General features: G+C 36.7%; 1 protein-coding gene across 1 annotated transcript; it reads right to left on the bottom strand.

Moving 5' to 3' along the window:
* Positions 1-18,549: 18,549 nt before the first annotated feature.
* LOC114263853 (4,5-DOPA dioxygenase extradiol) lies at positions 18,550-45,720 on the bottom strand. The gene is made up of 3 exons (XM_028204427.2): positions 45,411-45,720; positions 30,932-31,302; positions 18,550-18,997 (listed from the first exon to the last, which is right to left on the bottom strand). Exons 1-3 carry the CDS (start codon positions 45,657-45,659, stop codon positions 18,805-18,807), a joined length of 813 nt encoding a protein of 270 aa, XP_028060228.2. The 5' UTR covers positions 45,660-45,720; the 3' UTR covers positions 18,550-18,804.
* Positions 45,721-72,089: the final 26,369 nt, after the last annotated feature.

The raw sequence follows: 72,089 nt of genomic DNA, 5'->3' as shown, positions 1-72,089 counted from the left end.
GTTGGAAGACATACAACACACACACGCACACTTATTACAGTTATGCCCTCGCGCAGAGGGTCCAAATAAATATACAGTCCCAAATGAAAGAATATTACAGTCCAAATAATACAGTCCAAATAATATACAAATTCCTAATTAATTAATCAAATTAACTAAGAAAACTGTAAAACTGGCGTGCAAGCCAGGGACTGCCTTGCTCCTGATGAATGATGCATGTCTGGGCTGCCTTGCGCGGAAATCCACTGGGATGCCCCAATTAGCCTCTGTTTACACATTTTCTTGAAATGCGTGCCAAACTCCAAAAAGTTGCTGACTCTTCATTTTGCTGCAACAGAGAGTAGGAAAGGGGCATGGCAATGTATTTTCACAGATATATGCATGCCCCGATCCTCGTGCCACCAATCACGCATATCGATGCATGATGGCAGAGGAATCGAATTGAGCAACTCAATATAGGATGAATGCACGTATAAACATAACAAAACCTAACTCCATCATGGGTAATCCGGAGTGTTGGTGACTGGGGAATTGAGACGCGTTCCGTTACTCGGAGAATGAAACGCACCTCGTTTCTCGTGCCCGGGCTAACTCCTATCCCGAACACGATGCAATATGCATGGTATGCATGAATGCAACTAAGATACAGCCTAGCATGCACAATGCTATGAAAATGAGATGTCTCGAAATGCGTGCACACGGGCACACAAACCGAGAAAATGACATAATGCGATCTAAGATACAACCTAGTATGCACTATGCTGTAAAAAAGAGATGCCTCGAAATGCGTGCACACGGGCACGCAAACCGAGAAAATGACATACGCAATGCAAATGACATGGAAATGTGATATGGGCTTACACTAACATGAGAGAGCCTCAGCCACACTCACATAAGAGGCCGATGGATGAAAAATGAAGTGCCTCAAAATGCGTGCACACGGGCACGCAAACCGAGCAATGGCATACGCAATGCGATATGGCTAAAATGACATATAGAATGCAACATGGACTTATACTAACATGAGAGAGCCTCAGCTACACTCACATAAGAGGCCGATGGATGAAAATGAAGTGCCTTGAAATGCGTGCACACGGGCACGCAAACCGAGACAATGCAAAAATGCGAACTATGGCATGGGAAATGATATGAAAACATGCTAATGGGATTTCAGCACTGAAAAGTGGGGGAAAACAACCTCGAAATGAGGCGAAAACACACCCGATGCATGGAATAGTCCCGAAATATGAATTTTGGGACTCGAAATGGCCTATAGCTATACCAAACATGCACAATATGGATATGCAATGAAAAGACAGAAGAAAGGCAGTCCCAAAATTAGCATTTTACCAGTACAAATCATGGCCAAACAGCAAGCAAAGATAGGGCAACAATGGCATGCAAAAATGACCCTAAACATGAGATTATGAAGCAAGTGGTATATGTAAAACCCAAACTGAAAAATTTCCTTCTACAATATTGAAGAGGGACCAAAAATAAGCATATTTACAGAACTGTAAAAAACCCAAAAATAAACATGGACATGGCTAAGCTTTCATGCAAGAAAATGAGCCAAAAGGTGGCCAAAGAGGCAAGTGGTATATGTAAAGCCCAAACTGAAAAATTTCCTTCTACAACATTGAAGAGGGACAAAAAATAAGCATATTTACAGAACTGTAAAAACCCCAAAACAGTATACAAACATGCTAGAAATGCAATGCGAAATAAGGCTCAAAAGAGGCTATAACATGAGGTATGCAAAGCATTCACCAAACGGCCAAAGACCCTTAATGAAACATGAATAATGGGCCAAAATAAGACTATTTTCAGAACTGTAAAAAGGCCAAAAACAAAAGCATGATAGGCTACCAAAACATGCAAAAATGGGGACCAAAAGAGAGATATAACATGAAGTGGCATATGGAGGTCCCAAACCATGAAAAGCCCTAAATGAAACATGAATAATGGACCAAAATGAGACTATTTTCAGAACTGTAAAATGGCCAAAAACCAAAGCAAAATAGGCTGCCAAAGCATGCAAAAATGGGACCAAAAAGGGAGTATAAAGGCAAGTATAGCATGGAGGTCCCAAACAGTGTTGATCCCTTCTTCAATGTTGAATAGGAGCTCAAAATAAGCCTACTTACAGTTTACATCATGCTCCAAAACAGATTACACACGGGCTAAAAATATCATGCAAGAAAACGGTATTTAAGAAGGGTATTGAAGCAAGTGCAATATGGGGGCCTCAAACAGGGTTGAGCCCTTAAACAAAAGTGAAAATGAGCTCAAAAGAAAGCCACTTTCAGTTATGGTCGGAGCTCAAAAGAAAAAGCATATATGGCTTACAAATGGTGCAAGAAATGGACCAAAAAAGGGAGAATGCAACTCACCCTTGAAGACAAGTCTTTTGTTGCTTCTTGGACCAACTTTGTAGCACCTTTAGCCTTTGAGAAGTCCTCCTTGTTACTGGAAATGGAGTGGTGGTGGTGGTGCTTGGTGGTGATGAAGGAATGAGGTGAAGAACTTGAATGTTTTGAGAAAATGAGAGAGATAGAGAGGGGGTTTTGATGCAAGACTTGATAGAAAATTTTTCTAACCCCTTCTTCAAGTGTAGGCCATTGGTTATATGGAACAAAAAGAGGGTGTAAAGGTGGGGGAAAAGGAGGCAAACTTTCCTCCACAAAATATCCCCCGGATACAGATATTTTCTGGGGAATAAAGCTATACAGCTGTAAAGTGAACAGTGCAAGGATTACGGCCGACCAGGTATTTTTGCTTCAGGTGGCCGGCCGGCCATGCCCCCTAGCCGGCCGGCTAGGGGTCAAAAGGGTCAAGTTGGTTTAGTGGCCGGCCATCACATGATGGTGTCCTCCCATGTGTGTACAACACAACCCTGTGGTTAAAAGTTCAAGAAAATGGCTCAAGGGTGTTCAACATTAGCTCGGAAGGAGGGGTTCAAAAGGGTCAAGCAACATTAGTGGCCGGCCACCAACTTTTAGGATCCTCCCATGTGTGTACATCACAAATATGTGGTTGGAAGTTCAAGAAAGTGCCCCCAAGGTGTTCAACATTGGCCCGGAAGGAGGGGTTCAAAAGGGTCAGATGGAACTAATGGCCGGCCACCAACTTTTAGGATCCTCCCATGTGTGTACATCACAAATATGTGGTTTGGGGTTGAAGAAAGTGGCTCCAAGGTGTTCAACATTGGCTCGGAAGTGCGAAAAACGGGTGTCGGAGGGCGAAAATAGAATATAACTGGTTGCCAAGATAATTGCTGGCCTCCCACCCTCCAGTGACCTTCCCGGTGATAAAACAGAGGCACCTGCCAAAATTGAACGAAAACCGATGCAAAACGAATGCCCGGGGGCCAAAACACGCAGTTCAGGGTCCCGAAAATAGGCTGCTAAGCATCAAAAGTGGCGTTCGGCCACGAAGTGGGTTTCTCCGACCCCAGTGTCCCTCAAAAGGGAGCAAATAAGATGTATGCCGAAAATTTAGAGCAAACGGAGATGGTTAGGCGGTCCCGAACCGAGGCACACGGCCAATGGTCCCGAAAAATCGGAAACCGGACTCCGAAATGGGCAAAATGGCCTACAGCCACAAAATGTAGCCCACGGCCACTGAGAGATGGTCTATGGGACCTCTCCCTCCCCTTGGGAAAAGAAACAGAGAAAACCGAGTCTGGTTCGCAAACCGAAGCAAGGCACAGAAAGAGGGTTCGAAAGCCCGGAGGCAGGGCTCACGGCCGTGACTCTGAAACTTCTGAACAAGCACGATATGCAACATCACCAAGCGCTCAATCGGTGACGTCTGAGTCTTAAGGTCGGTCAAAAATGGGGTGTCTACAACTTGTCACATTTTTTGACATACACCTGACCATCCTTGTTCATGGAGAATGTTTTCTACTATGGAATGTTTCTACTATGGATAGATGTACACAAAATAGATATGGGCTTGTAAAGGACTTCCTGTATAAGACTTATTTTGTTTAGATCTAGAATTTGGGTGCTTTCCTTTTAATCTTGTTGGTTTTTTTTTTTTTTTTTTTCCTTCTATCTTTTGGAAGGACTCCTTCCTTGATGTATTGGATGATTGGGTCCATCCAACTTAGGCTATAATTGGTGCACAAAATTGTCTGAGGGTCCTGTTCTGTTTCTGGCGTGATGCTAGACTGATGCAGGAATTCAATTGCGATTGTTCTGGCCTCTACTTTCTCCACGGTTGAGCTATAGTGGCCAACGCATTAGTGTGAATATTCTGTTCTCTGCCTATCTAGATAATTCTAAATTTCTCAAATGACTTAATTTAATTCTAAACCTTATTTAGGTAGGCTTACATCTTGTCATCTATAGCGGTATACTCTCCAGTGAGTTGATTAACCAGTAATTGGGAATCACAATACATTGTGAGATCTTGAACATTGAGAAGTTCCTCAACCCTTAGTCCTGCATGAAGAGCTTTATATTTTGCTTCGTTATTCGAGGTTTTGAATCCAAGGAGGATTGCCTGTTCGTGCAAGATGCCTTTAGGGGAGAGTAAGGCCACTCCTGTTCCTGCCCCTTTCAAGATTGATGAGCTGCCTATGAAGAGTTTCCAACTTTCTGGATCTCTTACATACCTGGATGATCTTACTGCCCAACTTTTGTAATGCTAGGTTATTGTGCCAACTCCAATTCTGGTTCCTGCCTTTGTTGTTTCCTTATTTGGATTGCATTCTATTGCCTCATAGTTTTGCTGGTTGATGGTTTATCAACCATAGAACTTGATTGCTTAGTTCAGAATTCTGCCACAAAGTCAGCTAGAATTTGGGCTTTGATGGCAGTGCTGGGTTGGAAAGTGACGTTAAATTCTTTCAATTCCATTGCTTATTTACCAATGTGTCTAGAAAAGTCAGCCTTTTGAAAAAGGCTTCGCAGATTTTGTTGGGTTGACATTGTGATAGGATGGCCTTGGAAGTAATACATAGGCTTCTTTGTAGCTATCATCAAGGCCAAAGCTAGCTTCTCTAAGGGTAAATATCTGGCTTCTGCATTGTTAAGAGTCTTGCTGGTATAATATAATGGCACTTGGTTGTTTTCCATGTTTCTGACTAGGACCGATCTCACTGCGTGTTCTAATACTACTAAGTACAAGTACAACCTTTCTTTTCGTTGTGGGGTTGAAAAAAGAGAAGGTGAAATGAGGTATTATTTTAATTCCTCCAATGCTTGGTTGCATTGTTTATTCCAGTCCACTCCCCCTCCATTCTTGAGGAATTGAAATAAGGGTTTGCATTTTTCTGAGGAGCGGTTGATGAAGCGGTTAATTGCTGTTACTATCCCATTTAACTTTTGCATGTCCTTAAGCTTGCGAGGTGGTTGTAAGTTGAGGATGACTTTCACTTGCTAAGGGTCTAATTCGATCCCCCTTTTTGTCACTAGGTAGCTTAGAAATTTCCTTGATTTAACGCCAAAGGCACATTTGGCAATATTTAGTTTTAATTTGTAAGCCTTCAAGATGTTGAATGTAGTTTCCAGATCTCTTAAATGTTCTGATTCTTGTTTGCTTTTGACAACCATATCATCAATATAAATTTCCATGGTTTTTCTTATCTGGTCATAAAACATAGTGGTGACTAGCCTTTGATAAGTGGCTCCAGCATTTTTGAGCCCAACGGTATCATCCTTTACCAATACAACCCTCTAGGAGTTATAAAGGTGGTCTATTCTTGGTCTGGCTTGTGTATTATGACCTCTGCAGGCATTTAAGAAGCTCATCCTAGCATGCCCATATGTTGGATCCACTAGTTGATCAATTCTTGGTAAAGGAAAGTAATCCTTAGGACAAACTCTATTAACGCTTATGAAATCTACACATACTCTCTGTAGCTCGACTTTTCGTGCTCCTTTCAGAAGACGATAAGCCCTACAGTTCAGACTCCCGCGGTTCTGAATATGATCTCACAAGTGCAATGTGAAATAGATAAACACCAAAGAGTCCAAATTCGGCAAATCTTTTAGAAAATCAATTTTGAATCAAAATGCCGAAAATGGACTGCTTTGCCAGATACAGAGTCGCCACCTAAATATTTTTGAAAAAATTTAGGAAATCTATGACTCGTGCCAAAGCCCATATGTCCATCATTACCAAGATTGTCTTGGCTCGGGAACTTAGGTACGAGAGGGGAAGGTCATAAATTGAGCACCCCCGCTCGCCTGATCAAAGATCGGCCTCTACTAATCATGATGTGGATCTTATTTACATTATATGCTCCTATTCCGTTTATTAGGCTAACTTGCTATGTGATGAGCACAAGTATAGACTAATTTGTAAAAATTAGAACATTTGATTTTATGTTTGTTTTTTGAAAAGAGTTTGTGAATGTGCCACATGAAAAAGTGGGCTTAAATGTACATTAATCAAACTATCCCAATTCAAGCAACTAGCCTTCATCCACAGGCATTCAAACGGCTTATCACTTAAGCACTTAGCCTCATAGTGAACATGCTTTGACATGGCAACACTAATATACAATGTAATATGCTAAAACAAAGAAAATCTCACCCAGTACTCCAAGCCAAAAAAAGATGACAGAGTTAGAATAATGCATGATCCTAGCTATGCAATATGACTAATGCAACGCATAAAATATGCAATTACTAGGCTCGGCTACTAATATCGTATGTGAATCAATTCGATAGCATGCGGTCTAAGCACGTATTCAAAGAAGTATTTAACTACAATGTAAGTTAGAATGATGCGCCGAGCTCAGTGCATGCAAGACAATGGATGCAAGGCATGAGAGTTGCTAAACGAAACATGATGCCCTAAACTAACTATCATAAGCAAGTAAATAAAAGCGAGAAAGACATGGGGTTGGAAGACATACACATTATTACAATTGTGCCCTCGCGCAAGAGGGTCTGAATAAACTAACTAGCTATTACAAAATGAGTTAACTAATTATTACAAACCAAATAAACTAACTATGTTAACTAGTTATTACAAAACCAATTAATTAATTAACTATTTTATTAAACTAACTAATTAACTACACTAATTAATTAATTACAACATGAATACAACATGAAAGAAGTATCTGAGCTAATTAATCAGTCTCGAGAAACAAGGAATGCTCATGCAGGCACGGATTTTCACCCGAAAAGCCCACTGTCCTACTGTCAGAATGCCTTTGTTGCACAATTATCTTTTCACCTCAGCCTCTGCTCTGTTCTGTTCCAAAAAGTTGCTGTTCAATTTGAAAAAAGTGGCTGGTAAGCCAGAAGTAATGGCCGGCCGGCCACAAATGGTCGCCTTCTGTCTGAAATTAGTGGCCTGCCTGTCGGCCACTAAATTGCTGCAACAGAAAGCATACAGAGCACATACAGGGTATTCTCAAAGTATGTTTGTACACCTTACCCCTTCTTATCATCAAACAGCTCAAAGGAATGGCAAGCTCAATTCACAAGCCATCAATCGATGCATTTTTATTACATGATGGCCTATGAACCAAGGTATACAATTTTAATAAATGCAACATAAAAGACTCTCAAACCTCCTCCTTATCATGGATTGATCAAGGGAAGTGGTTGACCTTGGAAACTTGAACCATTTCATCACTAGCAAGTATGAAATCCCTCAAGTTTTCATATGTTCAATTAACGTCCGATTGAACACCCAATTACTTATTATCTTGCATCATTTTTAGTCCCAATTTTGTTACTTCATTTTAATTACCAACCATTCTTTAATCAATTGAGTCCAAAAGTGAGCTTTAAGTCCTTTAATGGAAAGGAGCACCAAACCAAGTGTTGTTTTAGGCATGAGAGAAGTGTCATGTCGTTGGTAATGAACCCTCAAAGGGATTAAACCATTAAACACAATACCTCAATCTCATGCTTAAACAAACAAGTAGGTTGAAACAATTTTCAAAGCAAAGAAAAAGCCAAGAAATGAGAGAGGTTGCAGAGGTAATTAAAGGTGATCACAAGTATGGAAAGCAAGAAATAAATGCTATCAACTCAAATAGGTTGGTGGTTAAGGCCTAAACCACCAAGCCTATGAGGACAATTACAATACAAGCATGTTATACGAAGCCCAAATGTAATGAATAGCTAAAAAAAAGTCCTGAAATAGTCCTAAAGCATGCTGGAATTAAGACAAAACTAGCTAAAACAATAAGCTACAACATGGAACAAGTTAAGCTAGTAAGCAAGCACAAGGATGGGAGGCTACCCCCACCATTTTTGGGACTTCAGAACATGGTTTTAGCCACTACAAAAAATATGAGATTCAACAGTAAAAAGCTCAAATAAAGTTGACAAAGAGGTGAGAAACACAAGGGCAAAGGCCTAAGAAATAAGGTACAAAGAAGGGTGATCCATCCCTCCACCCCTAATGACCTAAACCACAAGCTTCAGCCAAAAAACACAGAGTATAAACAGCCTAAAAATAGTCCAAAAAATAGTAGGAAAAATAACAAATAAAGCAAAGAAATCAGCCAAGACTTATAGCTCTTGAAGAGGAGAACCTTTTCTAAGCAACAAATCAACACGTACACACCCTCAAGAGCTCAAAGTAAGCTCAAAAGTACCTCAGCTCAAAGATCATAAGGTTTAGTTTAGAGTGTATAGGCAAAGGCTTAAGAATTTACAAGACAGAGAGAGGGAATTCTAAAGAGAGAGAAATATTTTTGCTCCAAAATTTCCAACCCTCAAAAATGGAAGGGGAGGTCTTTTATTTATAGAAAAGCATGAAACTCCCTTAGAAATATCCATACACGCACATGTAGGTAGATGCTTGTATTTGTGAAAACAGCTGGCACAGCTAGCCAAAATATCTGCAAAAACACACAAGTGGCCGGCGGGCCACACAAATGGCCGACAGCCTACATTGATGGCTGGCAACCTACATTGGTGGCCTGCGGGTTCCAAGGTTTTTAGGCTTGAAAAACCACTTTTTTTGGTCCAAAAACAAGTCACAAGGTGTGTAGGCTTTGACGGTTCAAAGCTGTGGCATTCTGTTGAGGACTTTGGGCACTTAAAAAACATATACAAATTCATCATTGGGTGTGCAAGCGGTGGTGCCCAAGTCATAAGGGCGGTCAAAAATAGGATGTCTACACTCTTTACTTTCCATTCTTTTTTTTTAACAACAACAGTGTTTGACAACCAAGTGAGGTAGTGTACTTCTTTAATTGCTTTTGCATCTAGGAGTTTTTCGATTTCTTCCACTACTTCCTCAACATGATTTATGTGTGATCGTCTACTTTTTTATATTACTGGTTTATTTGCAGGATCAACCTTGAGATAGTGGCTAATAATATTAGGGTTCATAAGGTGTCCAAGCAAAGACATCAATATTATCCATTAAGAATTTGAAAAGAAGTTCTTTGTCCTGTTTAGATAAAGAAGATCAGAGTAGGAAGTACCTTTCTGGATCGTCGGGCAAGACCTGGATTTTGTGCAACTCTTCCACTATTCGCTCCTCTGGCTCTTTCCTAACACTTTCTAGGATTTTTGAATCTGGAGCCTCGTTTGAGCAGACCCATTTCTGGGCTAACTTTATTTCTTTCTATTCTAAGGCTAACATCAAGCAGTGTCGTGTAGACACTTGGTCGCCCCAAATAGTCTCAATCTTTTCTTTTTTGTTGGGAAATTTTAGAGCTTGATGAAGTGTGAAATGGACTACTTTGAGTTAGTGCAGCGATGGCCTACGTGTAATGGCATTGTATGGTGAAAGTATATCCACAACCAAGAAGTAGACCTTAAAACTTATAGAGCCTGCCTTGATTGGTAGCGTTACTTCACTGATTGGCCATACAAGATTTGAGTTGAAGCCCAAAAATGGTGAATCAACTTTTTTTAAATGCTGATCTTTGAGACCCAAACTCTGATAGCTTGCAGTACATAATTTCTACTGTGCTCTCCTCATTCACCAGTAGTCTTTTTACTTCGAACCCGTCCAGATCTAGCTTGATAATCAGAGCATCAAAGTGACGTTGGACCGATCCTTGCATGTCGTCTTTTGAAAATGAGATTACTTGACCCCTGACACTAGATTCAACCTTTGGCCTCTTGTGCTCTAAAGAGTATTCTGCCTTGTAGACCTCCTTGATGTACAGTACTTTCTGCATCTCTTCCCTGGCTTATGTTATTCGGTTCGGATGTGCTACTCCGTGGATGACATGGATTATTCCCATCGATGCCATGTTATCACTTGATTTTCCTCCTGTTGATCATTCTGCCCATTTTGTTGCTATTTTTCTAAGAAGTCATTCAGGCGTCTAGCAGCTACCAGCTCATCTAGTATCTTTTGAATGAGAAGCACTCCTCCATTCTGTGTCCCACATTGTTATGATAGGCACACTTTACCCTTTGGGTCCTTGCTTTTGGATCTTCATTCATTTTGACTGGCCACTTGAACAAAGGTTTATTCTTGATTTCTAGAAGTATCTGCCAAATTAGAAGTTTGAACACAGTCTAAATAACATAGCCTACCTCCCTTTCCCTGTTAGTCTTAACCTCTTTTACCTTCTTGCGCTGGGTACTAGTTTTTTGTGTACTTCCTTGTCTTACAAACTTGTAGTCCGCCTCGAGCTTACTATACCTGTTAATCCTAAGTTGCAAACCCGCAATAGCTTGTCTTCTAGCAATAGCCCTTGTCTGAAAGTTGAAATTGCCACATTATCTGAGTTATCCTCTTCTATCTTGTGAAAAGTCTCCCAATAAAGTTGGGCATACTACTTGATAGTTTGGTCCTACATTTTCTTTAGCGCCATAAGGGTGTTCAGCCCTTTTGCTCTCTTAGTGTTTGCTATGAATCGTTTAGTGAATTTATCTACTAACTATTTCTAGCTATTGATCGACCCCACCGGCAATTTTTCATACCAAGAACAAGCCGTTTTGCCCAATTAGGAAGAAAAAATTATGCATATAAGTGCTTCGTTTTCATTCCAGCGGGCCATAGCGTGGCGGCTATGCATATAAGTGCTTCGTTTTCATTCCAGAGGGCCATAGCGTGGCGGTTATGATGTAGGTAGTCCAGGGGGTCTGACCGCCCATCATATTACTCAAATTTTAGGATACTGATCTTTTTTGGCAGCTCCCTTGAGGAGATCCTCTTTATGAATGGTGATACTAACAAAACTTGCCTCATATCGGTTGGTCTGAAGGCAATCCCCTTAGTGGGCTTTCGAATAAGATTCTGGGCTTTTGGATTTGGCTGGGTGACTTCCTCAGTTCGCCGTGTAACTGTCCTCTGTGGATCCCTATAGTTGGTAGCCTTGTAACTCGCAGCCTTGTGGCCTGGTTTGCCACGTGGATTGGTTTGTCTAGATATTTCCACAATCAATCTAGAGTGCAGCTTAGTCTGGTCCTAAGCTGTCCTCTTCTATCTGATGGTGTTGATAAATGTCCTCATATTTTCTATGGAAAAGTCAGAGCTCTGAGCTGGCCCCGACTTCCTGGGCGTTTCCCTTGTGCTACTTCCTTTATTCGCAGAAAGGACCTTACGTCGTTTGAACAAGCTTAGTCCTTCGTTTGGTGTTCTTTTTGTTTAGAGGAAGATTGACAGCGTCCTTTAGAGTGAGACAGAGTACTAGCCACATGGTTAGTCTCACCAGCTTTACAGGTTGGTGCAAGGCTTGGGTTTACCTCAATACATGGCCTCCCCTTAGATCGTTGAGGGAACCTTTTCTTAAGGGGGCGCAAGCCTCCCTCATCCAGCTCTTGGTGTGTTGGTGGTTGGTTTTGGCCCTACTTTAAGGTTCTGACCTAGTTAGCAAGTTCCTTAAGTTGCTGGTTCATGATATTTATGGTTTGGTCATGGCTGGCTAATTCTTGTGTCTATTTATTGCTTTTGGAATTTTAAATAGCAAGCAAATCTCGGTCATTTTGCTCGCGACATTCTTGTGACCTTCCGACGTTCAAGAGACACCTTCGTTGGCTTGGGAAGAGATTTTTGTCATGTTCTTTTTCGGTAAGCAAGTTAACGTCTTCCACTGCAATATGTGAATTGAAATCTTAGCAGGTGGAGCAAAGCTTTTCGCTGCAAATTTCCCACAGACACTGCCAAATTGTGGTGAGTAAAAATCAAACGACTTGGCTGCTACGGTGACATGGTGGTGTAGCCCTACTTTAGACTTGAAAAACACTTACAAAGAAGGTAAAGGGGCTGGTTGGAGCAGCCTGGGGACATTTCGATACTTAAGTCAATGGTAAGATAAACAAAGGTGCAGAATAATTAGAGTAGGGTTCAGGCTAAAGTGGTTATGTGCCTCTATTGTGCAAATTACCTTTCCTTTATAGCTTGCTCCCACTAGTCGTTGAGGGCTGTTAGCCTTCCTTCCACTCCTTACGTTAACCTATTTTCATTAGGGATTGTGTTCCATTTAGCGCAGATTTCCAGGAATTAGTTGGCCTTAAGATTTAGGAGCACATGTTTGACTAAGTCTGCGCCTCCCCAAGGTGTGCTTCTTGCTCCCCTGATCTTGTATTTAAACACTTGGTTGCCATTTTGGTCTTGGACCTTTGGGTTAGATTCAACCCATCATGGCCTGAATTCCTGTTTCCTTAGGTCCATTACTGTTCCAGGGAGTCGTTCAGACCAGAAATTCTGATCTTGCTTAGGCGTAGCTTATTTTAGCCTCCCACATAAACTAAGAGAACATGATTAATTAGGATTTTTCACTCAAATCAAATTAAAATATAAGAACATTTATAGCAATGGTACCAAACTCAACATTGAAACTTAAATCGAAAGTAAGATAACATGATTAATTAGGGTTTTACACTCAAATCAATTTGAAATCTAAGAATATTTATAAGAATGGTAACAAAATAAACATTCAAATGTAAATTGACAGTAAGAAAACATGATTAATTAGGATTTTTCACTCAAATTGACTTAAAATTTGGGAATATTCACAATAATGCTACCAATCTCAACATTGAAACTAAGAGAACATGATTTACTAGGTTTTGTTTTCACTCAAATCAAATCAAATCAAAATATGAGAACATTCACAGCAATGGTACCAAAATCTACACTGAAACCTAAATCGAAAGGAAGAGAACATGATTAACTAGGGTTTTTCACTCAACTTGACTCGAAATTTGAGAATATTCACAGCAATTGTAAGAAAATCAACTCTCAAATTAAAATTGAAAGGAAGAAAATATGATTAACTACGATTTTTCACTCAAATCGACTCAAAATCTAAGAACGTTCACAGCAATGGTAACAAACTCAACATTCAAACTCAAATCGAAATCAAAAATAAAAGTTTTGAAAACCAAAAGATTCTGCCGAAACTAGGGTTTAAAATATTTGAATCTTACTTGTTTTTACCATTTTGATTGTTTGAATTTGAGAATGTTTGATGATCTACTTTGTTGCTCTGGAATCTAAGGCGAGATTGACAAAGATGCAATGAAATTTGCGAAGGAATGAAATAGAGCGAAGAAATGAAAAGTTGCGATTGTGTTTTATGTTTTTGAATTGGTAAGGGTAGTTTGGTCATATAAACTTACTATGGGACTTACAGGTTTAAAGTTTTTTAATTAGGACCTAATGTATCATTATTTGTTAAATGAGACTTGGCTGTGAATTTTCCTATTTTATTATATAATAAAATATTACTTTTGTCACTAATAAAAAGAAAGAAAGAAATAAAGAAATCATATAATACAGTACAACACTGGCCCTGTTTGTTTTGAAAATCTACCATGGGATAAACAGTCCCATGGGACTATGAAACCTCTCCAAGGAAGGGACTAGCAATGCCATGTGGGCAGTGGTATTCAAATCTAATCCCATGCGATTAGTAGTGAAATGACTATTTTGTTCTTCATTGATTTTTTTTTTTGATCGGCAAAAGAAAGCTTTATTGATGGAAAACATAACGAGTACGATAGTTACATCAATAAAGAAGAGGGTGCAAAAAGCATCACAGTGAAACATTTGGATCCCAACTAGGTTGGCACCTAAATGCACACCAAATCATCTGCTAGCACACACTCGAGGCTCCAAGATGGTGAGAAACCATCAAACAGAGCGAAACAAAACAAACAAAAACAAAAAGGCCACAGAAGCACGCCAAAGCTGGGTCATAAGACAGAACACCAAAACAGTGGCTGAGCATAACAAACAATAGCAGACCAGTAGTTGCACCATTCTTCATTGATAATAATATATTTATACATATATATGCATACACACACACACACATATATATATATATATATATCAACATAAAATTATATATTAAAATAATATAGTACCAAAATATAATTTTTAATATTAAATTATGTCAAAAATACCAAAGGTATTTATGGAATTTCATATAATTAATCCCATCATAAAATGACAAAACAAATATGAATTTTTACTAGTCCAATGGTCATAAAACAAACATATTTTTTCTAGTTTTCTTTTTAATAATCCCTACACTAATAATCTACTCACTACCAATCCATTCACTAGCAATTTTACCAAACTTAACTGCTGAATGGTTGAAAGTGTATAATTATTCTATGATTTTTAGATATTAATATACTTTTATAATATTAATTCCCTCATTTTATTTATAGTTGCGAGTTTAATAGATTAATTTTGCTTTCTGTATAATAAGTTGAAAACAAATAAAAAATTGGATTGACTTGCAATTTTTAGAAAGAAAATGAAAGAAGACAAAGAAGGCATCACTCCTGTGATAATGTTGGGTTGTTAGCAAACATCATTGAGTTGTGAGTAGATTTCCGAACCTTAGTCTCATTAAAACTTTCATTTACAATAACCTGTGACCAAAATCAAATTCCCTTTCAAATCAAAATTTCATAAACCCTTTGGACTTGCACAATAAATCCCTGTGAAAATGACCTTGGGACTTCGAAGAGTTACTATACTTGGTGATGATATTTTCCTACGCAGAGGAATCCAATTACAGTGAACAACAAAAACCGACAGGCATTAACTCTAAAAACAAACAGTGAAAAGACCAAGGAAGCAAACATGAGGTTCAAGGTTTTAAAAAGTGACGGCAACTGTTATGTAATGTCGTTATGTAACGGTTGTGGCGGTTACTGCCATCCATTACGGCCATTATAGTGATGTGATGGAAATTCACATGTACAACAACTGTTTTAGCGTTACGTAATGGCCGTAGCGGTACCGTAACGGTCCGTTACACACCGTTACACCCTATTACAATATTATAAAAAGCTTTCTTTCAAAAAAAAAAAAAAAGCTTAAAAAAAAAAATACTGGAGTGATCCAAGCCCAAAGAAAAAATCTTATGTGAATTTTTTTTCCTTACAATTTTTTTAAATTTTTATTTTATTTTATTACGTTAGCATGTAAAACAAAAAATATATAAACAATTGTTGTATTTATTTTTATAATCATTTTATTTAACATTTAATTGTAAATATTTTTTTATTTTGTTACTATAATGTGTTATCTAAAAAATGTCTTTAAAAAAAATAAAATAAAATAAGTAGTTCAAAAATAACTTTTGTTTATGGTACAATTTTTATTTTTATGATTACTTATTTAATACTTAATTGTAAATAATTTTATTTAGTTAGCTGTAAAGTGTTGTCTAAAATAATGCCTCAAAAATAATTTTTATTTATGACGCAATTTTTATTTTTATAATGATTTCATTTAATAATTGTGAGTATTTTTATTCAGTTAGTTCAGATATTGATCAAAAATAATTTGTAAACATTTGAAATCAATTATTCTTAAAATCATTAACTATTGAAATAAAATGTAAACAACTCATTTTATAGTGATTTGAAATCTGAAATATATTGGATACCTATTCTTGAAGGCGATTTCAGATCAGTGAGGCTCAGTCAGTATTTTGAGTTGTTGGAAGCAGATTTTTCAAAGGAAGGGATATGGGCAGCTATAAAAAAAACTGTGATGGGAACAAGTCACCTGGCCCCGATGGGTTTAATCTATTGTGCTTTCAGAAGTATTGGAGGATAATGAAGGGTGAATTGGTGCAATTTATGAATGAGTTCCATTCTCATGGTAGATTGGTCGAAGGGATTAATAGTTCCTTTACAACATTGATTCCTAAAAAAGAAAATGCTGTGGGTTTGGCGGATTTTCGACCAATTAGCCTTGTGGGCTCAGTTTATAAGGTGTTATCAAAAGTGTTGTCAAATAGATTAAAACATGTACTGCCAGAAATAATTAGTGAGGCTCAATCTGCCTTTTTAACGGGCAAGAATATTTTGGATGGTGTTCTAACAGCAAATGAGGTGGTGAAAGGATGGAGAAAGGTTAAGAGGAATGGGGTGATTTTAAAACTTGACTTTGAAAAGGCCTATAACTCAGTTAATTGGGAATTTCTCTTCTCAATGTTGGCAAATTTTGGTTTTTGTGAAAAATGGGTCTTATGGATCAGGGACTGTGTATCTTCAGCCAGATTATCAATCCTAGTGAATGATTCTCCAACAGATGAATTTAGTTCCCAAAGAGGTCTTAGGCAAGGATATCCTCTCTCTCCTTTCTTGTTTACTATAGTGGCTGAAGAACTTAATATGTTACTGTCTAGAGCGTTGGAGTTGGAGGTAATAAAGGGGGTAAGAGTTGGAGTTAGATGTGTTCCTTCATCCCATTTGCAGTTTGCGGATGATTCCATGTTATTTTGCGAGGCAGAAGTTATGGAAGTGGTCAATATAAAGAGGATTTTGAGATGTTTTGAACTCATGTCCGGTTTGAAGATAAACTATCACAAAAGTGTGATTTGTGGGGTGGGTGTGGAGGAAACTCTCTTGGCAGACTTTGCTTAGAAACTGAACTGTAAGGTTGGCCTGTTACCTATAACTTATCTTGGTCTTCCGTTAGAGGCTAATCTAGGGAGGAGGAAAATGTGGAAACTAGTTCTAGACAATGTTAGAGATAGATTGGCTGGTTGGAAAAGAAGGATGATGTCCTTTGCAGATAGGTTGACTATGGTCAAGTCATTTTTATCTTGCTTACCTGTGTACTACTTATCTCTGTTTAAAATGCCTAAGGGTGTGGCTAAGGAATTTGAGAGAATTCAAGTAGCTTTTTTATGGGGAGGTTCGGATCTTAGAAGGAAGGTGCACTTGGTCAAGTGGGAGGAGGTTACTACAAGTATTGGTCAAGGAGGTTTGGGCATTAGAAAAATTAGGGTTGCTAACTCTTGCTTATTATTTAAGTGGTGTGGAGGTTTGCAGGTGAGACAAAGGTGGAGAAGAGTGATCTATAGCAAGTATAATCAGGAGGAGTATAGTTGGCTGCCTTCTGGTGCTGTTAGCAATGGACTGTCAAGATTATGGTCCGATATAATCATAGTGCCCAATTTCAATCCAGATCTGCTGGACAGGTTTCAGGTTAATTTTAAGATAAGGGTGGGGGATGGTAGTAGGGTAAGGTTTTGGGAAGATAAGTGGTGTGGCTTTTATTGTTTGAAAGAAGAGTTTCGCAGATTGTTTAGCCTGTCAAGGAAAAAGAAAGGCTCACTTAGGATGTTTTCTAATCTGAAGGTAACATCAGGGGAGTGGAATATATTACCTAGAAGGGAGTTTTTTGAATGGAAAAAATTGGAAATGCTGAGGTTAGCCTCTGTCCTGGATTCTGTCCCTACAGTTAGCAGGGGAATAGTGGATCACCCACAGTGGACAACCAGTTCCACAGGTATGTTCTCAGCATCTTCTTTGTACAACCTTAACACTGTGGAGGTAGGGTTTATTCCCAGACCTATTAATTTGATTTGGAATAATGTTCTTCCTCCCAAAGTGCAATTCTTTGGTTGACTCGCGTGGAAGCATAAGATTAAAACTTCGGTGTTCCTACAAAAGATTGGGGTTCTTATAGGAGTATGTCCACCTTGTGCTACTTCTGTAAAGAAAAGAAGGAATCAATGCTTCATGTGTTGCTACATTGCCCCTTTGTGTGGAATGTTTGGTTTTCTTTATTAAAGTGGTGGGGGTTGCAATGGGTCATTCCTGATACAGTTGCTGGCATACTGAGTTGGTGGGAGGGTGGTAAGCTAAATAGGCAAGAAAGGAAGATTTGAAGGATTGTCCCACTTGTTGTCTTGTGGCCTATATGGAAGTTAAGAAATGATTGTGTCTTCAAAGAGGCTAAGGCTGATATTTGGGGTCTATCTGACTTGATTAAAACCAAGGTGGCTATTTGGTTAATATCATCATCAAAGGTGTGGCAATACACGGTTAGTGATTTTATTTATAATCTTAACCAGATTTGAGTATGTATTAGGGCGGGTTGAGAAATCTGTTGGGCAGGGGCGGTTGTGTTGTTAGGTGTTGCGGTTTGTCTGTTTGGGTCCGTGTGTTTTTTAGTTTTGTTTGTTTTTGTTGGTACCTTACCAACTTGGCCTTGAGCCTTCAGATGATTGTGTGGTCCTCTTGGTGCCAACCTAGTTGGGATTAGGATGGGTTACTATGGTGTGCGGCTCCTTGGCCTTCTTTATTGATGTATTCTACTAAGTTTTTCATACTAGTTTCATCAATAAAGTGTTTCATTTTGCTGATAAAAAAATATTAAAAAAATTAACAAAAATTAATCAAAATCTATTTTAAACCCCAATTGTGATTATGGAAAAAAAATATGTGTATCGATAAGTTTCCTTTAAATTGTGCGAAAAATAAGAAAAATCACAGTTTTGGTTATCGCAACCGTTCGCTATCACCTTTACATCCCACAACTGCAATCGTGCTACCGCAACCATTACGGTCACTGCAACCGTTTTTCAAAACCTATCAGGTTGGTGGGTTCTTTCCATGGAATGCATATAGGTAGCTAGCTCCTAAGGTTTTAGGGAGTGTTTGAAAATCGAAAGGAAGCAAAAGAGAGACAACGAGCACCCCAACTCTGATGAATGAGCTCAGCTTTTGATCCCTTTCCAGAAGCTCCTAGAGCTACAAGCAAAGGGTAAAAATGATCTGGTTCAGGATGTGCCATCTTTGCATAGGGTGCCTTCTTCTCATAATCAATTACATCTTCATGCCTGTATAAATTATAATTCAATTCAAGTCAAGCCAAGTAGGACATTAGGTTAAGTTTGGCATCTTCCAAAAAAATCAAAAAGTCAAAAAATTACTATTCTTTTTATGTCACATTATCTTATTTAAGTCACATCACTTCTCTATTACATCACTTCAAACCCAACCTATATTTCATAAAAAGTCAAAAAGTGCACTTATTTAAAATATCTCAAACAACCCCTAATATTTATCATAACTTTTTTCTTTTTTTAAAGTTCAAAATGGGATAGTATTGTATATACTCAAATATATTACTGGCCAACATGCATGATTACAAAAAATAAATAAATAAATAAATAAAATAAATTAAAATTAAAATTAAAATTAAAATTAAAATATAAAATAAAAACGTCAATAGTTTGAGAAACGAAGAAAATTTGAACAATATTATTCTCATTGGAGGTTTCACATTCTTGGCACATTAAGCAAACGCCGGACATAGATTTAACAAGCGTAAATTTCCCATTGTTTGTTTTGGCAGAACATAGTTTTTTAATTTTAATTTATTTTATTTTGTAATTTTTTAGCATTTAGTATGACAAATAACAATTTTTTAGCATTTAGTATGACAAATAACAATTTAATGGAAAACATTGCTTGTGATAAAAGGAAAAACTAATTTGGACAGAAAATATTTTTCGTTTTTAAAATTAGATTATTGAGGTATAGTGATCCACAACATTCATGATGTGTGGAGCCCACTCATGTATATGTGAGGTCCACATCATAAATGGTGTGGATCATTATGGAGATTGTGGGGATCCTCCAAAAAGGGGGTTTCTATCATTACTCTAAGTCACATTACCTCTTTATCACATCACTTTAAACCCAACCCATATCCAATCCATATTTCATAAAAAATTAAAAAGTGCACTTATTTAGAACATCCCAAACAATCCCTGACTCTCAATGCACCCTATGTTTTTTCACAAATTATCATTTAAGGTAAAATTATAATTTGCAGTACACCCAAATAATAAACAAATTAAGTCAAAAAACTCTCTCTTTCTCTCTCAATTTCTGATCTTCACTCTCACCTCCTCTACCACACCACCAGCTCCATGGCCACAGTCATCATCACTGTCATTGCCATCCACCATCATACCACCAACTCTACCTCCACTTTTATCCCACCATCACACCACCACATCTACCTTCACTTTTATCCCACCACCACTACCAGCAAACACAAAAAAATATTTTTCAAAATTCGTAAGAAATGTTTTCTGTTAAAATTTATTAAATTCTAATTGGTGGTTGATTAGGGCTGAGATTGTGAAACTGTAAATGGAAACGGCTCATTTCAATACTTCATCGAAAGGAAACAAAAATAAAGAAAAGCAAAATGATTTTCGATTCTGTGGAAGCAAAGCATACATATACAACCAACATCAAGGATGCATGCGATGAATAAAAACTCTTCTAATTAATTACACCAATTTGCCCTTGACAAAACCTCATTTTGGCAAGTGCGTTCCTCATCAATGGCCACTGACTCATCAATTTTCTATCTCCAAAACCTAAGACCATCTCTAATTATTCACCAAATAATTCATTAAATTTAAATTTAATGAAAAAATTCACTTTTTACTGCTCCAACCCAGCACTAAATCTTTCATCAAATTTAAAATTTTTCAAATCTTTCAAATTGAAAGTGGATGTGTCTTTCATGAAATCACTGTTCATAATCATTGGATTTTCACCACCGATGATTACCTCAAGGCAAAAATTTGTGAAAAAATTACACTGGCTGGTCGACTGGTCGGACATTTGTCCAGTCAACTAGTGTTCTGATGTAGCTTTAAAAACCTCCGTTAGAGCACTTGATATCAAATAGAGCTTTTACTCAAATTTGAGAAAGAAAAAAGATATATTGTTGGAGATACTCTAAGGGCAAGTTTTGATTTGTTTTGGGAAATATGTTAAAAGTTGATTTTTTTGGTTTTTTTTTTTGACTTTTTAAAAAAATATATATAAAAAAGTAGAAAAGTGATGTGACTCAAAATAAGTTGAAATCCAAAAAGTGGCTTTTTACCCACTTGCCAAAACAAGCCAAAAACACTTCCTTGGGTTTCAATTTATTTGTTTATTTTCCCAGAGTATTGTTTCGTTCATGTTTAGTGGGATGGAATGGAGTTTTAGAGTGATGGAGAAGATAAAAAAAAAATAATTGAAACTTAGAAAAGAAGATGAAGAGACCTGAATATGAAAAATAAGTATAAGTGATTAAGGTGTACCATGGAAATTTTTTATTTTATTTTAGAGTTTAATGTGTATTGTTCTTATTAGTAAATTTACATAAGATATAATAAAAACTAAATTTTTAAATTTTAAATGGACATATAAAGTAACTATTTGGGTACAAATAGAATCACCCTTAAACAACATAGAGAGAAATCTTATTGAAGCCCTAACGTTTCTACAACTCACCTTTTTTTTTTTTATTATTTATAATTATTGTCATTTATGCAAATCTATCCTAACAAAAAGTTATAAATAAATTGCAAACTTAGTTCTGTAAAGATTTTCATTTATAGAAAATAAAATATATTTAGTCATTAGATTTTTCATTTCAAATTTGTGATTTTCATATTTTATTTACTTATTTACAATTTACCCGTTTGATTTTTTTTTGTAATTTTAGATTTCATCTTCATAATGAAAAACATGAAGTTATTATTTGATTTATTTTTAAATGGATTTTACTAAACTACGAATCAACAAAATTAGATTTTATCTTTTTTAAGTTTTTGTAATGATTTGTTGAGATTTTAGTCTATGAAACTAAATTTTAGAAGTTATATTCAACAAATTTTGTGTGGATACTAGAAAAAAAATAAAAAAATTGTGAGTGCTTATTACTTCATTAATATTTTTTATTTTTTTATTATTTTATTTTTGATGTGAGATATAAGGGTCTCAAACTTGAAAGTTCCGCTCGGACCCCCAAAAGTTGTGGGCCGGCCTGTATATCATAGTATGGCAATGAAAATGAAAGTTTTCAAGGAAAGGCTAATTCATTTGTGAAAGTTAAAAAAGCAGCAACTTCTTGATATCTGGTTTGATCTAGTTGAAATATATTTTTGGGTAAATTATACTCACCTTTTTTTGAGGTTTTTGATAATTATAAGAAATTTTCTTATAGTTTCAATAATTACAGAAATTATCCTTACTTCTATTACTAAGATTCCCCCACCATTAATCTTTTATTAATTTATTTAACAGAATATGCTGACGTCATGTACTACAAGTAAAAAATTTCAAGATTGCCCTTATATATTCAAATTGTAAATTTCACTCATCTCCCATTAGGCTTTACAAAAAATTAATAAAGACCCATACATTATTTTAATAATACAAAATTATTAAATTCTATACAATATTTAAAAAAAATTCTAAATTGTTAAGACAAGCATATATATAGTAGAATAACCAAATATTACCTTATTTAAAAATTTTAAAAAAAAAGAGAGCATAAAGTGATCACCATTAAATCTTATACTAGATTAAATACAGTCATTTATTTGAAAATTACGAAACAAAGTATAAAATATGTTTTATTTTTTAAAAAGACCACCAATTTTATAAATAATTATTTCAGAAGTTAGAGTTTGAATAAAAATTTAAAAATGCATATAGGTATTTGATTTTTATTTTATTTTTTTTTGTATGAAAAATACATATTTAGAGAAATTATCCATCTCTTTCCATTTTCTTTATTTTATTTCTTTCATTTTTCTTTCTATTTATTTTCTCATTCATTTTTTTCATAGTGTCACTGCAACAAATAGCAACACTATATAATTTATTATTATTATTATTTGTTCTCTTCTCTATGTTATTTCCTCAGCATTTTTCAACATTTTTTTCTCTTTCATCAATGTTAGCTAGTATCACCCACTACCATAGCAACTTATGAAACATGAATTTTTCTTTTGTTTTGTAAACATATTTGTGTATTAAATTTTCTTTAAGAAAAATAAATATAATAACATTTCATATTTATAATAAAAAAAATTGACTTATAAAAATTACCAAGTGTTACCTCATAAATATATATTTTAAAAAAATTATCATTTTATCTTTTTACAATCCTATATTATTCTCAAATTTTAATTATCATTAAAAAAAATATGTCAATATTTCTCACCATAATAATAAAATTTTAAAAAATAAATATAAAAGTGAAAAAATATCTAAACACGCTATAATAAATTAAAATTAAATGATAGGGAATGAAAGATAAAGAAATTATTTGAGAATAATAAACTATTTAAATTTGTCATTTCTTACATCTAATCAAAATATAATTTTACTTGAAGGAATAAATTATTTGAAAATAATAAAATACTCAAATAATTTGTTATTTATTACATCTAAAATCTATATCTCCATCTTTGTTTCTTTCATTTAAATTATTTTTATTAAATTAAATCTCAAAATTAATTCAAATAACAAACATGGATATTATTTCTTAATTTCATTAATGATTGATATATATATATATATATATTTTTATAATAAAAGTTCAAAACTTATATTGTGAGAAATAAAATGATAATTTAATATATAGGTAAATTATAATTAAAGGGTATTAAGTGTAAAAGATATTAAGGTCATTTGCATAACCAAGTTAATACCTTTTGACTTAAATTAACAGGAGGGGAGGAATCTTTACGATGCCAGAAAAAAGTAAGGAATGTTTCTATAATTATTGAAACTACATGAGAGATTTCGATAGTTGTCAAAAACCTCAGGGGAAGGGACTGTAATTTATCCTATTTTTTAGTAATGAAGCTTTGGCCCTGTTTGGTAGGGTTTATTTCTACCTTATTTCAGTTTTTAACTTAATTTAAGCTATTTTGATGTATTTGGTTCATCTTAACAATACAGCTTATAGCTTTTTGTAAGTCAAAAATCAACTTATTCTTTGAGTGAGGGAGGAGAAACTTAATTTATAAGTAAAAAATCAACTTATGTTCACAGTTATAAGCTATAAGTTGTTAGGTTATAAGTTATAATCACTTTCCCATAGCTCTACCAAACGGGGCCTTTGCCCTGGATGGTTATTACCTCGATGTACTATTCTATTTCGAGAAAAGAAAATTAGGGTTTTTATTGATAAATCTTATTTTGAGAGGTCTCAATTTTTGTAATTTCTTTTAGACCCTTACTTTTGAATTATTTATAAAAAAAAATCTCTATTCCTTATTTAAATTCAATTTTAATCTTAGAATCGAGAACACGCCCCGATCGGAACCATGCGAACCCTAATCGATCCCAATAACTTAAAATATAATTTCTAATACCCTAATAAAAATTAATTAACCCTCTAATTGTAGAATAATCGCTCAAAGCCCTAGATTTCTAATTCTCATAAGGTTCATTGCGTTGGTCATCTTTTAATTAGAAAATGAGAAACCCAAACCAAATTATTTCTCCTATTACTAATTTAATTAATTCTACACTTGAAATAGATATCCTAATTCATAAATTGAGTCCATGCCCTCATACTTTATTAATATTGCCCAATAGCCTCAAAATTATTTCTTTATATATATATATATATATATATAAGTACAATCCATTATAATAATATTTTTCACAAAATATCTACACTATTTAAAGATGAATTTGCACACAAAAAGAAAGTGAAAAATCCCTAAAAAATGCTAGTCAATTGAAGCGCATGGCCATGGAGATTTTGTGTAGTACTTTTGAAACAAATTTCATGAAATCATGAAAAAGTTTTTGACTATTGGGAGATATTGCTTAAATCATGAAAAAGTTTTTGACTATGGCATAAAATTATATATATATAGAGATGTAAATATTCAATTGAACTAAGGACATTTTAGACAATTTGTCACAAATTTTCTATAAATAGAACCACTCTCCTAGCATTATTTGCATATCAAAAACATACACAAATACACTAATTTCAGCATAGAAAGGGAGAGAGGAGAGGTAAAAAGAGTTTTGGTGGTCGAGGAGGAAAAAGAAAGAAATTCTTGAGAAAACACTTCACTAGGCATTCAAGTAAGTTATAACACATCCCTCTCTCTTTTTCTTTTTTTCTTTTATTTTATTTTTAAATACATGTTCTTAGAGGTTCTAAATATTATTATCAGATGTGCTTTAATGGTGTACTTTTGTTAAAAATGAAAAGAATTGAGCCTTGTTCCACCTTGATTTGTATTCCCTCTTAATCGGTGTAAAATTATCTTTTTCTACACCTATCTCATATAATTTCAAAAGGAGCACCTTGAGTCTAAAATTCTGACTTGAATATACATTATTTAGCATGTTTTTATTATAATGGAAGTGAAAAATTATCTATGGTTACCCTATTTTCTTACTCTTTCTCTTATTTCAGGCTTTTTGCTCAAAAAATCGATTTTTCAGCCAACTTGCAAAAATTCCAGAACAATTCATAAAAATCTCCTTAACTTAATTTTTATGTCAAAACCTTCCTTTAAGTGTTAGCTTTCATAGAAAAAAAGTTTTATCGAAAAAGAGTGAGCGGTTTGAGAGAAAATCCATTTTTCGTAACAATCGATGAATTTGGACAGCGCTTTAGTATTTCTTAAATAACTAAAAATATAGAAAAGTTATGAAACTTTTAAAAGATATTCTAAATACTAGATAAAATTCTCTACAAATTCTAGGAAGGCCAAATTTAGGAAAAATCTAAAAATGTTTCTTTAATTGCAATATTTAAAGTGTATCTAATCTGAAAATTTATATTTGTTGGTAATCTCATTTTATTAATTTCATGAATGTGCTTCTTATCACTTGTTTGAGTTTTAGTATGGTAATTACATATGCTGTGACTATATTTCCTTGCAATGGTACTTTGATGATACTCATACTTGTATATAATTTAGTGTCTTAATAAATTGTTCTAACCTTAACTTAAAATATTTGGTAATTGAGTTTCGATCACTTGAATTATATTATGGGAAAATGTTGTGATAAATTGATGGTGGGATGTGTTCCCTATTTGAAGTAAAGTCTTGCGCAAGTGATTGTATCAGAACCCTTGAATGGATCAGTTGTATTCGGACCCCTAGGTGTTTATGATGGATAAGGATAGAGGAGGTTATGGGTAAGGCCCTTATTTTTACCGTCTCTTTTGAGGTCCTCAGTTGACGCTATGCGGTATGTAACCGTTGGTAGGCATCTGAGGCAAGGTCTGCAAAGCAACAAAAGAGGGGGCATACCGAATAATCCGAGTTCAATTCTTGTAGTTAGGAAGATGAAATCTCTTTGGGGGATTTCTAGATTATTAACATCTAACCTTGTAATCATTTGTTATTGAATGATTATCATGGTTATTACTTGCTTGTTATAATTATGCTGGTGTATTCGATTAGGAAAAAGGGATGGGGTGTGTGTGCATTTACTGGATATTCAAATCTCATAATGTTTCATGCCAGGTATTGAAGACTATTAGACCGGTCAAAGGAAAAACTGAAGTATTTGAGGACGTATGGCTACCAGAGGAGATTTAGAAACTAGTTTTGTAAACATGTTTTGAGATTGTAAGTGATAAATCCCTTGTTGTATTTAAGACATGATTTTGTAATTATTATATATATCAATTGTAACCTATCTTTATACTTTGTCAACTCATGTAGACCTTGTATTAATACTTTGTCAAGATCTATAAAAAAATGTAACTTTGCTATCTAAGGTGGTTTGTGTAGCGATCCCAGTTTCGTCCCTTCTTTCATATTTTGCCACTTCGACTGGGTACGTCGGGGATCGAGCTGTCCGGTCAGCTCGTGGGGGTCTAGGGGGCAGCGCCCCTTGGCAGGTTCGAGGGCAGCGCCTTGGCGGGGCCGAGGGGCAGCGCCCTTGAAGCAAAAATGCAAAATGCATTCGAAGTTGCTTGTCCGCTCGAGCGGCCGTTTATGCACTCGAGCAGAGAATGTTTGGTTCCAGAAGTTTGACCTATCTGCAAAAGTATTGGGAAAGTATATTTGACGCTCGAGCGGGGCTTTCCACGCTCAAGCAGACCATGTTATATCAGTTCGTGAATCTGATATTTTTGATCACTTTTGTATATATATATATATCTCTCTCTAAAAACCATTTCCTCTCCCTTCTCTCTATATTTTCCTACGCCAAATTGGATCAAAACCTGGATTTCTCAAGATCCATTAGAGCTTTGCTATAGGTTTTTCATCAAAATTGGTTAACTTCTCGAGGGCTTCGTTGTGTGCGATGAAAATTGAGTTTCGACACCGTTGATTTTGGGGGTTTCATCTCATTTCTTCTTCAAAACTTGAGGTAGGGATTTTCTTAGAGTTATATATATTTTTGCAAGATCTAGATGATTTTTGAAATCATCTTTCGATCGCTTTGAAAATTGATTGTTGATTCAAGAAATTGAATGATTTTGAAAGTGGGTTTGTCTCTTGTTTCTTTTAAAATGATCCTATGGGTTTTGATCTTCGTTGATTAAAGAAAAGATGACTTTGGAAAGTTTTCTTTCAAAAGATTTGAGTTGTATAGTTTTTGTGAGAAAACTTAAAATTTAGGAATTTTTTTAAAAGAGACTGAAAATCCTTGAATGATATTGTTATATTTATTTTGTGTGTCAAAACAAATGAATATTTGGAAAATTTCTTATTTATATTTATATAAATGACGAATTTCAGGGAATATGAAAATTGTTGTTCATTTGGAAATTATTGTTCAAAACGTTGAAATAGTCTTGAAATAACTAATTGTTGAGAATACTTAAGAAGAGAAAATTGTGTTATTCCTTAGATGATGAATTGGAATAAAAGTATTTATATTCATCTCGTGTTATTGGCATATCAATTCATTTGATTACATTAAACTTTGAAAGTTGATTTGAAAACTTGCATTGAGAAAAAAATGTTGAGAAACAAGTTTTCATGGAATGGTTTTGGGATAAATACGTTGGTAAGCCTTGATAGGTGGTATAGATTATATTGAATAAGTTGGCCTGAGAATCCGGGGTGAAAGACTGAAAATCCGCGCGGATAGGTGTCGAGCCTTCCGGTTAATACTAGTAAAAATGACAAATTGGTAGTACTTGTATAGTCTACTTGCAGACACTGACCTAGGGATTACCAGAGTCGTATCTACCACTCTTGAAATGAATTGTTAAGTTTTAAAGAATTGAAATTGCATGACATCATTGAGCATGATGGTTTTCAAAGATGAAGATGCGATTTTCTTTCAAAAGTGCATAGCATGGCATATGCATTTCATCTATTGAGACTTGTATAAAATATATATATTTTGTTAAGGATTTCGTACTGTGTTTTATGCTCACCCTACGGGATTTTTGTGCAGGAAAAGATGTGGTGATGCCGCCTAATTAGAGGCGAGGAAATGTGTGTTGAGAGTACGAGACTCTCATTTTGCTATGACTCTATGTGTAAGCCAAGGGTTGTATGTGTGTGGGTTTGAATAACCGTTTTGTGTAACCAGGCTCAAGCCTTGGAAACTCGTAAACCCCTTGGGGGTATTTATTTGTTTATTTACTTATTGTTGGATTAATGTATTGTTGCATTAAGAACTATTATATCAAGTAATGTAAATTTGGAGATTTATATTTTGGTTTTCCTTGAAAGAGCCATGATTGTTGTATTATTATTTGGGCAAAAAATTTGAGACATTATAGTTAGACTTAGAAGGGAGGCTATATTGACTCGTCTGATCTTCCCGGGATCGATCTTAGTTCTTAATCAAAGGATTCATTAGTGATATTTCTTTCTCTTTTAACCTTAGATAAATTGTATATTTATTTGTTTAATATATTCCTTGATGTTTCCGATTTTTGGGGTGTCACACATTTAGAAGTGTTTTAGTCTAATAAGTCCGCTAAGGAAAATTATAACCTAAGTAGTTCTATGTATTTATACTTTTATTCCACGATGTCTTTTTTTTCCTTATTTATGTTGTTTGTTGGACTGTTATACCCTTATGTCTATTGTTGATATGTATTACATAGAAAAATGATATACACATTTCTTTTTTTGTTACTACCTCTATTTTGGTAGTTACCATTATTCACGTTTTTCCTTTTGATCAGTTTCATTCACCTTTGTGGTATTGTTTCATTGTGCCAGGGTTTTGAAACTCTCTATTTGGTAGGGTTTAGAAACTCTAGTTTATACATTGTGGTGAAATAATATTATATTTCTCCATTATTAAGGTGAAGTTTTGTGTTCTCCATTGTCACTTTTGTGTTTGAAGTTTTGTATTTGTCCATTGTTGTTTTGTGTTCGAAACTCTATATTTCTCCATTATTGTAGGTCGAAACTTTGTTTATTTCCAGTTAATTTTGTTACAAACATATTCTCCAAATGTGAGTTTGGTTTGATTTAAATTGGTGGAATGATAAAATTGCATAGATTGTTAATGATAGTGATAATGATAAAGATGATGATGAAGATGAGGAAGTGGGTGATATATATATATATATATATTTTGGTTTTTAGAATGATTGAGTTTTTTTTTTTTTTTTTTTTTTTTCTAAATCTATTGTTGCCTTGTTTCTAATTTTTATTTTTTTTTTGTTAATTGGTGTGAATGTTCACATTTCACATTGTTTGAAAGTCTGAGAAATAAATATTGGAATATAGATATGGGCATAATTATATAATTTGCAAGATTTGAATATTCACATATTATTAGTTATTTGTTACTATATACTTGTTGTTTGAACAATAATTTTTTGTTACCATTAAACAATTGAAATAGTCTTTTTTTTTTTTCTTTTAATTTTGTTTCATGTTGCAGTGTGAATGCTCATATTGGTATGAATTTAGTTTCTAAGGTTAGTTGTATATTAATTGTAAATTGTGAATATTCATATTGTATTTTGGTATGAGTTGTTTTTCGAGATTTTTTTGAAAGTTAGTTGTGTTTTGTGTTTTGTGTCTTTTTTTTTTTTTTTTGTTGGTTAAGCAATCACTTTTGTTACTATTGAATAATCAAAATAGTCGATTTTCACTTTTTTTCAATTTTATTTTATATTTTCACGTTGTAGTGTGAATGTTTACATTAGTATGAGTTTATAATTAACTTTTTTTTTTTAAACTAGTTATATATTAATTGTAAATTGTGAACATTTATATTGTATTTTGGTATAAATTTTGTTTTTTTGAAAGTTAATTGCATGTTTGTTTTTTTTGTTACTATGCTTGTTAGTTGAACAATTATTTTTGTTACCATTGTACAATTGAAATAAATGATTTTTACTTTTTTCAATTTGGTTTTATATTTTCACGTTATAGTGTAAATGTTTAAATGAGTATGAGTTATTTTTTTTAAAGACTAGTTGTATGTTAATTATAAATTGTGAATATTCACATTGTATTTTGGTATGAATTTTATTTTTTCGAATGTTAGTTGTATGTTTGTTCGTTTATTGTGAACATTCACATTATATTTTAGTATGTGTTTTGTTTTTTTAGAAGTTAGTTGTATATTTGTTGTTTACTATGACCATTCACAATGTATTTTGACTTTTATTTAGATTTTTTGTTGCGCTATTTTTAAAATTTTAAAATTATAAAATTCAAAGTTCATAATTTAAGATTTTCTCTATGGAATGTGGGAGAGATTTTTTCCTTAGAATAAGAGAGAGATTTTCTTTTTGGATTGAAGAAGAAATTTTCTCCATAAAATGAGGAACTATTGTCATGTATTAATTTTAAAATAGAAACATGTGCAAAAAATTAGAAATGATGATTTGGTCATATTACATTTAACAGGACCTAATGGAATACTCAAAGAGAATATTGATTAGATGGAATAAAACACTTCAAAAGAAAATTTATCAAAAAATGACCCAACAAAATTTTACTTTTGCAAAATAAATAAATAAATAAATAAAATTATGCATATACCTGCCACTGAGAAGAGAATCCTTGAGCCAGTTATTAAAATGGAGAGCCCAAGGCAAAACTTCTCCCTCCTCTTGAGGAATGGCTGCCACGTTATTTGTAGCTCCACCTGACCCAATTATGAGAACTCCTTCTTCCCTGAGAGGGGACAATGCTTTGCCTACGTGGTAGTGATGAGTCCCATCCTTGGATGACTGCACTGAAAGTTCACATACTGGGATATCTGCCTCTGGATACATGAGCATTAGTGGAAACCAAGCAGCATGATCAAGCCCTCGATCTCCATCTTCATCAACAGTCTCAAAGCCAGACTTGATCAACAACTCCTTCACTCTTAGTCCCAATTGTGGTGCACCTGGTGCTGGGTACTTGACCTAGCATTAGCAAGTTTATAGATTTTCATTTTATGTTATGCTAACATCAATGGTGAAAATCAGAAGTTTTAAAATATATTGTAGAAAATTAACCCATAAGGATAAATGCTTTAAATACAATTAGATTTTAGGAAGGTTAAACAAAGTTATGTTTTGAATTAGAAAAATATTTCTAATAATTCCCTCTCTCTCTCTCTCCCTCCACCTCCCTCCCCTCCCTTCCCTTCTTTTCTCCCTTATGTGAATTTAAAAGAAAGCCTAGATAATTTTAAAACAGTCAAAGTGTTCCAATTTTGCTATATTGTGTGTGTCCAGATTGTATGTTGAGTTCCTCTAATTATTGCTGTAGCCTTGTAAAGAGGGAGTGTTGTCTTCTTTTGGGGTATGGGAAACATACATGAACCCAAGATGAAAGATTCTATTTTTATTTTAATAAATAATTTTCTTTGTTGGTTAAAAACTAAAGGAATCTCTCATCCTAAAATCTTTATACCTTATCATTAATGCTCTTCTAACTACATGATATGGTGAAATTCTCAAAAGAAGAAAATTGAAGTCAAGATCATGTGATTAGAGTATATTATTGTTGTCTCACTACATTTGTAGAATATCCAATAATGTAATATCCAGAATGTGGAGAGAAAAAAGCAGGACAACCTTTATGTAAAGAGTCATGCTAATGCCAGCTCAATGGACTGTCAATAACAATAGGAAAATGCTAAAAGCATAGAATCTCAAGAACCAATTAGGTTATCTCAGTTGGCTAGAATTTATGACCCTCATATAGAAAGTCATGAGTTCAAACTTGAAAGGGTAAATTGATGATTAAATATTTTAATTCTCACTCCTTCATGCTACCCCATGTGAGGCTCCTAACTTTTGTAAGCCCTATTAAGTCCTTGACTTTTGAGTTATTATAATAAAACCCTCGTTTATTCGCAAATTTAACTCTAAAACCAAAGACACATCGGGAACGAATCCATACAAACCCTAATCGACCATGATAGCTTAGTAATAGTTTCTATACTCTAATATTAATTATTTAACTATGATGCCCTTGACCCTTGTAATTTTATTTAGACCCTTAATTTTGAATTATTTCAACAAAGACCCTCTATATATAGTACATAATTAAGTCCTAATCATCCCTCATTTCATTACATTCCAACTAAATTCAACTCAATTCCATTCCATCCAATCAAAGGGCATTTTGAACATTTCACCACATTTTCCCTATAAATAGATCACCTCTCTTGGATATTTGGCACACATATACACACTCACACACTACATATTCGGTTGAGGGAGAGAAAAGAGAGGAAGAGAGAGCTTTGGTGGTGGAGGAGAGAAAAAAGGGAAGAAATTGTGCAAACATCCTAACTACGCAACAAGTAAGCCACAGCACAACCCTCTATTTTATTTTCCTCTTTCAAATACATGTCTTAGAGGATCTAAACATTAATTTCAGATGTGTTTGAATGGTATTATTGTGTTAAAAATGAAAAAGAGTTGAGTCTTGTTCCACCCTTACTTTTGTTTTCCCTTAATCGATGCAAAACTATCTTTTTCTACACTTATCTCACATAATTTCTAAAGGCACACTTTCAATCCAATCTTTGAGTTTAATATATATTATTTAGTATATTTTCATCACAATAGAAATGAAAATTTATCCATGGTTACCCTTCTTTTTTACTTTTTCTCTTATTTCAAGCTTTGTGTTTAAAGAACCGATATTTACATCTCACTGGCAAAAATTCTAAAAAAATGCAGAAAAATCTTCTTAACCTCATTTTGACGTCAAAACCTTCCTTTTAAGTGTTAGCTTTCATGGAAATTTTTTTTTTTATCAAAAAAGAGTGAGCAGTTTAAGAGAAAATTCGATTTTCGTAACAGTTGACAAATTTGGAGAGCGCTGGAGTATTTCTTAAATAACTAAAACTCTAAGAAAACTATGACACTTTTGAAAAATGTTCTGAAAATTAGATAAAATTCTCTACAAACCATAGGAAGGCCAAGTTTAGGAAAAATCTAAAAATGTCTTTTTAATTGCAATCTCTAAAGTGCACCAAATCTGAAATTTTACTTTTGTTGATGAATTTATGTTCTTAATTTCATGAATGTGCTTATGATCACTTGTTCATATATTGGCATGATATTTGCATTTATTATGGTTATGTTCCTTTTCATAGTCCTTTGATGATGCTCATGCTTATATAGAAATTATTATCATGATAAGTTCTTCTAATTTTAACTTAAAACATCTAACTAAAGGGGAAACTAAATGGGGTGGTATTGGATTTTCGATTACTTGAATAATTTTATGAGATAATGTTGTATGGATTGACGGGATGCATTCCCTAATCGAATATAAAAGTCTTGAAAGAGTTGTGTTGTGATACTCAAGTTGGCTTAGGTTTAGAATGCGGACCCTTGTGTCATTCGTGCGGCGGTCTTGCAGAACACAAATGAGAATGCTTGTAGCCCAGATGAGAATTCATGTGGCAAACCAGAACACAAATGAGAATTCTTGCGGTCGTGATAGGTTATGACTATCCTGTATTCCAAGATGACACGACCTAGGTATATAACCCTAGGAGTGGACATCTGGAATGGTGAGCAGGAAAGGATACAAGTTTGCCTAATAAAGCCAAGCTTGGAGTGTTAGATAGGAACGATATTCCGTGGAGAGGTGCCTAGAACTAACTTGATTGAAAGTTATTCTTGAAAGACTAAAATTTATTATAAGCTTTGCTTGGTTATTACTTCTGTTATATATTATGATTATGCCATTATTGTGTATTGGGCTGGAAAAAAAGAATGGGGTGTGTGTGCGTTTACTGGGCATTCAATGCTCATGGCATTTCATGTCACGTATTAAAGACTATTAGCTGGTCGAAGTCAAAACTGAAACATTTGAAGATATATGACTATCCTAGGAGAATTAGAAACTAATTTTGTAATCATGTTTTGAGTTTGTAAGTGATAAATCTTTTATTTTATTTAAGACATGATTTTGTAATTATTATATATCTATACATATCTTTTGAATTACCTATTCCTTATTTTCTTGTCAACTCATGTAGACTTTCTGTTAATACCTTGTTGAGATCTGTCAAAAAGGTAATTTTGGACTTTGAAGGTCTATATTGACTCCTTCGACCTTCTTAGAATCTTATTTGGTTATTAACCAAAGGACTCATTAGTGATGCTTCCTACACTTGTAACCTTAGTTAAACCATGTATTTATTGGTAATATATTTCTTGATATTCTCGATTTTTGAGGCGTCACACCCAACGACTTAGATCTTGTAACAATTTTTTGATAATTGATTGGATAGCCTAGTGAATCTTTCCTTTTGCTATGGAAAACCATAAAAATGGCTCACACTTGATCATGCGATTCATAAGCAGATTCTCTATCAACATTATGCCCTAATCTCTCCTTTGTTTGAGTGAGTGGCACCTCTATATTTTAGTGTAGATGTTTGCAAAGAAGAAACAATTGAATCCTAAACAGTAATTTGCAAGACCTTATTACGCTAGGTCAAGATTTAAAGGGGCATACTCTTAAGGACAATGTTTACACATGCCTCTACTAATTAGTTTTTATATACATCATCATATGGTTTATTTTTTATCATTATTATTAACAATATCAGTAACTAGGTGGCTTATGGACAGGATGTCAAAGTGTTGTATTGGATGTTCAATGACATTTGCTCATGCAAATCAAACCCTTGGATGCACAATGGTGTCCTTTTTCAATAGTCCTCTGACAATCAAGTTAGTAGAGAGCTTGGAGAAGAAGGCAATGGTGATTATGGTTTATGGATAAGGTTACTTACCTTTTGCTTAGGTAGCTGTTCTATATATAACAATATACCTTCTAGAAGATCATAATGTTGTGAGTTGTTTTTCAAAGCAATCAACAAACAAGACCTATTGAAAAGTTATTTCTTCTTCTTCTTATTCTTTATCCTCCCTCCAAAACTTCAATCTATCCTAGCAAAACTCACCATCATCATCAACATCAAATGGATCGAGGAGGTTGGATCCCCATTGAGAAGCGAAGAGGGGGACAAGGATCAAGGAGAAAAGATAATCATCCAGGTATTTACACACTGTTTGTGGATAAACTACCACAAAGTATGGATCCTAAGGGTTTGTACAACCTGTTTAAGAAGTTTGGAGTGGTGAATGATGCCTTCATTCCACAAAAGAGAAAAAGAATAATTGCTTCCAGATTTGGCTATCAAGTAACAGTAAGTGTTACAGTGCAAAAAACTAATGGTTTGTGGGTGGATGACAAGGTCCTAGTGGTAAAAAATGCTGACTTTGGTAGGGAGGGGCAAGAGAAAGGCTATACGAAACCACAGGCAAAGAGTCAAGGATTACAAAGGCCACAATGATGTGACTCAAGTAAAGGAATGAATCAGTTCATGGGGCAGAGATCGTATGTGCAAGTAGTAAAGGGGGAGAATACTGGTGGAATGGGGGCTATTATAGTAAAGTCAGAGGAAATAGGCAATGGATGGTTATATGAGAGTCTGATTCTACGTTTGAAAGCGAAGTATGCCACTGTGAATATGAAGATGGAGCTTGAAGCTAGAGGCATGAAGGAAGTTGTGGTGAGGAAGGGTGGAGGACGAGACCTGATATTATCTTTCAATTCAAAAGAGGAGATGAAATTAAAAATGAAGGATGTAAAGGAGATGTGTGGGGACTGGTGTGAAGAGGTAGTCACAGGGGAAGCAAGGAAAGTGCTAGAATAAGAACGGTGTGTGTGGTTAAGTTGCTATGGAATCCCTTTAAACTTGTGGAATAGAATCAATTTACATAGGATTGGGAATTTATGGGGGGAGATTCTCTACACTGAGGGAGACCTAAGCCAGCCACTATTGTTCAACTATGGAAAGATGAAGATTTCAACTAAATACATGGAGCCAATAAATAAGATGATCAATATGGACTGTAAATGTGTGCTATACCCAATTCGGGTTTGTGAAGAACAAAGGGTGGTTGTTCAAACAATACGGGAGACCTGTGTTTGTAAGAAGCATACGCACTTGGATGATGTGTATAGTGCCAATGCACAGGTAGGTAAGTCTATGGAGGTAAGAAGCAGAGATGAAGAAGATGAAGATGACTGGGCAGCTGAGTTAGCTAAGGTGCTTGAAAGCAATGATGGCATGGTAACAGGAGATATGCCAAATGGACCAGTAAACAGAATTGAGGTAGAACAAGAGGTCCATGGGAGGAGCAAAACACTAGTTGTAGCGTCTAGTGAAAGATTGGGGCAGGAGCTTGAGATGGCAGTGGGTAAGCCGAATTACGGCTGTGCAGAACAGTGTCAGAATTGCGATGACCAAGTATACACGCCTGGTTTTATGAAAAGCTTAAGTAGGTCTACATTGTTTCAACCTGGAGTGAACTTAGAAGTGCAGTTGGACCTGACTCAGGAGCCTAATGCTTTGGGTGGGCATCATCCTTCACAGACTGGGCCTACTAAGTCAAGTAGGCTCAAAGCCCAAATAAATAATAGCAAGAGTGATGCAAATTTAAAGCTAAAAGGGATTCATCTTTCACAGACTGGGCCTACTGAGTCAAGTGGGTTCAAAACCCAAATAAATAATAGCAAGAGTGATGCAAATTTAAAGCTGAAAGGGAAGAAAAAATGGGATAAAAGAACCCATTGTCGGTAGCAACCTCAGAGAAGGGGATTTTTTGATCTTGTGAGGAGATATGGACATAAGGGTGCTTCAACAAGTAAACCAGCTCCAAAGCATGCCCTGCTAAGAGCAGCAGTTGTAAAAGCCTCAATATCGTCATTTACTAAGAATGGGAATGTTAGAGGAAGAAGAATTTTTAATGAAGCTGAAGCAACAGTACAGTTGGGCAAAATATTGGGCGTGGAGTATAATGGAATAAAAGAGGAAGTTCTTAGCAAAATAGTGGAACTGGAAAAAAAGGATAAGGAGAAGCTTGGGGGGGAGGGGAAATGAGGCTATTGCATAGGGTGTTTGTGGAGGTGGGATTTCATTGGAGTATAATAATGTTTCTTATGAAGATACTGATTTGGAATATTAGAGGAATTAGAAGGCAAGAGAAGAGGGGAAAGATTCGGAAGTTGGTGAAGGACAGAAATATAGATATAGTGTTGATTCAAGAAACTAAGAAAGCTGCTATTACAAACAGAGAAGTCAGAGAAATGTGGGTGAGGACTAGAATGGAGTTCATGTCAGTAGATTCAGAAGGTACAGCTGGAGGTTTGTTATGCATATAAAACCCCGAGGTATTTCAACTTGGTGCTTGTTATAGTAGCAGACGGTTCATACTCTTATTAGGTACAATGTTTAATTCCTTTGAGTGTGTTTTACTGAATATATATGCACCGAATGATGTGGGTGGTAGAAAAAGCTTTGGGATAGTTTGCTTAATCCGAAACAAGGTTTTCCTAAACCATGGTGTCTGTGTGGAGATTTTAATGAAATTAGGAATATTGGTGAGAGGAAAGGTTGCTCCAGAAGAGAGAGGGGTATGACTGAGCTCAATGAGTTTATTGAGAATAGTGAAGTACAAGACCTACCTTGATTAGGAAGAAAGTACACATGGTGTAATTCCAGGGAAGGGGTCAAATGGAGCAGGATAGATAGGGTGTTGGTGGATCCGAAATGGTTGGAGGGATTTCAATTAAAATTATGGGGATTACCTAGACTCATCTCAGATCACAGTCCACTACTATTGATAGAAGATGAAAGGGATTGGGGTCCAAAGCCATTCCTGTTTCTAAATGCTTGGTGTCTACATCCAAATTTATCATCTTTTGTGGCTAAAGTTTGGAAGGAGTCAGAACCTAATGGCTGGGCTGGATTCATATTACAGAAAAAATTGAAGGATTTGAAATTAGCGCTTCGACAATGAAATAAGGAGGTGTATGGGTCTGTGCCTAACAAATTGAAAGCAGTAGAGGTGGAAGTTCATATCCTTGATCTTCAAGCAGAGAATAGAGAGCTGGATCAACAAGAGAAAGCTAGAAGAAGAGCAGCTTGTGAAGAGGTATGGAGACTTCATAGAATGATGGAGTGGATGTGATTACAAAAATCAAGACTGAATTAGAATTTGAAAGGGGATCAAAATACCAGATTTTTCCATGTGATGGCCAAGGGTAGACAATGTAGAAATGAAATAACATCCATGACCTTTGGTGGTTCAGTGCTTGAGGATCCTAGCCAAGTGAATGCTGCAATTTTTGAGCACTTCAAGAAGCAATATCCTGAGGAGTGGATGTCAAGACCTAAGTTAGGAGGCCTATTCAAATCAGTGAGTAGCAGTCCCTATTTTGATGTGTTGGAAACTGAGTTCTTAGAGTCTGAAATTCTGGCAGCAATGAAGGATTGTGATGGTAACAAGGCTCCTGGCCCAGATGGTTTCAACATGTTATACTTCCAAAAATTTTGGAAGGTGACAAAAGGGGAAGTTCTTAATTTTATGAAGAAATTTTATAAGAATGGCAGATTGGTGAAGGTTTTGAATAGCTCCTTTATTACTCTTGTCCCTAAGAAGGAAAACCCTATCAGTTTAGTAGGATCAATATATAAAGTCCTAACTAAGGTCCTCTCAAGAAGATTAAAAGAAGTGCTACCATGCATCATTAGTGAGACCCAATCAGCCTTTATAGGAGGGAGGAACATATTAGATGGAGTTCTGATTGCCAATGAAATGGTAGATGGGTGGAAGAAATCCAAGAAGCAGGGTGTGATCATTAAACTTGATTTTGAGAAGGCGTATGATTCAGTCAACTGGGGATTCCTACGTTCTATGCTCCTGAAGTTTGGATTTGGGTTAAGATGGGTTAAATGGATGACGGAGTGTGTTAGTACAGCTAGAATTTCAGTACTGGTAAATGGGTCTCCAACTGATGAGTTTAGTCCTCAAAGGGGCCTTCGACAAGGTGACCCTCTGTCCCCCTTCCTGTTCAACTTGGTTGTTGAAGGTCTCAATATGTTACTGACAAGAGCATACCATATGGGAATTATTAAAGAGATGCAAATTGGTGTAGATGATGCGAGGCTGTCTCACCTGCAATTCGCGGATGATTCTATCCTTTTTTGTGAAGCTAAAGAGGAGGAGGTTAGAAGCTTGAAGAGGATCTTGAGGTGTTTTAAGGTGATGTCGGGCTTGAGGATTAATTATCATAAGAGTCAGGTTTGTGGAGTGGGTGTGGCAGATGAATCTTTAGCTACATTTGTATCTATTTTGAATTGCAAGATCAAGAAGCTGCCTATGCAATATTTAGGCCTACCTCTTGGGGCTGATCCTAATAGAAAGCAAACTTGGAAACCTGTGTTGGATAAGATTCGTAGTAGGCTAGCTAGCTGGAAAAGAAAGCTTTTATCTTATGCTGGGAGGTTAACCTTAATCAAATCTATAATTGCATTACTACTAGTATACTATTTATCATTGTTTAGATTACCTCAAGGGGTAGCGAAAGTGATTGAAAGGCTGCAGGCTTCATTCCTTTGGGGGGGGCTGATGTAGGAGAAGGTTACACTTGGTCAAATGGGCTGATTTGTCCAAAAGTGTGGATCAAGAGGGACTGGGGTTGACAAGAGTAAAAATGATGAATGACTGTCTACTAGTCAAATAGTGGTGGAGGTTTGGGTATAAAAAAGATGCACTGTGGAGGAAAGTTATTTGTAGCAAGTACAAGGTGGACTTTAGTGATTGGGTGCCCACTTCATGCACAAGGCCTAGTGTATCTAGTGTTTGGAAAGGTATAATCAATATTGCTATGTCTGATAGCCCACTCCTACAGTTCTACATAAATAATTGGCAGTTAAAGGTTGGGGATGAGAGTAGAGTAAGGTTTTGGTTGGATAAGTGGTGTCAAGCCACCTGCTTCAGAGAGGAATATCCTGGCTTATTCTCTTTAATCTTAGATAAGGAGGTGTCACTAACAACAATGTATGAGAGAAAGGAAAATGCAGGGGACTGGGTGTTTAATTTTAGAAGAAGGCTCTATGATTGGGAAGATTGTGAGGTCACAAGGCTCAAGAATTTTCTGGGTGCTGCACCTGCTTTGGTGGTCAATCAGGTTGATAAACTAGTGTGGTTAGCAGTTGCAACAGAGGTATTCTCAGTGTCCTCTCTATATAATGGGGTTTTTGCTAACGCTAGTTCTTAATTGAGTATTTGTAAACTAGTGTGGGTTAAATACTTGCCTCCCGAAGTCCAATTTCTGGAATGGCTTGCATGGTAGAGTAGATTAAAGACTTTAGTTTTTCTCGAAAGAATTGGTGTGCTTCAAAGCAATGTATAAACTCTATGTGTATTTTGTAAAGCTGAATTTGAAACTATGAACCATGTCATGGTGTCTTGTCTCTTTGCATCATCTGTGTGGTTTGAAATGCTGAATTGGTGGGATGTCCAAGGGGCCTTACCTGGAACTGTTGAAGGGTTGCTTCTATGGTGGGATAGAGAGTGGTTCAGCAGTAAGGAGAGAAAGATTTGGAGGGTCGTACCTCTGGTTGTGTTGTGGTCCTTGTGGAAGCTTCGAAATGATGTGGTGTTCAATGCTGCCATCCCTGATGTGGCTCAGTTATGTGAAGTGATAAAAGTCAGATTTGCACTGTGGTTGAGACCGTATTATTTAGATCATAGTTTTACAGTTCAGGATTTTGTGATTAATCTTAGGCAAGTGAGAAAGTGTATTACAGGAAGAAGTGTGTAAGGAGGCAAGTGATATGGCTGGTATGACTGTGAAGTGCATTAGCATCAGGGTGTGGAGGCTAGAGTTTGATTTGGGTGGACTCCTCTGGTTGCAGAGGTTATTGACTGATTTGGGTGGTGTGCTTAGGTATTGCTGGTGGATTGGAACTCTTCTGCTGCTGCTTGAGTTTGCTTCTGCTCTGTCCCCCCAGGTTGTTGTTTAGGAGGATGAAGGTTAGGGTGAGTCAAGTGAATTGAGTGGTAGATCTGTTTTTGTTGCTCAGCAGACTGCATAGTGTAGGTGGTGGTTAAAACAGAGAGCTGGCTGAATTGTTTTGTTAGCCTGAGCTGCTGCAGTGTGGACGGTTGGGGTGTTTGTCTTGCTGGGCTAATCTAATTTGTATTGCTGCTGGGCTATGAGCTATTGATAAAAGGAGTGAGTATGCTAAGGTCTGCTAGAATGCTATGGTTGAATCTGTTGGTCTGATGGTGGATGGCTGCAAGTCGGTTGATGAGTTGCTGTGCTACTACTGGTTTGGCCTCTGCTATGTTGTGCTACTACTGCAAGTCCTGGCTGCAAGTGGGCTGTCATTTTGGGATGTTATGCTAGGCTATGGTTTGATAATCTGTTCTGCTCTTGGACTGCTATTGGTCTGATGTTGGATTCTGCTTTGATTTGGTGGGCTACTGTTGGGAAGAAGCTGGTTGTTAGTCCTGGTTTGAACCTGGGCTGCTAGTATGCTAAGGTCTGCTAGAATGCTATGCTTGAATCTGTTGGTCTGATGGTGGATGGCTGCAAGTCCTGGGGTGGGCTGCTAGTTTGCTAAGGTGAGCTTGCTAAGTCCTTTGCGTGATTTGATCCAATCTGTTGTGGTTCTACTTGTATATGAGCTAAGCTAAGGTTCAAGTAGGCACTATGTATTGGTTTTGGCTAAGGTTCAAGTACGCTAAGACTCTGAGCTGCTATTGCTTCTGGTTGAGGCTCAGATGAAACTGGTATGGTTGTGTTGAGACTGTGGGTGCAAGTCCCAGGTTAGGATGTTGATGCTGGTGTAGTTTCTGATCTGCTTTTCTGTAGTAATTTTTTGCTTTTTGTTTTCTGGTTTTTTTGGGTTTGGTTTCTCGCCATCCCTTTTGGGTTGAGCTAGCATATGATTGGGTGCTTCCCTTGGTGCCAACTTAGTTGGGATGAAGAGTTTTGCCTTGATGCTTTTTGCTCGCCTCCGCTTTATTGATGTTACCCGTATGTATGTATGTTTGATGCTATCAATAAAGTTTTTTTTGCTGACCAAAAAAAAAAAAAAAAAAAAAAGAAGCCCTTCTAAGATCTCTTCCATGTGAAAAGAATAACTTTGTTAAGCTTCATCTAATGGGAGTTCGCTACGTAGAATGCTAGACTCATCGGAATTATGGTTATGAGATACATTTGATAGGCAGTTGCAGGCGAGGGGACTACTCTAAACCTCTCCATGTGTTCCTCTATACGACATGTTAGCCACAAGATTCCTTGAGTTTAGTTGAGTAGCAAGGTCATAATGATGGTCAAAGAAAGGTTGTGTCCGTCCGACCTACTGATCGGCAAAAACATTGAATTATTCGACGTAGGGTGGGCAACACGTTTTAGTCTGCCCAATTGACCTCAAGGTTGATGAATCCATGGCCTGACTTGTGGACCTCATGGTCAATGAATCCCTAGGCTAACCTGCGCCTATAAGCCAAGCTCATGGTCTGGCTCAACAAGTCGGCCCATGTTGAGTGTGTATATATCATTTTTTTTCATCTATTTTATATTAGTTAAATTTGCGAATTGAAATCAACGTCTATAAAGCCGCATTTTAAGTATCTTGTACTATGACAATGAAATTGACAAAGATCTTAGTAATCCAACCTCCAGTTTTGTCTATGTGAGGGGCTGTGATTTTGTTTGGTTTTCAGGTAATTAATGTATTCTTGAAAGGGATGGCTTAGAATTTTGGGGGTTTGTTGTTTGTTGGGCATCTTGCCAGGGTTTTTGATTTGCTTTGGATGTGTGGCAGTTCTTAGTTTTTCAAACTTTTTAGCAATGAAGTTTTAGCCATAATTCTTATTACATCCATGTATATATTGTTTCGTTTGGGAAGCCTTGGTTGTGGTTTTTTTGGCTATTTTAGTCACAAAAAATAAAATAGATTTTTTAACTCAATAAGACAAAACATCACATTCAAACCATAATCATTACATTCTTTCTCTCGCAAAAAAGTCAAAAAAGCTAAAAAAAACCAAAAGCCTTTCCTAAACTAAGTTTTTTAACCCCAGACTAAAATAATTAAAAAAGTCATAAAGCCAACCCACTTCCTAAAGGGAGGCAAAATAAGTCATGGAAAACCCAACTAGTTGGCATACTCCTAGGAAATCATTTCCATCACTCTAGTAATTTTCATTGAAATGTTCAGCTCATATCATACACACTTGTAACTATTCCTTGTTCCTATATAAAATTTTCATAAGCATGGAAGGCAAGATTTTGAAAATCAGACCGATTGACACAGCAACCGATCCTTGTGAAATTCGTTTTAATTCCCAATTAAACCGCCAAACCCGTTACGGTTTTGTGGCTATCTTCCTTGCATTAAAAATGGTATACCAAATGAAGGTGCCAAGGTTAACCGGTTTTGTGCCTATCTACAAATAGAGCCTCCGATGCCACCAAGCCACTCTACTTGTTTGTATAACTAATTGCAATTGTAATATATATATATATATATTATTCTTATCAAGTACCGATAATATATAATATTTTATATAGTTACATATTAATTTTTATAAAATTGAAGAAGTGTAAAAATTACTAATCAAGTTTTATTTCGTAATATTTAATTTAAAAAAATTATTACAACATTTGTATTTATATATTATTTTAAAAATATTTATGACATAATTATGACGTTAGGGTTTGATCCGGTCCGTCCATCCGGGGACACTTACCAGTAAGTTTCCTATACAAAGTTCAAAACGCATCTAATTTCAAAACAAAACACTTGCACCAATTAATCCTATATACTTTTAATTATGACCAAAAACTCTTTTTTCTTTTTATAAATTTAAAAATGCTACAACATCCCACCATTGCCGGACTTCTATCAGACGGTCACTGGAGAATCACCGGAATGTTCAACATCACCGAAAAGTCGCTAGAAGTTCGTCGGAGTGTTCTAAACGTCATTGGAAATCAATGGAATGTTTAGAATGTTCATTGAACGTCAAGAATATCGTTAAAAGCTCATCGGAATGTCCAAAATATTGTTGGAAAAAAGAAAAAGAATGAATAAATAGAGAAATTATGGTGAAAAAAATAGCAAAATGTGCTACATATTAATAAACTGAAAGAGAAAAAAAAAAAACAACAATAACAATGGAAACAAAACATATATTATTTTTCAATTTTTGTTGGGTTTAAATAAATAATCTCAAATATTGATCAAATTGAAAAGTAAGCGTTGAAACTGTAAAATGTTACAGTTTCAAAGTATGATTCTATTAAACATTTATCCTTATTAATTAAACCAGAAAACATGTTATGAAACTGTAAGATTTTACTATTCTAAAGAATGTTATGAAACTGCAAAATTTTACAGTTTTAAAGCGTGATTCATTTCAGTATCAAAAAAATTAAAACTGTAAATTTTTACAGTTTTCACTATCTGTAACTAAAATTCTAAAATAACTTGTTCAGAATTTGAAAATTTTATCCAATAAAATAGGAAAATAGAAGTGTGCAATAGAGAAAAGGTAGAAAAAAAATTAAAAAATTGAAAGAGAGAAACAGATATAGAGAGAGAAGGTTGTACATCAGCAACTATTTTTGTTTAGATCTACTCGGATCTCATATAGATCTACTCAGATCTTATAGATCTATATCAGATTTGAGTAGATTTACTCATTTTTTTTGCTAGAAATTCGCCTTTTTTACTGTCGGTGAGGGTGGAGTAAGAAGTCGGTGGTTATCGGTGAACTCCAATCAATGGTGGTTGTCGGTCATCGGTGACTATATATGAGAATGAGAAAGAGAAAGAGAATAAATAAGGCATAGTCACCGGTTGCCAGAAATCATGAGAAGAAAGAGATAGAAAAAAACAAATGCACAGAGAAGAACAAAGAAGAAAAACACGTAATAGATTTTTGAAAGTATCCAAAAGGTTGTGAGATTAGATAGACTTCTCCTCTTTTAAATTTGACTTTCAGATAATTTGCTCATTTTTTTTTTTCCAATTCGCTTATCAGTCCAGTTTTCAAAACATGGATGGAAATTGGAATGAACTTTGTTTTGTTTACTTTGTCGCCGTTTCAATTTCATCAATAATTTTTTTTATTAAAAACAAAAAAACACAGAACAGTGAAGTTAACTAACAATAACATACCTGGTACAGGAAGGCAGGGAAGTTATTGGCAAAATCATACATGGTTTCATTGTGATGAGAAACATTGACAGTAGGATGAGAGGTGTCCCAGTGTGCTGAAACTATCAGAATTGATTTGGGTTTCGGCATTTTCACCACCTCTTTCCAACTTCTCAGAAATGGCCTCGATTCGGTTGTCTCAAATGAATGTGCTGACATTGCATGTGGGATGAAAAATGTATCCATCATCAATGGCGGTGATCTCTCCATTTTCACTCTCTCTCTCTCTCTCTCTCTCTCTCAAACAAAGAAACTCTCAGTGGCTTACCAGGTTGGCAGACTTGGCTTGGGACTTTATAAAGGAGACACAAGCTGCAGTAGTGGTTCATATTTTCAATTCAATTCAATTTTATTTCTTTTCTTTCTTGGGAGAATTGTAAATTTATGGTGTTTCTATAAAATGTTTATAAATTAATGAAAAAAATTTATAACTTGAATTATTAAAATTAATAATTTTTTTTTACTGATTTGTAATTTCTTTTAGAAACTTGCACTAAAGTGCAATTTTTTTTTTTTTTTTTGAGTTATAAATTTATAATCCATAAATAAATTGCGTAAACTTAAAGAGAAAAGTTTGTGTGCATTCGCGAGAGTGCGAGGCCAGAACTTTCACTTCCTTTTTTGAAAAAAATGGTTAATGAAAAATATGGATTTATCTCATGATTATGTGATTATTGATTTAGGCAATTCAATAAAAATTATTCAATCATGATCAATAGTAGGGATGACAATTTGAATACGGCCCGACGGGGACCTGACCCCCGACTCCGATTAGAACGGATTTTTCTCGAAAATTATCCCCCATATGGCCGGGGATGGTATTGAAAATTGAATCACCGATGGTTTTCAGGTCGGGGACAGGGATAGGTTCCCCTGGCCCCGGCCCGGCCCCCAATAAACCCCGAACATCCTCTAATATATAATATATTTCTAAATTTCATTTTCAGCCTCTCTCACTTACATACACCATTGAATCTCTTATTTCTCTCTTTCACTCATTCTCTTTCTCTCTCTCTCTCTTCCATCGCTGGTCTTCTTCACTCGCCACTCTCTCTTCCACTGCCGATTTTCTTCACTTGCTACCAATCTCTTCTCTCTCAGTCTCTCTCTCTCTTTCTCCCTCTCTCTCTCTCCTTCACTCCACCAATCTACTTTTTTCTCTATCACCGTCGTCTCCAAAGGCGATCCCGCTACCATTGATGTCGCACACCATTGTAGTGACATGACTCACCGATCATCATCATTCGTTGCACAACACTACTTCCACCGCAGCACCACCGATCGCCATCCTCATTCGCGTCTGTTCTGTGGTTTTTTTGAACAGATCTATGATTTTTTTTTTTTAAAATCTCAATCAATTTATATATATATGGATACAGATCTAATTTTGTTGTTAGGGTATTATCGTTAGGGTTTTATCTATTCAACATATCTAAATTTTTTATGTTAGGGTTTTAACAGATTTGTGGTTTTTTTATTTTATTTTAACAGGTCTATGATTTTTTTGAAAAATCTTGATCAATTTATATATATATATATATATATATATATGATCTGATTTATCTGTTGTTGCCTGTCTCTTTACTTTCTCTCTTCTCTTTCCTCTCTGCTCTTCATCTTCTTCGCTGATTGTTGTTGTTTTTGTGCGGGAATTGTTTGAGGTCGGGGAAACCCGATTCCCGTTAGGGGGGTGAGGGAGGGTGATGGGTTCCCCGTTGGGGATCGGGGGTGGGGACGGAAAATTTTATAGCTTCAGGGATCGGGGGCGGAGAGTGTAGTCCCTGGCCCCGCCCCGTCCTGTCCCGTCCCGTCCCGTCCCGTCTCGCCCCGTCCCGCCCCGTTGTCATTCCTAATCAATAGAGAGAGAAAGAGAGAGAAAAATAAAATACAACCATGACACCGAAATTTTTTTACAGAGAAAAATCACAATTGGAATTCACCAACTTGTGATAAAAAAAATCACGGGCCCTTGACCAGACGAATAATATACTATGAAGAAAGAGTAGTATAAGAGATATCTTTCCAAGACCACTCCAAGCACACAAGTTTGTTCCATCTAAGATTAATTCCACCTCCGCCTCCACTGGATATTCACTTCCACTATTGAATTCACAATAACGGTGTTGAATCCACAATGAACTGTTTCAAAATCCACCAAAGCTCACAAAATAAATCTTGGAATCCACCAAGAAGGAAATACTCAAGAAAGTACTTAAGAGTATTACAACTTGATAATTATCATGAAGCACCTAAGAAACTAATGAATCATCAAGTAAACAAGAGAGAATAATACATTGGTTTCTCACTACAAGCTTTCTCGGAAAAATGTCTCTCTCTCTATCTTAAAAATAAACTCTCTTAAGGTGGGACTATATACAAATGTGTTCCAGAGAGATAATAAGTGATCTGGAAGAGATGTGAAATAATCGAGGAGAGATTGCTCTTCAATTCAACAAGGCGGGCTTTAAATAGGTAACAAGGGAAACACCATGACGGGTGCGAGCTTATGGTCATGGGAGCCATTAAGCTTGGACACGGCCCGGTCTATTCTTCGTGGGTTGTTGAGACAAATAATTGGAGCCGATATTTGGATTTTATCAAATCACTGCTTGATTATGGGCCACCACACTCCATTGGAAGCGCGAGTGAATGTCCAAACGGATGTCCGGGCAAATATCCAGGCAAATATCCAGGCAAAAGTACTGGAAGCATGTTTTTCGAGCATTACAAATCATGGGAGTGATGGAGCATGTCATCGCAAGAAAATTCTACCATATATGAAAGTAGTTTTCATGCATGGTACATAAAAAAATATGGATCATTAGATTTAGATAGGATGAATGCTAATCATTGAATTAGTAGATAGTAAAACTAAATAGAAAAAGTAAGGTAGTTTTCTAAAAAGTATAGTAGTTTTACTTAATTTAAAAATAAAAATAAAAATGATGCTAACTTATCATATGCTACAAACATATTTACTATTTGCTATTTACTCACTTACTATTTGTTATGAATAAACTTACTATTTAAAATATTACTTGCTAAACAAGTTATCTTCATTTCTTGAAAATTGGGTCCTCTTTTGCATTTAAATTAATTTTAAATGCATAAAACTAATAACACACCGCATTTAACTGTTTTCCTTCCATATTTTGTCTTGTAATGATTTGTAAAAAGTAAAATATGATATGTAAAATATTAATTTAAAAAAATTTGTCAAGATTTTCTAATTTTTTTAAATAGTCATTATTGTGAAAAATTAAATTTTGATATAAAATTTAAAAAAGAAAAAAAAAACTTATAAACAAAATGTTTTTAAGTTGTAAGTTATTATTTAAACTTATTGTTAAAAACATTAATTTAAAATAGTTACTTTTTTTATTTATTTTTATTTTTTTATACCTGCAGCTCTTCCAAAAAAAAAAAAAAAAAAACTTTTACAATTTTTTTTAAAATTCATAATTTTTTATATCAATTTAACATCCATAATAAAAATTTTTTTCTCATAATATTTTTTAATATCTAAAATATTATAAAGCATAAATTAAAAATAAAATAAAATAACTTAAAAAAATATTCATTTACCAATATTTATTAATAGTAATAAGTGAATACATGTAGAGTAATTTCTTTGTTTTATGTACTATAACTTCTTCGAAAGTTTTGAATTATTAAGACAAATCTTATCATATCTTGTCATTTTTAAGATACAATTATCAAAGTAAGACATATCTTATCATATCTTTTTATTTTTAAGAGACAATAATCAAAGACAAATCTTATGATATCTGGTCATCCTTGAGGCACAATGATGAGCACAAATTTTTTTTTTTTTTTTGATCGGCAAAGACAAATTCCATTAAAAACATGAAATTTACAGGTACAAGGAAATAAAACGCAATGAGAGAGATTTGAAGAGTAAATACTCACTCTCCTACTACTGCTACTCGCGTTCTTACAACCAACTCCTAAGCTTCACGATTTTAAATTTTAAAATACAACAAAAAAATAAAATAAAATAAACCACACACATGAGCCCCCACCTAAAACACAGCCACACACTGCTACACTGATACACTCTTAAAACACCCCACGTCTAACTCAAACACTGATACACTCTTGAGCCCCATGCCTGACCCGAACACCTTGCACCATTGACGGACACTCAACCTCCATACTTGCCGAACACTCAGGCTTCATTGCCGTCGAGAACCACCCGTGACCGAACCTCCTTTGCTTCACCTCTGAACATCGACAGCCTCTTCTTGCACCATTCACTCTCCTCTTCTTGTTTCACTCTCCTCTTCTCCGAGACCCAAACAACTCCCTCAATTGCAGACGCCTTGCAACATCGACAGCCTCTTCTTGCTTCACCATTGATCAGCCACCAATGAGCACAATTGATCAGCCACCAAACTTCTTTTTTTTCTTTCGTTTCCCTCTTTCGTTTCCCACCCGCATTCTCACTCCAAAAAGTCTTGCAAGTGGGGTTAATAATAGGGATGTTTGGTTGTTACAACATATTATAGATGATACCTTCAAAGATTATAAATTGTAGTTTTAATCAAAAATTATTAATTTATTTGGTGTAACTGTTAAATTATACATTTAAGTTACTGAATAATATTTGATAAATAAATTGTAAAATAATTTTTTGAATTAACTTTGATTTTTTTGTTATTCACTGCTAATCCACATTGTCCATTGGGATCTTTTTCTTTTTTTTAAAAAAAAATAAAATAAAAATTAAGGGTATAATTGTCAATCAGTATGCCCACAGTATAAGCTGATAATAAGAAATAAGGTGTGGGCAGCTTATCAGAATTAGTTTTTTTGAGTTAAAATAAATTTCTAGAATTAGAAATTATTTGAAATAAGTTTAACCAAACAGTCCAAAATAGTTTTTCCAAAATTAGAATTTATAAATTGACCAAAATAAGCCACACCAAACACCCCATTAATAATAAACATGAAAACAAAAACTTAATGAAACAAAATAAATAAAATACTTGAATCAATATTTAGAGCATCTCCAACGGTGAACTTCTTTTTTTACCAAATTTGAGTAAAAAATGACTCATTTCACCAAATCTGATATCAGAAACTCCAACGGTGCATCAAATCTGACCGATAAGCATAAATAATTTTTTTTTTTTTTTGCAGCTTGAAACATTTTCGTAACCGCTCTCCATCAAATTCTGAGGAAAATTGAAACAGAGCTCATTGATTCCATAACCACTCTCCATCAAATTCTGTGAAACACCCAAAGGAAACTCAAAATTATCTGGATACAACTGTGCCCATCATATACGCAAACAAGACCAGAATCGAAATGGGTTTTTGATTCAAAACAAGAACTTGATTGATTGTTTTGGTATGTAATTGTTAACATATAGCTTGGTTTTGGTATGTAATTGTTAACATACAGCTTCATCATCTTCATCAAGAACTTGGTATGTAATCAGAACAGCTTCATCTCTGTTTTGGTTTTGGTTTTGGTGGGTTGACCGGTTGGTTGACCGGCCGGTCAATCGGTAAGGGAAAATGTAATTTTTTTTTTTTACCTGTTTGAACTTTTTTTGACCGGTTTGAACCAACCTATTTGAAACGAATTCGGTCGACCGGTTGGTCAACCGGCCGGGCAACCGGTTGGTCGACCGGGTCCTCCCTCCAACGGTCACAAACAGTGTTTTAGTGAAATCAGTATCTTGTCCTCAGTTTGATGAATTGTTTGATGAAATCTCAATCTGATATCGATTTGGTGCAACCGTTGGAGTAGTAAACAGTAACTTTTTCATCAAAATTTAAATTTGATGTCAATTTTGGTGAACCGTTGGAGATGGTCTTATGAGATTAAAGTTTTGTCAAGAGTAATATTGCCAAAACACAATGACATCATTTCACTATGATAAAAATTCTAACAGTTAATTAAATTTTGGATAAATTACATTCATTTCTCCTTACATTTGACAAAAATATAGTTAGCTCCATAAATTTAACATAATTATACAAACCTTCTATTTAGTAAGATTAAAGTCATCAAAACTAATACAAATAGTAGATAGACACATAAATAAATAAAGGTAAATATATGTTTTAGTAGAAAAGATATGACAATATTATTTTGTCATCTATGCAACTCAAATATTACTAATGAACAAGGATCTATGCGTTATATGAATTAAAAATGAGAAAGAGGCTAGTATAATTATGTCAAAAATACAGAGCTCACTATATTTTCTCAAAACATCAGAGGAGGCGAGTATAATTTAACTTTAAATTTTTGTGCCCAAAAAAGAGTTTGTTATTTTATTTCCCCATAATTAAATTGTGTAAATTTAGTTTCTAATGTATAAAAGTGTTTCATTTTAGTCTACAATATTTAAATTATATCAATTTGATTCAATGCGTAAAGAGTGCTTCAAATGTAATGATTGAATCAATTAAAAAAATTTTTTTATAAGTAATTTGCGAAAACCTAAAAAATTAATATATCAAATCATTAAAATAGAGGGCGTAATCAGCCCGCCAACCTGAATTAGAAAACTCCAATACTCAGCAGCCTCTTCCTTAATGAAACTAGTTAGAAAATTGATATTTAAAAGAAAGCATTTGATAATTAAATCGCTTGCATCATGTGCATTGTTATAAAGAGTTGACATCCTTTTTTAATTAATGATTGTTAATGAAACTAGTCAGTAAATTGATATTTACGAGAAAGTATTTGATAATTAAATCGCTGGAATATGTGCATTGTTATAAAGAGTTGACATTCTTTTTTTTAATGACTGATTGTTAATGAAACTAGTCAGAAAATTGATATTTAATTAAATCGCTTGCATCATGTGCATATTCATTTTTTAATTAATGATTGAACAGTTGTAGGCGATTAAAATTCACAAGGACTTTCCAATTATTATATGCTTGGTAGCTCGGGAAGTTGGTGGCCAACTTTGTCTAAATGCTGTGGTTTTGGTGATATGGAAATTATTATTATTATTATTAGAGAAAATTGGTGATAAATCTAATTTAGGAAGAGTGTAAAGTATTAGATTCAATGAATATTTTTTATTAGTGAGAAATTCACATTTTTTGAAATAATTTGGTGAGAAATCTTAGAAGACATTTTGTTTTCAATTTTATCTATTAACTTTTTTTTATCTATTTGACTTTTCATTGACAATCTGTTCAAATTTATATTCATTTGTTCAATTTTTTTGTTTATTTGTTCAAATTTTTTGACTATCTGTTCATTTTTTTCTCTTATTTTTCCCTTAAATTTTTAATTATATGTTCAAATTTTTTCCCAAAATGCTATGTGTTCAATTTTTTTCCTAAATTCTATAATGATTCTGGTTTAGACTTGACCAATTTCTTACTTTTGAATCCGAGAATCCATGTCCTTAACTATTGTTCATTTTATTTCCATCTTGTTACTAGTTGAGTTTGGCTATCTGGGTGTTGTGTTTGCGTTTGAAATAGGTTGAGAAATTAGTCTTTCAAAGAGTTGTTGCGCAGATTCTTGCATGTTCGTTCGAGCGATTTTTCTTGTGCTCGAACGATTTTTTACAATCTGCAAAACTACTAGAAGTGTGGTATCTTCACTCGAGCGGTCTTTCTTTCGCTCGAGCGGTCTTTTGCAAGTCTGAACTTATAGAAGGGGGTCATTCTGCACTCGAGCGGTGTCATTTATTGTGTCTGATGCTTGAATGGTGTTTTGGTCGCTTGAGCGGTCTGCGTGTATATCAATCTAAGAAAAAGCCATTTGGAGTCACTTTTTCACTTTTCTCTCTCTAATCATTTTAAAACCCTAAAATCTTCACTCTTTCTCTCCAAATACTCTAAATCCATTGGTTTCCTCACCCTAGCCCTTTGGAGAAAAAAGGTTGAACACGTTGAGGGTTTCGTTCTAATCGGAGGAGTTATTGTTTTCGGCTCTGCCAAGCTTTTACTTTTTGCTCTCTCGTCTTCTAACCTTGATGTTGGGATTTCTTCAACCCTTAATATGGTTCTTAACTTACTTATTTGCTCTTGGAAAATGGTTAGTAATTTTGGGATATTTGGTTGAACCTAGGGTTTCGTTTTGGAAAGTAAAAGAGGGGGTTTTCAAATAAATACTTGAGAATGTTGTGGAAGGGTGTATATTGTTGGGTTGTGTTGAAATTTTGGAAACATACTCTTTAAAATGAGATTTTTAAAGAACAAAGCAGATTTTGTTAGAAATCATTGATATTTGGTCTATGGATATAAAGGAAAAGACGGTGGGCTTTGAAAAGATATGGAAAAATATACCTATTGATGATGAGAGTGGAGCTAGATATTTATTATCGCTCCCATTTTAAAATTTATGAAATTCTATCTTTTGTTGGAAATTATCTGTTGTTTAGAAATATATGTTTTGGGCTATCGGTGGAGGCTAGCTTTAATTGTTGTACAAATTACACGAAGATTAGGTGAATTGAAACTAATCATTCATTCATCTTGCATTGAACATTTTTCATATTTAAACATTGAAAATGTATTCGTTTTTTAGAAAAATGGGTGTATACTTTGATGAATCTGATTAGGGGGTGTGGTTACGGTTCTGATGTTGGCATATTTGTCCTTAGTGAAAGTCCAGAAACCCACGCAGTTAGGTGTCAATCCTTCAAGTTAGTACCAGTAAAATGGCTTTGGTAGTGCTTGTACAGCCTACTGGCAGACATGGGCCTAGAGATTTCGAGTGTTTTGTATCCATTATTTTCATGAATTGATTCATAATCTGGCATTGCATAGTTTTGAGATGGAAAAATAAGGAATGTTTGACAAATGGCATGTATGTGCATTCACTTTATAACTTTGTTAAGTTTCATATATTGTGTTAGAGTATCTTTACTGGGTTTTGGCTCACCCAATGTGGAAAGTAACTTTCAAGTGCTGATGATATGCTTCCACCAAGGACGTAACTTGGGAAAACTTGAAGCCAATGCCTTCATTTTGTTTATTTGATATAACTATTTTTGTTTAAGCCACGGGCTTTAATTGTATTGAATTAAACTCATTTTGTTGTACCAAAGTATCGACTTGGAAAGATATAGCCAATAAGGCATATAATTGTTATTTGGTTTTACTTTTATTTTAATTCATGTATTCCTGCCATATGCTATAGATTCATAATTTAGGATTTCTGAATGTATATCGCATTTGTTATCTTTTGTATTGATTAAAGTTATAGATGGAATAAAAGATGACTGTTGTCGATCATTTGTAAGTAATGTATCGTGATGTATGGTTATTTATTTTGGGACATTACAACTTAGTATCAAAGCTATCGGGTTTGAGTACTTTGGGATCACGAGATGTGGTTTTTACCATAATGGGTTATCATGTTAGATGATATTAGAAGTAGACCTGGTATGCTATGTGATAACATGCTTATGTGACTAAATGTGTATGAGATGTAATTTCTTAGACATTGATTGGGTCTATGAGTTTCTAGAAGTCCTGTTAGAAGAGCACTTGATCACTGCTATTTCTAACTAGAACTCCAGCAATGTCGTGAGATGGTCACTATCTAGAAAGGAAGTTTGTTTGTGTTTATGTGATTAGGTGCTTATGTGGAGTGAATTATTTGTTGTCTACCGTATTGGGACATGAGTGAATTAGTTTTGTCACATTAGTAAATGTGCTTGTAATGCCCCCACATTTTATTACTCGTATATCAGTGCCAAACCCATCATTATAACACAATTCCAGAGATAAAGTACAAAAATTCTAAACATTAACAATGATAAATAAATAACAGTTCTCTCATTCGAAATACATAATGAATGCAACATGAGTTATAATTAAATATTTCGCCCATAGGCTTACGTCATTACATGTAAGAGAAATGGTTCGACCCTTTTACAACAACGACATTCCGTCCACAATTAATAGGCCTCGTGGCCGACAACTAAGGATGATCTTCGATCTTGAACACTTCTTAACATCACCTGAAAAGAATTAGCAACGTGTGATGAACATAAAGTCAAGTAGGAATCCCAATATGGACCTAAATAATAACAATATACAAATAGCTATGATCATGAATACTTTATATCATATCGTACACATAATGTGACGGTTTACACTAAAAATATACTTACACAAGTACTTTTCTCAAAATCGTTCAATTTATCTAACAACATAAACAATTCACTTTTCTTCCTTCTTGTTACCTTTTATTAAATTCACATGACAATAACAAGTTTTCAAAAACAATTTCACAATGCCCTTTTATATTCCCCCAATTTTTCGGTCTTGCACCCATTTCAAATACATTTCCAAAACATCTCAAATGAACACCCAGATAATACGTATATAATGCTCCCTACATAACCATATAACACAACTTGGCCTCCTCCAAAACATACCCATTACCATATATGATATACACAAATTGAACCGAGATAATAACGAGAAAACGATGCTCTACCTACCTTGAGCACGGTAAGCCAATGATACACCTTTTCATAACACAAGCTAATTTACTAGTCACCAGCTAGAAGAGAATGGCACCTCACCTCTACCAATTTACCAGACACTCATTGAGAGGGAATGGTATCTCTGCCAAGTTCTCCAGGCACTAGTTGGAAGGTACTAGTACCTCTTATTCTAAGCGCAACCAATTCTGTAGGCGCTAGCTGGAAGGTAATCGTACCTCTCATTTTCGTTGTGTGTACATTTTAACCATCAAAATATACAACAAGCATAACTAACCCGAGTGTACTATTATACATAATCTATTCAACATCACAATGTCATCCTCTACCGATGACCAAGGACAAAACCTCTAGGCATATGTATTTAATACCCGTAAAGCCATAATCTAATTCTCACGAGACCTTAAATCCAACAATAATTACAATGTTCAAAGTCCAACCTTAAGTTCATTCTTAATTTACAAAGAGTTATGATTCCATTCTCTTCATTTAATTAAAACAAAACCGATAGTGTCAAAGCCACAACTCTACTCAACTCAATTCATCAATTGTGTAATCAAAATAATTCCAACAACTTGATTAACCCCCTTTTTAGCAATTAACACATTAGTAGATCCCACACATTACTAGATCCCACATTAAACAAAACATAACCATTGTTCTACTTTACTTCTTTTATCTAATTGGGCCAAAATATAATATTAGTGCTCTTTTTTTTTTTTTCAACATAAACATATTTAAGCACTCCCCAATTACCCAAAACAACTACCAATTTAACAATTACGAACCCCAAGAATCAAACCTTAGATCCCACTTTCATGCTTTTCTAAAATCCATATTAAATATGGTTTTTATGCAATAAAATCTACCACATGTCTATCTATGGACGATGTATTGAAAATGAGCAAAGAAATCCCTATGTCTTGAAGCAAAGAGAAGATAACCCAAAAATCACTAGCGATGAAACAACGATTTGCTTAGATTAAATGAAAACCCTCGCTGAGCTCTACGTTTGGGTATAAGAAACTAGGCGTCAAAGATGTGTAGAAGTATATTAAATCAAGGGATAAAGAGCTTGAAGGCTGAAAAATGGTGGAAGGAGAGGGAATGGAAAGAGAAAAATGATCTAGATGTGACCAAAAGTGACTTTTAAAGATGCTGAAATCTGATTGATCACTCGAGAGATGAAATCTTCATTCGAGCGCAGAATGCGAACTCCCAAAAGTTCAGACCATACAAGGCAGACCGCTTGAGCATCCAATGTTGCGCTCGAGCGAACTTCAACATCTCCTAGAATCTCAGACCTGCAAAAGTAGTGGATAACACACCAAATCACTTGAGCAAATAATCCGTCACTTGAGTGATGAAGAAAATTTTCCAGAATGTTACAATCTCCCAACCTTAGGAAATTTCGTCCTCGAAATTAAAGATAAAGCCAAAATAAAAGGCAACTCAATCAAAACTGGAAGCACAACCACCAACTCAAAGTTGGATCCATACTTGCGATAAATTCGTGGATCCCGATTCAATATTTAGGGGCCCCAGAGACACCTAAACAACCAAACTCAAGGAAAAGATCACGGATGGTTCCGCAACCCACACAACTCATTGGGCCTATGAGACAAGAACAAAAGCAACAACCACAAGCATACCAAAGGCATCAACCATGTGAGAACTACCACAACACATCAAAACACCCTAAAGTGCTCATCACCAGCACATGGAAGAAAACTCCCACAATAGAATTCTTGGTGAACTCACATAGAAGAAGAGAACTCACCACAAAATAAGGTCAGAGACAACACCCCTGCATATAAGCCATAACAACACCAAAACAATCCTTAAAACCAAACACCCAACCCAAAATTTGCAAGTCAAGCTAACTCACTGCACAACATTCATCATTCTAGGCAAAACAAATGATAACAAAACTTTGTTAAAAACACAATTTTCATCATTTTCTCAATTCTTTGAAAATAATTCTCTTGAATGTAAAACATTTCCCACAAGTGAGTTGTACAGAACTATTTAGTGAAATCTCTCATAACAATTTAGATTAACTCCACAACATTTGCACTTAACAAAGCCCATCTGAGGCTATAACACCAAGAAAATTCATTTTCCAAATCATGCTCAACAACTATACCCATCACACTTACCGTGATGCCACAACAAATATATACGCCATATTTGTATAACAATCATTAATAGAAATAATAACCGTGTTATCAACGCAACAAAATGCAAGAAAGTCTACCATCTTGAAATTCCATTTTATCATAAACATTATCATAAGTTATCACCCACACGAGACATAATGCACACGCAAGACGATGACCCCACATGCACTATTCCAACCTGAGGAGTTCCACTAACTCGTAACAAGCCCCACACAAGCTTCATAACCACCAACAGGAGACTCCACTCTTTCCAAACCACTCTAAGGCGCTTACAAGGTTACAAACCTTGTACCAGACTCCAAGCTAGTCTCAATGCGACTACTTGCCAACCATACCCCTAACATCACTAACCGACTAGCCAACTTGATAAAACCGGACACTTAGTACCAAACGCCAACATGCAACCCAACACCATTACTCCAAATGGAGTTCCATACGCAATCCCCTATATCTTTTGAATCACCCTAGATTTCTCCAGACTAGACCATACCCTCGTGGTTCCCAAAGAAAATCATCACTCCTATACCTGTATGGCAAGTACATCCTTACATCTCAAACATAAGATCGATATGGTCAACAACAATTACACTATTCTGGATACCAAAGAATCTTCACCAATGCCACTCTCGTCAACCAAGAACACAACCTTACTTTCTTTTCAAGGAATACTTCTAGGATCTACCACAAATTTTTTCTCATATTTATAAACTCCATCAAATATCTAATAATACTACAAACCCATACTAACTCATAACAAACTACGACACAAACACTACCCTTATCAGGATAGATAGGATCACAATGAACTCACTGACCAACAAAACCACAACACTAAATAACACACAGAAGTCCCATTTTCACTGCCCCGAAATACAAATCTCACACTCCCTCGAAACATTCTTACATAACCTGCTAATTCTACAAACCCTAAAGTCTCATACTTCATTAATCTCAACACATTCAAACCCTCGTAACTTGGTCCTGATAGTACCCTCACACCAATCACCATAACCCATGAATTTTTGTTCTCAACAGATAACTTCCAAATAGAACAAGGTTCATAGGCAATCGCATAATCATTTCATAAAACAATAACATCTATACAACACCGTTACGATTATGAATCCCATAAACAACTTGTTATTACATATACAATAGAGGATTCAAAATTCAATAGAAGCCCCCAATACATGAGGATAAACAACAACGACACACACACGCATATATATACAACACATAGTCATGACGCCTTAGCATCCAACAACACACCGGTCAACAACACAAGTTCAAAATTTTATATCAGTGATTTCTAATACAAAGTCTTGTCTTAAGGGTAATACTATTGTCCATGCGAGGCTCTTGAAGCCTGGCCTAACCGGTTCTGGTACCGATATCGCCCCCGACTAGACTGATGAGACTAAGTCCAACTAGGTTCTAAAACACCCAAAGAATTCATACGCAAAGGGCTCACATGTCTAACATGGCCCAAATGACCACAATCAAAACAAACCGTAAACCTCTTATTTTGAGATTGGCTTGATGCCTAAACCTCACTAGGCCTCCCAATGGATGAGTTTCAAACCCCCCACAAAGACAAGGACTGAGCATGGGATTGACCATGTGCTTGCCTCCATCTCTTACTAAGCCTAGAGTGCTTACGAACTGTAGGAGTTGCTGAAGCGACCTCCTCTCTAACTCGACCAACACGCACAACTATAGCCTCCACATGGGCCACTGCTATAGTAATTCTTGCACATAGATCCAACTACCTCCTCCCGAATATCATCACGCAACTGCCTTTCAAACTCATAACAACGACGTTCCTCTGTTGCTACCAACTCTGGAGCAAACCTCGACAAACTAGTAAACTGCATCTCAAACTATGTCAAAGGAGTAGTATCGTAATGCAACTCAACAAACTATTCCCTCAACCTTTCCCAAGCAAAAGGAGGGAAGTACTTGGCCAAAAAGGCCTCCGTGAAAGCAACCCACGAGTTACCTATAGTGTTCTTAGCATATTTCCACCAATAACCAACATCTCCCATCAATTGGAAACTCGCCAAAGAAATCCTCAACCCCTTATTCTTGACTTTGAGCATATCAAAAGTCTTGGTAATCTGTTCCAACAAATCATCTGCCTCTAACAGTTTAGCCTTTTCCAAAAACTCAGGTGGATTGGAGCGAAGAAACTCTTTAGTAAGTTTGAGGGTACACCCATTGTCACCTTCATTGTGAGCTAGAGTGTCTTGCACTGCTTTCAAAATCTCTCGTGCAACTTCCTCGCCAACAGCCGATGCTGCAACAGCAGGTGCTAAAGGGGCCGCAGTGCCCTTATCGGCACTCTTAATCCCAATCTGTCCTCTATTTCCTCGTGTAGGCATCCTATAAAATCAAAACAAGACCAAATTAGCGAATAACAAAATGGCCTTCGTCGAGGCACATACTTGCCATCACTAAGTTACAAGACGCACTTAGCCCTAATATACCCAATTCTATTACACATGAATAATTAATCATATAGTCGAATCAAGTCCACAAGGATAGCTACTCGTCCTGGAACTCTCAAGGAATTCTCATCAAAAACCATGTTGATCAGGCGTGTCTTTGATAAGACCTCAAAGCAAGTTCATTGGTTACAAGCACTATCCAAGAATGTTAATTCCATCCTCATATAAATGCAACAAATATGGCCCTAACATTTATCCTAACTATATGCAAACATCCTCACTAATCATAATAAACCCATTGTGGTAAAAATCACTTCTCATGAGCCCAAAGTATTCAAACCCAGCTCGCTCTGATACCAAATTGTAATGTCCCCACATTTATTACTCGGATATCATTTCCAAGCCCATCATTATAACACAATTCCAGAGATAACATACATAAATTCCAAACATTAACAATGATAAATAAATAAGGGTCCTCTCATTCGAAATACATAATGAATGCAACATGAGTTATAATTAAATATTTCGCCCGCAGGCTTACATCATTACATATAAGAGAAAGGGTTTGACCATTTTACAACAATGGCATTCCGTCCATAATAAATAGGCCTCATGACCGATAACTAAGGATGATCTACGATCTTGAACACTTCTTAACATCACCTGAAAAGAATTAGCAATGTGGGATGAACATAAAGTCCAGTAGGGATTCCAACATGGTCATAAAGAATAACAATATACAGATAGCTATGATTATGAATACCTTATATCATATCATACACATAATGTGATGATTTACACTAAAAATATACTTGCACAAGTACTTTTCTCAAAATCATTCAATTTATCCAGCAACATAAACAATTTACTTTTCTTCCTTTTTGTTATCTTTTAACAAGTTTTCAAAAACAATTTCACAAAGCCCTTTTACGTTCTCCCAATTTCTGAACTTGCATCTATTTCAAATACATTTCCAAAACATCTCAAACGAACACAAAGGTAGTACGTATATAATGCTCCCTATATAACCATATAACACAACTCGGACTCCTCCAAAACATACCCATTACCGTATATGATACACATAAATAAAACCAAAATGATAGCGAGAAGCCAAACGACGCTCTACTTACCTTGAGCATGGTAAGCCAACGATACACCTTTCTACAACACAAGTCAATTTATCAGTCACCAGTTGGAAAGGAATGTGACCTTTACTAATTTACCAAACACTGGCTAAAAGGGAATGGCACCTCTGTCAAGTTCTCTAGGCACTAGATGGAAGGTACTAGTACCTCTTATTCTAAACACTGCCCATTCTCCAAGCCCTAGCTGGGAGGTAATCGTACCTCTCATTCTCGACGTGTGTACATTTCCAACCATCATAATATACCACAAGCATAAATAACCCGAGTGTACTACATACACATAATCTATTCAACATCACAATGTCATCCTTCACCAATGACCAAGGACAAAACCTCTAGGCATATGTATTTAATACCCTTAAAACCATAACCCAATTCTCACGATACCTTAAGTCCAACAATAATAACAATAATAATTATAATGTTTAAAGTCCAACCTCAAGTTCATTCTTAATTTACAAAGGGTTATGATTCCATTCTCTTCATTTAATTAAAACCAAACCCATGATGTCAAAGCCACAACTCAACTCAACTCAATTCATCAATTGTGTAATCAAAACAATTCCAACATCTTGATTAATCCCCTTTTTAGCAATTAACATATTACTACATCCCATATTAAACACAACATAACCATTGTTCAAGTTTACTCCTTTTATCTAATTGGGCCAAAATACAATATTATGGCGTTTATTTATTCATTTTTTCTTTTCAACATAAACATATTTAAGCACTTTCTAATTACCCAAAACAACTACCAATTTAACAATTACGACCCCCAAGAATCAAACCCTAGATCCCACTTTCATGTTTTTCTAAAATCCATAACAAATATGGTTTTTATGCAATAAAATCTACCACATGTCTATCTATAGATGATGTATTGAAAATGAGCAAAGAAATCCCTACTTCTTGAAGCAAAGAGAAGACAACCCAAAAATCCCCGACGATGAAACAATGATCTTCTCAGATTAAATGAAAGCCCTCGCCGAGATCTACATTTTGGTATAGGGAACTAGGGGTCAAAGATGTGTAAAAGTAGATGAAATCAAGGGATGAAGAGCTTGAAGGCTCAAAAATGGTGGAAGGAGTGAGAAGAGAGAGAGAAAAATGATCTAGATGTGACCAAAAGTGACTTTTACAGATACTGAATTCAGACAGATCGCTTGTGCAATGAAACCTTCGCTCGAGTGCAAAATGCGAACTCCTAGAAGTTCAAACCATACAAGGTAGACTGCTTGAGCGACCAACCTTGCGCTCGAGTGAACTTCAACATCTTCCAAAATCTCAGACTTACAAAAGTACTAGATGAGACGCTAGACCGCTCGAGCGAATAATCCATAGCTCGAGCAATAAAGAAAATTTTCTAGAATGTTACAATACTAATCTGTTGTGTTATCTTTATTAGGATGTCAAGGCATGGACGTGGTGGTGGTAGGCGTGGTAGGCCTAGGTGGTAGGAGGTGTCGTTACTGAATAATATTCCGGCATAAGAAGAGGCAGTTGGTTAGGCCAACGTGGCTGAGCCAGCAGGTCAGCAAGCCATGGGCACTTTGGCCTGCGAAATGGATGGAGCTTTACGAGAATCCATGGACATTATCAAGGTTGGGAATCAAGTCCAGACCTATATTGCTGAGACAAGGCCATCTTTTTTAAAGAGAGAGTTCTTGTAGTTGAATCCAGATGAGTCTTTAGGGGACCCGATGGAGCCACAGAAGGAAGACGAGTGGCTTGAGTAGATGTTAAAGACATTCGAGATGCTTGGCATCAAGGACAACTATTTGAGGGTGACTTTGGTATCCTTCCAGCTAAAAAGAGATGCGGGTCAATAGTGGAAATATGTGCGAGGGCGCATTGGGGTGACTTGGGAGGCCTTTGTCAATGCCTTCCAAGATAAGTTTTTGCCTCCCACTACTAGAGAGAAGTTGAGGGATCAGTTCTTAAAGCTCAAGTAGCTGAATACACAAGTAACTGAGTTTGAGACTACTTTTACTAGACTTTCTAGATTTGTACCAGAACTTGTGGCTACAGAGGATTACCGTTGTATTGAGTTCGAGAAGAGGTTGTGGATCAGGCTTTTTTTTTAAGGTGGCCAGGTCTATGATTAGAGATTATGATCATCTTGTGGAGGTAGCGGCTCATTTAGAGACTGTGATTTAGGTAGAGGAGAAACGGTTGAGGGGCTCTAGAAAGAGGAGTTAGGAGTTTCAGGGAGAGACTAGAGACGACAAGGGGCAGAGGGGTTCCACCCCACAGCAGTCCCATGCAGCATAGTTCAAATCCAATTTTCCTATATCGAGTTTTGGTTTAGGAAGAAGTAGTTAGGGTGGGATCACTTGTTTTAAGTGTAGTTAGCTATGCCCCAAATCTTCAGTTTGCCCATAGAAAGGAGGAGGGCAACAGTCTGCACCGTCTTCGGCTCATCCTCAGAGCCAGAGTTAGGGGTGAGGGCAGCCACCTACCTGTTATTAATGTGGATAGTCGGGGCACTTGATGAGGTTTTACACTAAGGTAGGTGGCACATCTGGTACGTTTGGTTTAAGATAGACATAGAGCAATCAGCCTATCCTTTCAACACAGGCCTCGAGGGCCACTCAAGGAGCCTCTTCGCCTCAATCAGTGTACCAGTCCTATGCTCTGAAGGGTGAACAGGAAGAGTAAAGACCCATAGAGTGTGTGTATGTTATTACTACACTGGATTAGTTGCCAGCACCCTCTATTATAAAATGTAACTTTTTGTTGCTCAATTCTATTGGCACTGTGTTGATTGATTCTAGTGTATCTCATTCCTTCATCTTGTCTACATTCACATCAGTTTAGGGTTAAAGGTGGCTCAGTTAGGGTGTGTTTGGTAACGTTTACATTTTCAGTTTATATTTACAAAAATTTTATAAACTGGTTTTTATTTATTTTTTGTTTATTTTTAGAAAAACATAAGCTACAAACGCATTTGGTAATTGATAAAATGTTTAAAAAAATTTAAAATATAAAAAAGAGTGAGAAATGGCAAGTGGTGACAAGTGGCGGCGGAAGACGGTGGTGGATAGTGGTGACGGTGGGTGGTGGGTAGCTGGTGGTGGTGGGTGGGTGGGTGATGATGGAGGGTGGTAGCGAGTGGGTGGTGGTGGTGGTGGTGGTGGCAGGTGGTGGTGGTAAGTGGGTGGCGGATGGTGGGTAGTGATGGGTGGTGGCGGGCGGGTGGTGGTGGCGGGTAGGTGGTGGCAGTGGGTGGGTGGGTGACGGTGGCGGGTGATGGGTGGTAGCGAGTGTGTGGTGGTGGTGGTGGTGGGGGTGGCGGTGGGTGGCTGGTGGATAACGGGTGGGTGGTGGATGGTGGCGGGTGGGTGGTGGGTAGTGATGGTGGGTGGGTGGGTGGGTGACGGTGGCGGATGGTAGCCAGTGGGTGGTGGTGGTGACAGGTGGTGGGTAGTGGTGACAGGTGGGTGGCGGATGGCAGGTGGTGGCCGGTAGGTGGCGGGTGGTGGTAGTAGTGGTGGTGGTGGGTGGTGGTGGCAGGTGGATAGCAGGTGGGTGGTGGTGGTAGGTAGGTAGCGAGTGGGTGGTGGTGATAGGTGGGTAGCGGGTGGGTGGTGGTGGCAGGTAGGTAGTGAGTGGGTGGTGGTGACAGGTGGGTAGTGGGTGGGTGGTGGGTGATGGTGGTGGTGGTGGTGGGTGGGTGGGTGACGGTGGTGGGTGGTAGCGAGTGGGTGGTAGTGATGGCGGGTGGTGGGTGGTGGTGGTGGTGGTAGCGGGTGGTGGGTGGTAATGGCAGGTGAGTGGCGGATGGCGGGTGGTGGTGGGTGGTGGCGGCTGGGTGGGTGACGGTGGCAGGTGGTAGCGAGTGGGTAGTGGTGGTGGTGGCGGGTGGCTGGTGGCAATGGCAGGTGGGTGGCGGATGGCGGGTGGTGGCAGGTAGGTGGCGGGTGGTGGTGATGGTGTTGGGCGGGTGGGTGACGGTGGCGGGTGGTAGCGAGTGGGTAGTGGTGGTGGTGGTGCGTGGCAGGTGGGTGGTAGGTGATGGTGGTGGTGGTGGTGGTGGTAGGTGGGTGGGTGACGGTGGCGGGTGGTAGGTGGTAGCGAGTGGGTAGTTGTGGTAGGTGGTAGCGAGTGGGTAGTGGTGGTGGGTGGTGGTGGCAAATGGGTGGCGGGTGGGTGGTGGGTGGTGGTGGTGGTGGGTAACTGGTGATGGCAAGTGGTGGCAAGTAGGTGGCGGGTGGATGACAGGTGGGTGGTGGGTGGTGGCGAGTAGGTGGCAGGTGGGTGGTGGCTGGTGGGTGGCTGGTGGGTGGTGGTGACGGGTGATGGTGGCAGGTGGGTGGTGAGTAGTGGTGGAAGGTGGTGGTGGCGGAAGACGGTGGTGGAAAATGGTGGCGGGTGGTGGCTAGTGTTTGGTGGTAAAAAAAAAAAAAAAACTGAAAACTGAAAACGAAAACACATTTTTTGTGTTTTTATTTTTTGGCCAAATTTATAAACTAAGACAACTGATTTATAAATCAAAAATTTTACTAAACAAGTTTTTATTTGAGTTTTTTAAATTTTTGTAAATTTAAACTGAAAACTAAAAACTTAAGTGTTACCAAACGGCACCTTAGCGTCTCCGCTCAGGGTAGAGTCACCAATTGGAGGTTGTGGATGCGCCCTTGGGCCTTATGGCGTCACAGTTCGGACTCCCTTTTGTGTCATGGTTCTTAGTCTAAACCAAAGAGTCCAAATCCGACAAATCTTTTTGAAAAACAGATTTTTTGAGAAAAAAGTGCCAAACATGGACTTCTTTGCCAGCTACAAAGTCGCCACCTAAATGTTTTATTTTGGAAAAATTTAGGAAACCCTAACTCGTTTGTTTAAGGCCACGTGTCTGTCATCACCAAAGTTGCCTCGGCTCGGGAACTTGGGTACGATTGGGGAAGGTCAGCTATGAGCACCCCCTCTCGCCCGATCAAAGATCGGCCTCTACTAACCATGATATCTTGTTTTGAAAACATTATGCGTTCTTATTCCGGTTATTAGCGTAGATTTACTGCGTGATGCGCACAACAAACAAATATAGACTAAGTCGCCTAAATTGGAACAAAATATTTCATGTTTGTTTGTTTGAAAATGGTTTGATGGTGCTACCCGCAAGTAGGCTAAGATATGAATTTTGCCACCCTCAAGTGGGCTTAGAAAGTATGGTTTTGCCGCTCTCAAGTGGGCTTAAAACTCTCATCCAATGCATTCAATGCATTGTTTCAATTTAAGTAACCCAACCTTCACCCACAAGCATTTAGACAGTTATAACACGTAAGCACATAGCCTCATGGTAAGCATGCTATCATGGCAACACTCACACTCATGCAAGGATGCTAAAACATAAATGCTTACCGAGTACTCCAAGCCAAAACAGAAGCAAATTAGTAATCATATGCATGATCTTAGTTTATGTTAAAATGGCTAATGCAACACATACAAGGTGCAACTACAGTGGGCTCGGTTATTCTAAGATGGCATATGATGATGCTACAACTAACACGTATTCAACTTGGAATTGAAATACAATGCAGTTAGTATGAAGCGTCGAGCCTGGTGCATGCAACACAAATGTATGGATACACGCATGCATAGCATAAGGTATGCTAATTTAAATATGACCTAATACTAACCTTTGAAAGCAGATAAGTAAAAGGGAGAAAGAAGTGGGGGTTAGAAGACATGCACACACTCACCCACACTTATTACAAATTCGCCCTCGCCCGGAGGGACCAAAAGAATAATACAGTCCAAATAATGAATCAACTATCCTAGCTAATTAATTATTACAGACCCTCTAATTAATTAACAAACTAATCACAAAAATGATTTAAATGTGAAGCTAAAGAGACTGCCGCAACTCTGCCTCGGAATGCGCGAATGATGCATACTTGACTCGCCCCGCTCGGAAACTCGTTGCAATAGCACTGTTGCCTCTGTTTACACTGCCCTGCTCCTCTGAAAATTTGCACAAGTCCCAATGATGCTTCTCTGAGCACTGGGGAGCATCACCGACCAAGTGGGAACACCACCGGCCGAAAGGAATGGTCATCGACCATCGGTTGAGCCATCGGCTAATTGTATTTGGTCGGTCGGCACTCCAAGTAGCCGGCCGGCTATTTCTTCCTGCAGAATCCTACAGTTGACAGCAGCAGAGGACAAGCAGTGTATGGCACGGAATTCTCAAGTGAATGTGAGCATGACCACACTCTCTATCATTCAATGGACTCAAGGGAGCATGACCCTCGACCCTCGGGCCATCAATTGTGCATTTTGATGCGTGATGGCCTAAGAGGCCAAGTTTGCCTCTTAATGTAAATGCATGAAACAAACAAATGAATGTCAACACCCTATCATATTGAGATCAAGGACATTGGCGACCCAAGGGTTGAGACGTGTTTCGTCACTTTGAGTACGAACACACCTCACCTCTCATGCTTGGTTTGACACCCCAAACTAAGCAATGCAATGCATGTATACAAACATGGCTCACGTTATGCAACATAAGGCTAAGATGAAAAACATGTCAAATGCAATGCAATCTATCATGCGAGCATGCAATGTCCAAACATGCAATGCAACTGTAGACACCTCATTTTTGACTGTCCTCAAGACTTGGATGTCACCATTGGAACACTTGGTGATTACCCTTGTTTATGTTCGTCTGGAGTTCCCGGAGGTCTCGGTTGCGCGCCTTGCCTCATGATCTCCCGACTCGACCGTGTTGTGTTTGGTTTTGCGCCAAACACTTGTGTTTTGCCTTGGAGGGGCAGGGAATGCCTTGTGAGGCATCCCCACACATCACCGGCCATGGCTTGAGGCCACCGGCCAGTGATTTTATGCCATCGGCAGTGTATATTGCCGGTCGACACTCTTTATTGCCGGTCAGCCATTTATTTTGCCAAAATGGCAATTTTGAATGGCCGATCACTGTTCATCTACTTTTAGTAGATATTTTGTGCCAGCTGTGATAGCTGGCACCCACTCTGTTCCCCTCCATACACGTGTATGGAGGGATTTCCCTCTTGGATGGCTTGTTTTGGAAGCCTTACAAGAGGGAGTTGCCTATAAGAAGAGGGCTCCTCTCTTGGCATTAGGGTTACAAAAAATTTCAGAGGGAGCTTTGGATTAGGGTTAGGGTTGATACATATTTCCTATATCTATATCTCTCTCTTGTGTGTGTCTAGTGTGTGTTTGTCCATACTATTGCACACAAACACATAGTGTTACACCTTCTCTTGGTTGTTGAGGGACCAGAGGGTTGTTCTTGGTGTTCTTGACTGGATTTGAGCTCAAGGAGGCAACAAGATCATCATTTGTGAAGGAGGACTTCAAGGGTAAGAAACTAGTCCCCTTTTACCCCATTTTTGTACACTACTTTTACCTATCTTGCAACTATTTGTTGGCTTTGCATATAATACATAAAAGTTCTATTTTTAAGGCCTCTAAATAGTTTGTTAAGAGTGTTTTAAGCTTTGGGGTTGTTTGACCCCTCTTAAGCCTTGTTTGGCCCTTGTTTTGTGCTATTTTGTGTGAGCTCCAGGACTTTGGTGTTTGGGCTTCCTCACCACTGAAATCTTGAGGGATTTCAGTGGTAAGGATGGTGCCTTGAGGTCCCAAGAAGGAGAGGGCCACCCCCTCTTCTTGTTGTCCTTGAAAATGACCATTTTTGCCTCTTGAGGGAGCACCCAGCTTAGGCTCTGGTTGACCATGCCTTAGCTGTTATTTATGCTTATTTTGCCATGAAATAGCATTGTTTTAAGTTGGTTTTGGTACACCATGCTTGCTTAGCATACATGCCTTGTAATACCATTTTGTTGCCTTAACATGCCTTAGGTTGTAAACCATTGTTCTAGCATGTTTTAGGCTTGGCTTTGTGAAGCTTTCATGTTTATTTTGCCATGATTAAGGTCTGTCCTTAGTTGTTTGGGTCGACTTTGGCATGCACTGTATAGCCCCTTTGCATTTTTGGCTTGTTGGCCTTAAGGGTGTGAGTGTATAGCATGCATTACTTGCTTTGATTTAGTGGGTTGAGACCATTTTCCATGTCATTTCAGTCCACTTAGTATGCTTGTATGCTTGTGTAGACGTGGCCCGGGCGAGGGGCCTTTCGCTACTACAGTTCGGACTCGCGATTTTTGTTTGTCGCGGTTCTAAATCCGAACCAAAGAGTCCAAATCTGGCAAATCGTTTGAGAAAACAGATTTTTTGAAAAGTAGTGCCAAACATGGACTGCTTTGCCAGATACAGAGTCGCCACCTAAATGTTTTTTAAATGGGAAAATTTAGGAAACCCTGACTCGGTGCCGAAGGCCACATGTCCGTCATCACCGGAGTTGTCTCGGCTCGGGAGCTTGGGTACGATCGGGGAAGGTCAGCTTTGAGCACCCCCTTTCGCCCGGTCCGAAGACCGGCCTCTACTAACCATGATATCCGATTTTGAAAATGTTATGTGTTCTTATTCCAATTATTAGCCTAGAATTACTATGTTATGCGCGCAGCAAACAAGTATAGACTAGATTGCCTAATTTGGAAATAAACATTGCACATCCGTTCGGTTTGAAAGTTTTTTGGAATTTGCTACTCGTAAGTAGGCTGAAATGCGGATTTCAACGGGTTTTTCCAACTCAAACAATCCAACCTCCACCCACAGGCATTAAAATAGTTTAACACATAAGCATCTAGCCACATGGTAAACATACTGTCATGGTAGCATTCACACACATGCGACATGCTAAAGCATTAAAATACTTACATAGTACTCCATGCCAAAACAAAGAACTTGTTAGCAAACATGCATGATCCAAGTCCATGTTAAGTGCCTAATGCATCGCATGCAAAAATGCAATCTAGAATAGGCTCGGCTATCCTAAACATGGCATGTGAAAATGCGCAACTATCACATATTCAGTTTGGGAATTGAAGTACAGATGCAGTTAGCATGATGTACCGAGCCTAATGTATGTGATACAAATGCATGGATGCGCACATGCATAGCATGAGGTACGCTAAATTGAACGTGACCTATTACTAACCATTAAAGCAGGTAAGTAAAAGGGAAGAAAGAGGTGGGGATTGGAAGACATACACACACCCACACACACTTATTACAGATTTGCCCTCACTCGGAGGGACCAAATAAATATTACAAATTAATTAGCTACACAAGCTAATTAAATATTACAAATTAATTAATTTAATTAACAAATTAAATAAACTAAGAAAAGCAGATAAACCGCCTTGGGAAACGCGCCGCCATGCATAGGCTGCCTCTGTTTTCCTTCCTTCACTCCTCTGGAGGCTGTCAAAACATCAGGACTGCTCCCTTGGACAGAGGGGATCATCACCGGCTGAATGAAATTTCCACCGGCAGTGTGTTATGGCCATCGGCACAAAATTAATCTGTCGGCAGAGAATTTGTTGCCGGCCGGCACCTTACACTGCCGGTCGGCAGAGTGTTCCTGCAGAATCTGCAAATCACAGTAACAGAGGACAAGGCAAAGCATGGCAGCACAATTCAAGGCATATATGCACCAACCATGTCCCTTATCATTGTAATGACTCAAAGGGGCATGTGCCTCGATTCTCGGACCACCAATCACGCATTTCCATGCATGATGGCCCAAGGAACCAAGTATGCAACTTTGATTTCAAATGCAATGCAAACCAATCAAGCCAAACAAGGCCCAATTCCTATCACCAAATCAAGGAATGAGGCATGCATGCAAGATGCAATGCAACCTAAGCATGCAAGCTAAGGATGCAACATGGCATGGCAACTAACTTATGCAAGCATACAAGCAAACATAGGGGCATGCAAGTGGATGTAAAGATGGACTTATGCATGAATTAGGCAACTCTAAAATAGGCCTAAAACAGTAGCCAAAGTGCCATGAAATGAGGGCTAGATGGCATGCATGCACACATGCACACAAGGACCAACACTTAGGCACAAATCAAGCAACATTCAAGCACACTTGACAAGAGATTTCATGAACAATTAACATGCATTATAAGCTTTGGAAACATGTAAGAGATCATGCCAAACTAACCTACTCATGCAAGCTATATATGCAACGAGGCCCAAGGACCTAAAGCATGATCATAAGACTCATGAAGCAAATGACCAAATCGAGGCAAAACAGTCCCAAATCATGCAAAAACAAACCTCAAGAATCACTTAAATGGCATCTAAGAAACCTAATCCTAGAGGTATACATCATGGCACAAATATGAAGCATGGAGCACCAATTCTTGGAGCAACAAAAGGGCCACAAAATGCAAACATTTAGGCATGCTAAAAGGACTGAAATGACATGGTGGGTGGTTCCAAACCACCAAAATGATGCAAGAAACACATTCTACATATGCACATACTCAAGGCCAACAAGCCC

The sequence above is a fragment of the Camellia sinensis genome, unplaced genomic scaffold, assembly GCF_055761805.1.
Source record: "Camellia sinensis isolate YWXY unplaced genomic scaffold, ASM5576180v1 Unanchor1, whole genome shotgun sequence".
NCBI classification, from domain to species: Eukaryota; Viridiplantae; Streptophyta; class Magnoliopsida; order Ericales; family Theaceae; genus Camellia; species Camellia sinensis.
Note: the sequence above shows the minus strand (reverse complement) of the source record. Positions and strands in the feature narration are given on the sequence as shown.

Excerpts from the sequence above, each read along its gene's own strand:
- LOC114263853 (XM_028204427.2), bottom strand. The coding sequence starts at position 45,659 with ATGGAGAGATCACCGCCATTGATGATGGATACATTTTTCATCCCACAT. Across the intron at positions 31,303-45,410 it reads TCCCTGCCTTCCTGTACCAG|GTCAAGTACCCAGCACCAGG; the intron begins GTATGTTATTGT and ends TGCTAATGCTAG. Across the intron at positions 18,998-30,931 it reads GATTCTCTTCTCAGTGGCAG|GCATGAAGATGTAATTGATT; the intron begins GTATATGCATAA and ends TAATTTATACAG.